Source organism: Alligator mississippiensis, chromosome 1 (assembly GCF_030867095.1).
Source record: "Alligator mississippiensis isolate rAllMis1 chromosome 1, rAllMis1, whole genome shotgun sequence".
Classification (NCBI taxonomy): Eukaryota; Metazoa; Chordata; order Crocodylia; family Alligatoridae; genus Alligator; species Alligator mississippiensis.
Window position 1 is genome coordinate 337,456,534 of NC_081824.1, and position 72,089 is coordinate 337,528,622.

Here is a 72,089-nt window from a genome sequence, read left to right on the forward strand (position 1 = left end):
AAAAAAAAATACTCCAACCTATTAGAAGTCAATCCCAAGAGAATTTTGTGTACACTTTCCTGAGGCTTAACTCCTCTTGGGGACCAGGAGGTATGGAACTGCAAGGAAAGACTACCATGCCTTCCAGAGACTGGGGTCAACCCAGTCTGGAGGAGGTGTGGAGGGCAGCTCCTTTCACCCCTCATGTATACCAGGATAGGAAGAGAGGAGCAGCCACCAGAAGCAGTCATGATGCTCTGGTTCCTGGGGGAACAGGAGGAATGAAGCAACCTGCACTTTCCCCAGACCAGGATCACCCTGGTCTCAGAAAGACAAAAGGAGGAGGGAAAGAGGGTGGTTGCAAGATGAACACTTGTACTACTCCTTTTCATGGAACCATTCTAATGCTGGAAATTCTAGTAGCTAGAAAGGAACACTTGTATGTGACCTAAAGCTTCTTCTTAATCATTGGAGCTTCCCAGCTGGCTGAATCTAGTGGGCCAAGGGAGTTGTGAAACACAGACCTTGATCCATATCTTACTCTATAATAAATATTTAAAGAATTCACTCACACTTCTAGCCGGTGTCATTTACTCTTAATTTTGTCTTGTGTATTCCATTTATTCAGTAGAGTGTTCTCCTGTCCTTCTGAAAGAGCACTATCTTTGGGAGGCACTTTATCTAGTGGCTGTAGACAAGTAGTGAGAGTTCTTAGTTACATAGCTGGCTCTGCCACTAAATGACTTTTAAAAAAATGGGCCATAAAAACATGGCCAAATACTCATCTAAAGAAAAGCAATGCTTGTTTTTGAAAGCCTAACATTTTTGCAAAGGATATGGGAGAATTTTCAATGACTAAAATAAACTCATGGATGACTACAAAAAACCATTAAGCAGCATATTCACAATTTTGTTTTTATGTTCAAATATTGCTTGATTGTCATAGATTACACGAGCAACACAAAAGTGGTTGTAGTTACCCTGTATAGTCATTCCAATTTGTTTTCCTAAGATAGGTGGGCTTCATTCATTCCTGTGTCTGTTAGTGAAACTATATGCGTTATCTACTTGGTATAGTCTACATAACAGTTCACATATACAACCCTGAAGACTGTCAAGGGATTTTAGTGTGAAAACTACTGAAAATAGGCCTACTAGCCTTGCGATCTCCTCCAACTAATAGTAATAATAATACTTTTCATGCAAACAATGCCTTTCATCCAAAGATAACAAAGAACTGGGAGTTACGATCTCTATTTTAAAAATAAGGATACAGGTTTGCATAGATTAAAAGAGTTATCCATGGTCACACTCCACCACAGCAACAGCCACGATTAGAAGCCATGTCACCTGAACTGCAATGCTCTGCTCTAGCCAATAGACCAGGTTACCTCACAAGGTCAGCTTTCCATTCCTGGAGGAGTGTTAATTAATGTTGATGTAACCCGGGTGGTACACGGAAGGTACCCCATCTCCAGTTGAAGGTATGTCGGTGGGTGTGTATATGCTGTGGGAGCGTGGCTACCTAGCTGCAGGCTGGCTTGCCTCCTTTTCTTACAGAGCAGAGAAGAAACCAAAGGCACCCAGTGATATTTAACTACTTACAGGTTTAATGATAGAACTTAATAAAAAACATATAACCATGAACTTACATACATACATATATACCAGGAGAGAGGGCAGAGGGCCACTTACTGAGTTTTGGCAAGCTGTCAAGGGCCGCATGGGTAACCCCACCCCTTGACAGATGCCCCACCCCCTGGCCACCATCTTTTGACCAGCAGTCCCTCCCCCTAACCCCTGACCTTTGTCACGCAAAGTCCCTCCCCTTCCCCCAAAAGTACTCCTTTCAGCAAGGGGTTTTCCCTTCTCAGAACCAGAAAAATACCAAACCATATTCTAAAAAGCAAACATCTACAGCATTCATTAATTTGATTTCAAAAATATTTTTGTCTTGATTTACATGTGTTTGTGTAGTGTATATAGAAGTGACTGCACAATAGCTTTAAATGAAGACTTGTATATCTTGGCATGTGCATATGGGTTTGTGGGGGGCTGTGGGTGTGTGAGTATGTGGGGTGCAGGTGGGTATGGGGTTTGTGAGGGCTGTGGGGGGGGAGGGTGGCTGGGGTCTGTGAGGGGGTGTAGGTGTGGGGGTCTGCATGTATGTCAGTGTGAGGGGAGTGTGCATGCATGTGTATGGTATGGGGGTGTGAGACTCACCCTATGAACACACACATACACACACTGCTCCTGCCTACACACACACACACACACACTGTCCCTGCCTGCACTTGCACATACACTGCCTATGCCTACACACACACATACACACACACACACACACACACACTGCCCCTTTCTACACACACATGCACACACACACACACACACATGCACACACACACACACACTGCCACTGCCTACACATGCACACACTCTGTCCCTGAATGTGTGCATGCGTGCACATACACACACACGTGTACCAGCATGGCCCCATGCTCCCTGGTTCAGAGATGCAGCCAGGAGCCATGTGGTGCTGGAGCAGGTTGCGTGCAGGAAAAGAGTGAAATGGTTGGGGGTGGGGCAGGGCTGGGCTGTTCAGTTCTGCTGAGGGCTCCCCCTGGGTCCTTCTGCCCTTGGCTTCTGTCAGCTTTGACAGGCAGCCAGGAGCAAATAAATATTAATGTACTAATTTTTTTAGGGGCCCCATGGGCCCAACAAAATGGCCTGGTGGACCAGATGGGGCCCACGGGCCGTATGTTGCCCACCCCTGATATATACATACATACATATACATGTACATGTACATATACATATATATTATAATGGGATTCTATCATTAAATCTGTAAGTGTGTATATATATATATATATATATATATATATATACTTACAGATATATACACACACACACACACATATATACAGATATATATATATACACATACACACACACACACACATATATGTACATACATACATATATATGTGTACAATTGGTCAATACCTTATAACATTTATGTGTGTATATATATAAATGTGTGTATGTATGTATGTATACACAAACACAAATGTTATTTACAGATATAGGTTTACACAAGCAATAATTCTTTTTAACCCTAAACGCAGGCACAGGCCTAATCATCTGTGGCCTTCTGATCAGTCTGCAGCCTTGCCCCCTCAATAGAGCCCTCCAGGCAGCAGGTGAAGGAGCACTTGATGATAAAACATAGGTTATTCTACAAATCAATGACAGGAATATCTGGCAGTGATGGGACAATAATTGAACATACACAGTAAAGTTACACCAAATGAGATACACATATATACAGATAACCCATACATTGAGTTCAGATATAAAACAACTTACAATCCTTTACAATACAACAATAAGGATGCAGGGTTACAACAGAAATTCCAATGGCATAAGGAACCAGACCACAACAATGGCAGAGTAGTTGTGCCCAAAGAAGAAATGGCAAACCAGAGAAAGATCTCATTACCTAATAGAACATCATTAACCTCTCCCAACTCTTACCCGTCACTCAACTAGGAGGGGCCTGTAACCATGACACCACCCTTTACAAACAGGGACCCTAGACTTCCCTCTGTGCCTGAGGGTGAATTGTCCCCTCTCTGCAAGGACTTCACATTGACAGTGTGGAAGGCCCCTCCTCCCCTGCATGAATCCCCTTTCCCTGAGTAACTCACAACTCCCAGTGTCCTCCCTCACAGGGGTGGTCAACCTGTCCGGTCACGACTCAGAGCAGGAAAGCCCGAGCTGCTTCATGTTGCCACTGGGACCTATCAGCCCTCTGTCATACCCCTGTGCATCACCCCATGCACAGAAGGGGGCACCTGCCTAGGGCAGGAATGGGAACCTGCACTTCCTCATACAGCTTCAGTGTCCTATCATGCACCAATGGCCAGGCTCCTGCACTGATCCATGCTCCGTTGGCCAGGCTCCTGCCTTCTGCAGTGTTGGGGACCCACGCTGCCTCATGCAGCCATGGCGACCCATCAGCCCTATGGCCCTGTGCACCAATCCATGAACCAATGGCCAGGCACCTGCCTTGTGCAGGGCTGGGGGCCTGCACTGCCTCATGCAGCCACTGAAGTCCCTTTTACCATTCTGGCTCTGTGCAGCAGTCTGTGTACTGTGGGACCTCTGCTGCTTGCAGAGTCAGAGACCCAAGCTGCCTCATGCAGTCCTAGAATCCCATCAGCTCTCCAGACCTGTGCACCAATCCATGCACCAAGGGCTCCTTACTTGTGCAGGGTTGGGGACCTGTGCTGTCTTGTGCAGCCGTCGAGGCCCCATTCACTCCCAGGCCCTCTATGCACCAACCTGTGCACCATCGCCATGGCTTCCTCCATGGCAGGGCAGGTATGCAGCTTCTTGCTGCTCCTCGCTCAATGGAGGTGTCTTCAGGGTGCTTCTGGGGCCACTGCTCTGTCCCACTGGTCAGCTCCACCAGCTCGTCTCAAGCACTGTCTTCTTTGTCCCTCATCAAAGCTTCCTATGAGCTTGGCACACATGCTTTTATTCCCTCTGGAGCTGTGGCCCAGATTGGGAATGAACCAATCAGGAAGCCCGAGGAATTAGTTCCCCCTCAGGTCCTCTCTTTCACCTCACCCCTGGGTCAGGGTGGGGCTGCTTTCCTTCTGCCTTCCCCTGATTGGTGGGGAAGGGAAAACTGCCTCCAGCAATGGGGGCCTGACCCCTTTGGGCTCAAGCTAACAACCCAAGCTGCCAGCAAGCCCACCAGCTAGCCTGCCACGTCGGTAAATTATTTTAAGGTAGTTGGTAAAAAATTGCTGTGTAAGCACAAAAATGCTAAATACTTTCCATTATGTGGTCATTTCATGGATATTTTGGTCAAATAATCTCATGAAAGAAAGGACTGAACCAAACAGAAGCAGCAGCATCACATCAGAGCTATTGTATATTATTAGAGCAGTGGTTCTCAACCTTTTTCATACTGGAACCCATTTGCAAAGATCCATGGCCTGTCCCAACCTGCACCCTTTAGCCCTGCCAGAACCTGACCCCCAGGCCCCTGCCCAACCAGGCCATGCTGGTGTCCCTTACTCCTGACCCCCAGCTGCCCCTGTCCTGCTCAAGCCAGAGCATGGTAGCTGTGGTAGCTCTGGCTCATGTGGGCAGCAGTGGAATGAGTCTGGCCCCAGTATGTGCTGGAGGGAGGTGGAGGGGAGGCCTGTGGCACCCTACCCCTCCCTAGGGCTGCCGCACTGCACAAGGAAGGCTGGTCATGGCCTCTCCCACCCCGCAAGCAGCATCTCCCAGCCACCCCAGCCCTGTGACCATGGGCACCTGCCCCAGCGCCACCAGCCCAACCAAACAGCTCTCCCCTGCTCCCTTCCCCTGCTAGAAGGGGCAGGCACCTTCCCACCACCCCTCTTCCCTACTGCAGTTCACAACCCTTTGAAATGTTCACGTGAACCACTTCTGGGCTGTGACCCACAGGTTGAGAAACACTGTATTAGAGAAGCAGCCCATTCCTAAAATCTATGCTTCTTCATAAGAATGATATCACTGGTTTTGTTTCATCTTCATTTTTTAAGCATGATGCAATTATATAGAGCCAGCATTTGAAATGTAATGTGTAGAAAGGTGTGCCAAAACCTTTATTTTAATTTTTTTTATAGCAGTTCATTAAGGATAATGTATGCAGATAAGAAAAGGAATTTGAAATTTTAAGAGGAGTAAATAGCTATGATAAAAATCAGAGTTTCAAGTATGTATTTGTGTTCTTTAGAGAGGCCATGGAATTAATCATGGAAAGGTTATCAGAATATGCTATGCCTTAAACTATATTCTGTTTTAGAATTAGCAGGTAAAAATCAGACAGAAGTTGTTCCAGAGATTTAGAAACCATCAGGAAAATGAAACTGTTGACCAAATAGCAGATACAATGCAACTCAGTTATACGGATTACATAGGGGCCTGCAGACTTCTGTTCTCCTACCCCTCCTCCTTTCCTTTTGTTGCCATTGTCTTCACTCTTAGTGTCTTAGAGTATCTTTTTAATTGCTTATCAAATGGATAGTTATTGTATCATAAAATCTTTAAAGCCATTTCCCAGTCCCGTTCAGTTGTAGAGCTGAACTTTTATATGATGATGTATCACAATGGATTATGCTAATACACTTGTTAATAGCTCCAGCGGTGTTAACTGAGAGCATTAAAACAAACTGGTCCCTGCAATAGATTGGGAAATGTTTCATAAGGCATGTGATCTAGAAGCAGCCATGACAGGGCCAGTAAATAATAGCAGAAACTGGGATGACTAAAGAAATACTCAGTTAAATTATTTATACATTAATCAGAAATACAGTTGTTAAGCAATATCATTAGTTCATTACTAATTGGTTTATGGATTTGTGATGAATTACTTATCTGCATGCAAAATAAACCCTTGTCCATTTGCTCAATATTTTTAACCTTAGATTTTAATAAAACTTTCTGTTATCCAATCCCACTCCTTGCCAGATTAATCACATCAAAATGTCAGAACAGGTAGGTTCTGTAGGTAAATATATGCCTTAGAAACTATCTTTCGTATGAAATGTATGTAAAATACTTGTTCCTTATGTTTTTGGAAAAAATAATTATATGTGGGTATTTTACAATCATGGTGTAATAGGAACTGTTCAGTAAATAGTTTTTCTTAAAGTAAAAAGAATATCCAGGGGTCAAAAAAACCTGCACAAAAAAGGTAGAGTGGCACAGGTGGGGGCAATGTGCGCTGCTCAAAACTAGAGCCTGGCTGGCTGAAGCCACATTCGGGCAGCTGGCCAGGGTCCGAGCAGCAGGATTGCTGCTGCTACAGCCCCAGGAGGTCCCCACGCCCCCAGGTAAGGCTGCTGGGGCCAGCCCAGTCCTGAGGCCAGCCTCCCCTACTCCACCCTGGGTAACCTTCCGCACTCCAAAGGGCACATGGAACAGGCATTCCCCAGGGACAACTAGTAGCAGCACAAGGTATACTGCTGCTAGTTATCCCCAGGGAACCAAATGTCCACGCTTGTGTGGACATGGCCAATGTGTGTACACTCTGACAGTTAAGTTGACCTAAAAAAGGTAAGTCAACTTAACTGTCAGAAAGTTAGTACATGTGCATGCACCCTAGATGAGCTAGATCACCCTTAGGAGGCAACTATGTCTTTCCATTCACTGTCCAGAAAGTCTAGGTGCCTAATCTATCAGCCTGGATCACTCTTCTATGGCAAGGCATGCAGTTTTTTGGCATTTCAGTACCTAAATGGAGGTACCTTGGAGGTAGATTAGGATCTGTCCCTATGTCTTGTACCGACTAATCACATTTTATTAATTGTTCAATTGGCATATTCAGCATCATTTAACAGAAAATTACCGTGCAGTTGTTTTTAGTTGCCTCTATTTCCCATCTTCATTCCTTTTTTCTTTCCTTCCTTCCCTCCTCCACTCTCTCATCTGTTTTTGTATGTCACCTCTCTTCCCCCCTTTTCTTCAGACAAAAGCTCCCAATTCCTTCCCTGTCCCACATCAGGAGTAGTTGTTACAGGCAGCCATACCATTACTACACTAGTTGCACATTTAGAAGGATTCTTTTCACTACCACAACAGCTGGAGACTTCTTCTAAATCAAAGTTCTACAGAATAAGAGCTTTTATCTGTCACATATTCATCTATCCCTAATTCCATAGGTTGGGTATATTTGACAGCATTTCACCATAAGGTTTCCCCCCACTCTTTTATTAGTAATGCACATTATAAGCATAAATTATTGCATCTTTATAAAAGGCAATCTTCAAGAGGTAGATAATGTTATACAATGCATACAGAGACAAAAAATGTGTTTGCGTTAAAAGAATTTCCAGCTATGTGTGCACAAATATGCCAGGCAAGATGCAGGAAGAGTTTAGAATATGAAAGCAAGAATATTGTAACATTTTGTACTTTTAGCTGGCTTTTGTGACATTTAGAAGCGAGTTTAGGGAAGCAGTTCATGCTAGGTTTTATACATAAAAATTATTTGGGATTGAGAAGTCATCTCCTTCGGTTGGTCTCTTTAAATAACAAACTAACCAAGTGCAGCCTTCCAAAAGACAATGTCCTATGATTACCTTTTCTTACCATCATAAGTTGCATCTCTTCTGCATCTCGAGATGATTTTATTGATTTATTTACCAGGTGCTCAATTCTAGTTTTGGTTCTGAAAGCCAAAGGATGGCAGCGCATTTCTAAGTAGGGCAGTGTTTGGTTTTTCCTTTTAAATTTAACATTCACATTTGGGGGGGGGGGGGGGTTCAATGCAACATGTAAATCACAATATAATCTAAACAACATCCGTAAGTACAATACATTCCCAACAAGAATGAAAAATAAAGGCAAAAGGCAACACACAAAAATACAGCTCATGCTAGTATGCTGGTTTATGACTTTGAAGACTATAGCATATATTATTGTCCTATAAGAGTGATGGTTCAGAAATTATGTGAGAGGCATTTTTCTCTATATACATATATTATTGTTAGTATTGGTGCTCTGTTGCACTTGGCTGTATACAGACATCTAGTAAAAGAGAGTTCTTGCCCCAAAGGATTTACTATCTAACATGAACAAATTTCATACAAGATGTAGAAAGGGAAAGAGGGACACTGAGGCCAAGAGACGAGGCCAAGGCAACACAGTAAGCTATTGGTAGAACCAGGAATGGAACTCAACTCTCCAGAGACCCAGTTTGGTGGTCTGTTCCCCTGAACCATACTACTATGTTATATTCCTAGAATATAACCTCTGTTTTAGAAATCCACAGGAATTCCTGGGGATCTTTTGGGTGGATATAGTAATCTAGTCCAGGTTCTTAGTCTTTTTTTTCCAGCTGAATATAAAAGCAATTTTAAGTGACCTTACAATGAAAACTAGAGTTAATTGATTTACCCACAGAACAAGATATGATGGTAGCATAGGCAGTTATAGTACAAACTTCAGCCTACCTTCTGGCCACATAAGGAGAAGGAGAAGAAAACACATGTCTTAATCCCTTTGTTAAAATGTCTAAGGACAGCAGCAGCCAGCACAGATTCTTTGTACAGGAGGAACAGTCTCTATTTGACTGATTTGAGAATACACCAGTTCTTTAAAGCATGGAGCCCACACTGAAATAATAGAAAAGCAAATCAACCCATGAAGCATTCAAGCCACTCTGAATATGGGGAAAGGAGAAAATACAAAATAGTGCTGGGGCAAAACTGGAAGCAGTCAAGTAGAAACTGAGTAACAGGGTATATTAGCCTAGACAGAACATCCCACTAATGCAATTGATAACCTGAGCTAGCTCTGGTATGGATAAATGCAGTGCATTATTTTGCTTTCAACAACCACAAACCTCTGAGCTCTACTTACTAAAAAGTATTAGCAAGAATCTCTTACATTTTGGAACTAAAGCTGTCTAATCAGCTTCTCAGTCAGGTCCCAAAACTTTTGAATGTGCACCCATTTGCCTAACAACCTGATTTAAGGATACAGGTTCCTCAATTTTTGTATGTGAAAACAAAAATCTATGGTGCCTTTTTTACAAGTTCTTTTGGATTATTCAACCCTGTGTATTTGGAGGCCCAGTAATCAGGGGTCGGATTCTGTTCTTACCTATCAAACTTTTGTACCTCTCTCATCACAATGGAATTTTTCCTGCTTCTTGCCATTATACATTAAATGAACCCCAAGAGTAGGAAGCTCATGAGATCAGCTTAGAATTGGCAGGCCTCAAGCAGGAGACAAAATCTGGCCCTATTTTTTGTTTGCTCTCTGGTCTATCTGTATTCTCTCTTGTCTTGCTCTTACTTAGTCTGTAAGATGTTTGTGGCAAGGACCATCTTTTGCTTTGAGAACCACAATAGGATTCCCATCCGTGATAGGTTATTAATTATAATTGATTTCAGAGGTGTAAGGATTATGCTCCAGCACTTGTATCTTTGCAAGATTGAAGCCTTAGGTAGATGCTGTCTCCAGACTGATCCTCCAGTGTCAACATTTTCTCTTATGAGAGTGGGCAAAAGGAACTCTTCTAAACATCGCAGTTGTCTAATTCCTTTCTCTGGCCACGCCTTGCTCTAACTTCCTTGTTTCTTTACTCAGATTTCATTTCCCAAAAAGTTATTGATATAAAACATAGCAAAGCCAAGAGATTTTTAAAATCCCACTTGAAAATGTGCTCCTTATTGTGTTCAAGTGCCCCATTTACAAAAACAAATGGTGCTTCAAACTGAAATCCATTCAACACCCATTCAACATCCTTAAACTGCCACCAGCAAGATACAACAGGCACCAGCAGATATTTGCCTGTGAGTCTAAACACAGCTGGATGAAAAGTGCAACAAAATTCACTTTTCAGTATCATACAATTGTCAAAAAGAGCACACACAAAGAATCAACCAGCTATAAAGAATGAAGTGATCTCTTCCCATTACAGTCAGGAGGCAGAGTCTGTGATATCTCTTGGAGCTCAATCTAAATAAGGCCCTATCCTCTCGTCTCTTTCACATTATGAATAAAAACATGAAATTAGTTTTATGTCAGAAGAACAACCCTTAAGACACTTGTAACTTATAATTATAATTTCTAAGCTGTTTGGCTTGTCAGTATCAAGGAATTCACAAGCTAAGATTTCCAGGACTTTATAGGCTGAGACATGCGGCACTAGCTGTTGAAAATTAACTATGAAACTCTCATCTGTATTCTGATTTATTAACTACAGTGAAAAACAGAAAGTGAAAAAAAAATGTACATACACAGTACGCTAGTATAGAAGCAGTTCCGAGCTCTGTCCGGGCTGCTAGTTAAACTACTCATTGGGGGTCTCTTGTTTAAAAAAAAAAAAGTTGAGAATTCACAAGGCATTTTTAAACATCATTCAGCCTTTTATTCAGAAGAACTGGTTAAGAAGAATTGTTGCCAGATTTTAAGAGTGAAAAAGAAGGAAAAAAAACTCCATCTCCTTCTGAAATGCCTGCTGTGTAAAAATTAATTCCATTTCAAGAGCTGGCTGGAAATGTCAAATATATTCTGTGGTTTTTTTCCTGACTTTTTTTAAAATTACCTTCTCCTTGTGGCAAAAGTTCTAGATGAAAAAGAAAATATTATTTCTTAAAGTTCTTTGTTGTTCTTTGTTGTCTTATGTTTGCTTTTATAGAAATAGGAAAATACCTAAATTAACCAGATTTCCCTTTAAATTTGAAGCCTTTAAAATAATTAAAATAAAACCTTCACTCATAGTTTCGAAGCATTTTAATAAAAGAAAAGATAAGGGTTATTATATCCATTTATAGCTAGAAAAATAAACTCTGTCCAACCAAAGCAGCTTTCCTCAAGGTCAATCAGTACATGTGTGCTAGGGCCAGAAGAAGAAGCCATATTGTTTGTTTCAAGTCCGGGTTTTATCCAGTATACCATGAGCCAATGATCTACTTAAGACCACAATAGTAGCTTCAGTATTAGCAAGGTTTCCCAGTTAGAATGAGAGGAGTGTAGTACAATCTGCACATTTAAATCCAAGAAGAATGTGACTGAATGCCAATCCCTTCTCCAAAAAATGGACTGATGTCCTAAAGATAACATTGTGGCTTGGGGCTTTAAGTGGATACAGTAAAATCAGAGGAACTTCAGAGCGTCCTGAGCAACACAGAAGTTTCTTCACTTCTCAAGGGAAAGAAACAAAAATATTTAATGATTAAAAACTACTTGAAGCTGAAATTTTTTTTTGCTTTTTTTTTTTCCAGTTAGCTAGGTTCCAGCAATATCAGACCCAGGCCCTCCTGATTCCTATTTTACAATATCACGATCCAATCACAAGAATTTTCCTAACTGAATCACTCTTATACCACTGATGTGTACACATTCATAATGAAACCTGAAGTGATAATTCTCCCCCTCCTTTTGGTAAAAAGAGCACCACTAAACATGCAATATATCCCAGGTTTAGCCAAACGCAAAAAAATATTGAATAAAATTTTAAAAGATGGAAGAAATGAAAGCAGTTTACTCCAGTATTAAAAAAAGAAATCATTCCGCAGTTAATAAAGTCTGGATATGACAGAGTTAAAATACTGATCACAAACTTGTGATATATATGGAGTGAGCCAGATTAAAAGTTAAAGTTTATTTGTAACATAAATCTAGTAGATGAATATGTAATTTATATTCATTTTTACCAGAGTCATGGAATGTTCTAAAATTTAACCCTCACAATGCTATCTTCATATTTTCCTTCATATTTTGTATTTGCAAAAAATGCTTAGGTTTGTCCTGGGCTGCCTATAGTCAAATTCTTCTTTAGAAAATAAAAAGGTTGCCTCTTTCTATTGCTTTATAACATCAGAAAGCCAGTAAACTCTTCAGAGATATTGTGCCTTTCTCATGCATACACTCTCTCCCTCTCTCATATTCCCTCTAGAGAAGCAGATGTTTGACTTGTCTCATGTAAAAGACAAAAATTGAGTTACTGCTTCAGAGTGCAAGATTTGCAATGTTGGCTGCAGTTTATTAATGTTAACCAAATAAAAATGACATTAGTGAAAAAGATCTACATGATACCGCAGAACTCCCAAGATTAGGCCAGATGGTCACTTCTAACTGATATAATCTAGTAAACTCTGTTGAGAGACAGGCTATTGATTGAATTTCTGACTTTAAATGCAGGCCCCATATCTACACATGTCCACACTGATATCAGTTGCTTGAAATCCAATACAGAGGTGTAGATTGGGAGATGATGTTAGTTGCTACCTATTAAAACTGTCAATTCCATCTGTTGTCTAACACTTTAAAATGCTACATGTAGTTTTTAATAGATCAGGATTAGATTAAGAGACCATATATTAAGGATCTTACTGGCTGGGAAGCATGGGTAAATCTGTAATTAAATGACACCCCAGAAAAGGAACTCTGTTGGCTGGAACGGAACCAAATGCACGTCAAGCAAAGAGCAAATGCTGTCATTTAAGATTGCAGAAATAACCAGACGGCCTTAAAACATTAGTAATGCGCCGTGTTATTGAAATTCACCTCAGAACTAAACATATGAAGATTAAAATGTAGAGCTATGATTATGATCCAACTATCCACCTGGTGCCTCCACAGGTACTCCAGTGACCCTCTGCACATCTGCCAAGCTGCCATGCTCTGACAGCATTCCCAGAAGAGCAGTCTCTGATGGCTGGCAACATCCCCATCAAAGCAGCATCCCTGGAACTCTGAATCTCCACCTCCATGATGGAATAATGTTGAAAAACATGGCTGAACTCTCATGGGGATGGTTTCAAACACCACCCTCACTCCATGTGTGCAACTACACTAAAGGTTGAGAGAGTAGGGGGAGAGGCTTACTTGCAGGTTTGCCAACATGACATCAGACAGCTGTTGCTGCTTAGATTTAGTCAGGGAAGTTTTCCTCATCAAGCCATATGTACCAGTATGACTGGAAGAAAAGGCTATCTCCTGGGTGGAGGCAGAGAAGGAGTGGTAAAAATAAAGATTTGTACCATGTACATTATGCATTCAGAAGCACAAGTATTCCCAACAGAAATATGATTCTAAGAGTTAGATTTATCCAGCCTGAAAGAAGAAACAACACTATGTAACTTAGGTGTCAAACCAGCACAGGTACAGGTCCATAGATCAAATACTCAAACTGCTGGTCAGCAATCTATGGAGGAAGAATCATTTGCAGAAAATATTCCATCAGCTACTTCATGCAGGGAACACTTTCAAGGACATCAAAAACTTTTTAGAATACTCACAAGGTGTACTGTAGTGTAAATAGTGTCAATGCAGTCAAAGGGATCGTAAACTCAGTTCTGCTCGCTGCTAACTGTGGAATGAGGCCATCTGAGGAAACAGCTATGGGGGTCCCTTTCTATAAGGCTCACATTTCTTGGCATCACATCATTTTGCTTGTTTATTAACTATTTCAGTTCCAGAGAGATGCAGTTCCCATGGCATCTTTTATCTGATTGTTTCACTGGAGCCTCACCGCTTCAGTAGGGTTGTACCTGATGTGATGGGAAACAATTAAATTATCAAGTGAGTTATTAGAATGAATTTCTTCAAAGTTGTGAGCCAGGTTGCAATAACATTTAATCACTAGAGCTTTAAAACATGCAGTTGCATCAAGAGAAAGTACTGTGTTTCAAAGCTTTCAGCATGCTTTAAACTGGTAAAACTTCTAACTTTAATTACCTCAGTGGGCCACTAAATATCCTGCTACATAAACTAGAATTTGTTAAACCAAAGCTTAAAAATCCCACATTTAGTTTCATTTTATTTTTAAAAAGTAAATGTGTAATGCTCAGAACACTACAGAATACAAGCTATGCTATGGCATTGAGCTGTTCTTTTAAACTGTCAATGGGCTTTATGATTGATGTCATAAAATACGACTTGTGAAACCAAAGTTGTTAAATATAATGATATAATGATGATGATGATAATGTAACTTCCCTCCCCCTCATCCCTGGTGAAAACTGGGATGCATGTGAGAAGCCAATACTTGAGCTGAACATATTTTTACTATACATACTTGCAGCAGATTGTTCACTAGACCTGACTATCAGTAGATGAGACACTCAATATTTTGAACCATTGGTTAATATCATTATACAATGCACTTGTAAAACCTCTGTGACCAGAACCAACAAAACATTTAACCATTTGCACACTATTGCCTGCTTTAGCAGTCCTCCAGTAGCAGCTCCAAATTTCCTCATGCAGCCAGCTATGGACACTGGCTTGATTTCTATTGGCCAAAATGGCCCTCTTTAAAAGCAGCCCACCATTTTGAAAGTCTTCATTCCTTGCTAGTCCATGTAGATAGTCAGAATGTCTCCAAGGTTTCACTGCTGTCTTCATTATCAGCACAGTCAGCCACAGAAACCTTAAACAGACCCCCACTGGCAGCTGTCTGGATAACAGTGATGTGAAGGTGGAAGACGTAGAAGAGGACATGTTTGCAAAAATGCTGCCCAGGGAGGATGCTCCTAGAAGACAAGATGAGCAGTGGATAGAGTACCTATTGTTCCCTTAAGGGCACTCAACTAATTTTCTGTTTCTTCTTAGCCAGTAATTTAATCTCTCTTTTTTATGACAGGACAGGCTGTATATAACCTCATGAGATTTCTGAAGGAATGACCCATTCACAGCTTGTTTGAGAAGCCCGTGTCTCAGATATGTGGGCATCAGGCACCTTCCTTGACTAGCTAAAATTAATAGCTAGGTCCTTCAACACCTAAATTACCTGTACTATGGAGAAGTACCTATTCCTGTTGGTGTATCTAGCAGTAAGGGTTTGGGGGAAGGAGACAAAATAGGTAGAATCTTATCTACGGTCCCACTACATCTTAAGAATCCTATCACATCAAATCCCAGGGGTTGACATTGCCAAGGGTCACAAATCTACCACAGGACAATGTTTGATGGCTCAGCATCAAATTCAGACATTGTTACTCCCAATCGCTGACCTCCTGATAGGAAACTGCATCCCAATTGATTGATAATATAATCCAGGGTGGTCAGCTATGCAATTGCTTCTCAACAGGCTGAGTTGCTCTCATTATTGTGCTGGACTATCACAACACAGGGGCAAGCTCAGCTCACTGATCAAGAAAAGTGGCCTTGCCCATGCAAAAGTTTTGCAGCCACCAATGATCACTGTATAGATATAGGACAGTATAGGACACTCTGTCCATGACAATCAGCACTCAGTATTCGGACTGTACTCAGGTTGTCCACGAATCCCTCCATAAATCAGAAGCTCCTAGCCACTTGTTGCTTTTATAAAGAACAGAAGTCATGGTGCTAACAAGAGCCCTGAGGAATATTCACACTTCAAGCCTGCCAGGCAGTGCATACCATGAGAATATGAACTGAAAATAATAAATAAAACACAGTTTGAGGTGGGTTTAATTTATTTATTTTTGAAATGTGACAGCATGAGAGCTGACATTTCCAAGGGCTTCCTTAAGCTCTTCCTTTCCTCTCCCACTTTCATTTCTTTCCTTTCCTCCTTTTTTCTTCCCTTCACACCCTTCCCTTCACCATATCTGGTCATTCACCATAGGCAGCTTTCTGTAACTTTATTAAAGCAGGTCAGAAAGTGGGGACAAATTAAAAAAAAACAAAAAACATAACTTTTCAGTCAGATTTTTTCCAGAATTGATTTGCAAATGCAGAAACAGTGCCTTAAGGGAGCTCTGTTTCAGATGACTACATTCTCCAATAAAGAATCAGGCTTCCTCTTCAGGCCACATTTCCCATGATGACCCACAGTCTCTCCTAAACCACCATATGGCCTCCTGGCAGATGTCGCCCAGCTGCCAGAAAAGAATGGAGACACAAAGGTCAGAATTCTATTTCCCTTTATGCCCTTAAATTGCAGTTTTCTAGTCACGTACCTGAGCATTTTTGGTACTTGAATGGCAGTGTGGTTGCGAGGAAAGAGGGAGAGGGTGCTCCCGTGTTTTAGCCTCAGCTTCAAATGAAGTGCTAGAAAGGTAACTAGACAATGCCTAACCTGCAGTATGGTGGCACTGCACTAGAAAGTTGAACAGATGCATATTGACAATCACGCTGGGTGAAGTAGTCTTAGCACCCAGATCTCCTGCTTTAACAAAATTGTTATGAGCTCTGCTAAATAGTCTAGTTCCTACTTTTGCTACCATGTAATGTATTGGGGCCACAATCTACTTTATTCCACTAATATTATTCTACCTGTAAACCACATATAAACATACAAGTCCAGACTTTTCCAGGAAATAACTTTCTCTAGCCAAACAGAGGATATCCATTATCCAACTATTTTTTGGTTACCTTAATGTTTCTTATCCCTTCCTTCCATTTCTTTTCCACTTAGTTTCTTTTTCTCGCTGATATCCTAATTTACTGTGCTGTTTTTAAACAATATATTGTTTTCACTCTACTGTCTGAGTGCATGGCAGATGGTAGATGTTTTTGAATATAAACTCATCATTAAATTTTAAACAAAAATATGTAATTACATTACCAAATAAAATATCAAAGAAAGGATAAGAATGGAGAATTATAAAATAGGGATATGTAGAGATATAAACTAAAATAAAAATAATTACCTACAGAGTACACACATCAATAAGAATAGCTAATAGCAAGCAGGACATGGCATGCTGGTTCTGCTCAGAAAGATAATATTGTGGGACAGGACAAGGAGCAATGGTTTCAAGTTGAAGAAGGGGAACTTTAGGTTGGGTATTAGAAAGAAGTTTCTCACTACAAAGGCAATGAAGCATTGGAAAAAGCTACTTAAAGAGCTTGTAGACTCTCTGTCCTTGGAAGTTTTTAGGAGCAAGTTAGACAAACCACTAGACTAGGATGGTTTAATCAGGGATGATCCTGCCTTGAGCAGGGGGCTGGAGTAGATGACCTCATGAGGTTCCTTCCAGCCCTACTTTCCTTTCTGTCATTCTGTGTTTACCCCCTACTACCTCTTCCAACAGAGCAAGAAAGGAAGACATTGTGCCTCTTTGAAGCATTACTCCCATGGAGGAACAGGTGATATCCCTGGTGGAGTGCCACACTAATCTGTTTGCACTGTTTCAATATTCTAGCTACCTCATATACAAGGGTGGTTAAACTTGTTGGGCCTCTCAGGCCTGATCCAGACCATGGGATTCTCTCAGGCTACAACAGGGCCTTAAGATTCCTGTGGGCTGGATGACCCACAGGCAGCAGCAGCGACATTAATCACTGTGTGCTGCCAAGAGCTGCTATTTTGGCACAGCTTGAGAACCCAGAGAGTTAATGCTGCTGCTGCTCATCTCCCCCTTTTCCCCAGACACCTTATTCACCATGGGAAACAAAATCCCTCAGTTTTGGTGTTCAGTAAGGTAGAGGGAGGGAGCAAGCAACATTAACTTGCTGAATTCCAGAGCCACACTGAAACAGCAGAGATGAATGCTGCCATGGCAGAAGCTTTGCCAGCTGTGGCAACAAGTCCCACAGGCTAAATGTAGCCCACAGAGGTGGGGGGTCCTGTCTGCAAGAAGCCGCATGGACCAGATGACCCACCTCTATAGGCTGGATCCAGTGTGTGGGCCATATGTTTGACACCCCTGTTTTATAGGATATATCACTGTGTCATGTAGATATATTAAAAGTCAGTTGTGTGTTCCCAGTGGGAACTTCTGGGTATAGATCACTATTAAAAATCTGTTCACTTCTATCAGTTGCCAACAGGGAAGCTAAGTTCTTTTGAAAACCTGGTCTACATGGCGGGTGATGATCACTGTTGAAAAGTAGGCCTGGTGAGTTTAAAATGATTAATAATCACCAGTCTCTAAACTAAGATACATCCTGGCAGTCTGTTCCCTGGTGACCAGTAGAGCTAATTTTCTGATTTTGCACAGTAAATATCATCAGGCCAATTATCTTCCCATCCTTGCACACTCCTACATGAATACTAACTGCTGACATTAGTAAGGAATCCTCACATGAATACAAGTTACGGAATCAGGCCCATTTTTTTCCAATATTTTCAACTCCAGCCAGAAGACAAGGTCATGTGTCTGGGAAAGACTGTTGTGTTTTTTTTACAAGTTATTGTAACTGCTATTCTTTTTGTAAGTTATTTAGGTTTCCTTATTCATGATATCACTTAGCACAATTTTTCTCTGCTTATATCATTATTATAACAATGAGTGTCACCAAGGCACCAGCAAAAACAACCCAGAGAAAAGATTGTGACTCATTATCATTCATTACCATAGTGGAGAGAGATTAGAAACATAATAGAAAGTGAGAGAAGATGTACCTTCATGTCACTTGCCTTCTGCTTCATTGGAGCTGGGAACTTCCATAGGTTCTGATAGTGAGTGACTAACTCTTTGACCTTTGGTGGAGCACTTCTTATGCCTTAGTTGCCCCGCATATAAGCTTGAATAAAAATTAGGATCTCATTGGAAACCAGATGATATACCTACACTGAGATTCTCTAGATTTATATAAAAATGGTCAGAGCTATTGGTGAATTATGGTTACCTAACATTTCCCATCACAAGATCCTTTTTCCAAATGCTTATAGTAGCTTGGCCAAATTGTAATAGCTTCAGCTGAAGTTTTCTTTCTATGTCCTCCATTTCCATGGCTGTCTGCCTCAGGATGAGTTGTTTTAGGTTATTTTTTAAGGTGCTTTTAGAGAATGAGGTTAAGAAAAAAGTGAATTGTTTGCTAATGGCCGATAAGGTTCTTTGGGTAGATATGATCTCTTTTATTAGACCAAGTAATAGCTTGGAAAATTGTTCTTTGCAAGCTTTCAGGTACCCTTCTTAAGGCATAGGGAGAGTCTGCTGCGTGCTCTCCTGGGCAGAATAGAAGCCAATATGCAAAATGCAGGTCTGTGAAAATACAAATGCGTGGCAGTAAGGATCAGATGGATGGGAGAGAATAGGTGTGAGACAGGTAGGTTGAGGGGAAGAGGGAATGTTGAACTGGTGATAAAATGTAGCTGGTAAAATGTAGACAGATTACCTGGAGTTATCAGATGGCAGGCAGGTTATAATGTGCCACGAATCCAATGTCTATATTTAGTCCATGATTTTTTGTAACCAGTAGATTTATGAAGTAACGTTTTTTGGCTTGTCTACAAAAGGTGTTTTGTAAATTCCCTTTGAGGATTAGAACTGAGAGATTGGAGAGAGAGTGGTTGTCTTGTGAGAAGTGTGCCCCCACAGGTAATTGGGTATTTCTTTGATGGATTTTCAGTGTGCGTTCATTCTGGTACATAGTTGTTGTTTGGTTTCTCCTACATATTTTCCATCAGGACATTTAGTGCACTGGGTGAGATATATTACATTTCTGTAGGTACAGGTGTAAGATCCAGGAATGACAATGGTTCTGTTGTGGGGTGTAGTTATTGTGGGAGTGGTGATGTGCTGCTAAGTTTTACATTTTTGTGTATAACATCCTTACAACTGGTTCATTAAGAAGCCCAAGATCTCCATGCTTTAAAAGGGAGGAACTTGAAATTTGTCACAGGAGTGGCTTCTTGTGTTGTTTGCCATCCCTCATGAAAATCGAACCAAATTTATCCACAATATAAGGCTTCATATAAAAAAAAAATCTCCATTTGCAAAGGCTCGGTAGAGAGTTGTGAAAATTTGGCAGCTAAATTATCTAAATATTTCATCTTCACTGAGCATATTCAAGTACCTCACACTCACAGTGCCAACTAGACTACACATTTGCTAGTGACAGCATGAGCCCTGAGGGACTTGTTAGACCTTATGCTGTAAGCTGAACAAATGTTAATCAGCTTAGTGTTGTTCAGCTTAATGGAGCAGTCACCCAGTAAGAGGAAAAACCTGCTGATTGTCCTTCACCTGCACAGCTGTGACTTGCCACTGCAGACTTGGTGAGCAGGGGCAGGACTAGGAGCAGGACCTGCTCGCTGCTTCTGCCAGGCAGGAAGTGAGACCACCACCATGTCAGATGCAGCAAGACCAGAGAGACCTAGGAAAGCAGCTTCCCTGGGGTCCTCTGGTGTTGCTGAAAGTGACACGGTGGCTCTGTATGAAGAGTGGGGCTGTCAAGCTTAAGCTGTGGCAGTCCTGATCTTCCCCAGTCCTACAATACCAAGCTGCTTCCCTGGGACTCTTTAGTCTTGTTGAGCGGTGATGGTTCAGTGCTGAGAACAGGCCTGTTAGGGCTTATGCCTGGTGGCCCTGCTCTCAGTGTGGAGCTGCTGTGTGAGTTTCAGTGAGACCAGAGAGCCTCAGGGCTGCAGCCCTGGAGTTCCCTCACTCTGAGGGGCCCAATCCTTTTTCTCCAGAGCTCAGGCAACACCTGCCATCTTGTGCTCCATCAGCTGGGCTGCCAGCCAGCCAGACACTGCCTGAGCTCTGAGAGGCCCAATTATTTTTTCTTTGGAGCGCCAATGGTGCACCCCCCAGCCCGCCCCCCCCCCCCCGCACTGTCAGTGGTGGGAGCAGAGCCAGTCCAGGCAGTAGCAGGAGGCACTGTGGCCACCGGGTGCTCTGGGGCAGTAGACCTCACTCTCCCCAGTGTTCCTTGGGGAATGAGGCACCATGCCCGACCCTGCTGTTCCCCAGCACCTCTGCTTGCCCTGAGTCAGAAGAGGCCACTGCATTCTGGGATACTAGAGAACTTCAACACAGGCAGAATATCTGTGGCAAGTGGCCACATGGAAATGGAACAGAAACCAACTAGGTGAACTGGAGATAATCCTGCCCAGTAGTGGTATAACTTCAAGATGAATAGCAAGTGTTTTAAAACACTTAAAAGGTGTCAATGTGCAGCCAGTCCATGAGTTAAAAGCTCCAGAAGTTGCCTAAATTTACCATGTGACAAGGCAGACTGAGCATGCCTGTGACAGGGCATAACTAAAGGAGGGCACAAAAGCAGCAGCCACTGCAGTTGCTGGCTGAGTGTGCAGCTGCTGCCAGTAGCCCAGGCCGCCACCACTGCACCATGGCTTACTACTGTCCAGGGCATGGAGGCTGCCCTGCCACATCTCTGCTTTGTTGTGCCTGTGTGTAACCAGATAAACTGATATGTGCTTTCTCACAAGAGCAAGCGAGCAGTATCTATCCCAGTACTGCAAGGGCTGAGTAAAGCTTGCTGTGTTCCTTCTGGCAGCTGGAGACCACAAAAATGCCTGGTACCTGAAGGGTATGCAAAAAGCATCTCTCTCCTGTGCTGTCAGTGTCCATCTTGGCTGTCAGACAATGAAGAGGAAATCCTGATGTCAAATTATTATCTGCACTAAAGTCTTCTGAGAGAAGATATCCAGATCGCACAGATGTTCCCACATTTATACCATGTAGAACAAGGGGGATTTCTTGTTAAGTCTGTAAAATTAGGTTAGGAATGAGTGTCTCTGATCTACTTCACTCAGGTGTTAAACAGGCTTCTTATTTGAGCAAGCTCTGATTAATCCAAGTCAAAACCTGGGACAAAAGAGACAGCCCTGGACAAAAGAGAGAGCTCACAGGGTAACCTGTGCCAAGGTCTGGGATAATCCTTTACACAAGTCACCTATCCAACCTGCATTGCTGCCCCTCTGACAGGCTAGAATGAATGGCAATTGGATTGTGTGGTGAACTTACTGACACAGCCTGGCATGTAGGAGAATCCTCTTTGTGATTGGTGGAGCCCATCCACCAATAAAGTAACTTTAGGGAGGGGTTTGCCCCAACCCTGCTTGGGGCAAAGAGAAAAAAAAAAAAAGAAGAAGCCTCAAACCTTGGTCAAGACCGCACTCTGCCAGTCCAAGGGAACTTTGTGGACTTGGCCCCGAAGAGAATAAAAGGAGCTGCGTGCCCAGCACGTGACAGATGCATTGGGGTATGGAGAAGAGAGAGAGGGGGGCTAAGAAGAGCTGGGGAAGAGCTGGCCAGCTGGGCAGATACCATTGTCCTGAAGAGCCCAAAGACCACCTCCGTGGAGGAAAGCGGTGCATGGCCACAACCTCCATTCGGTGCACAAGCTGCACATGGCAGCGAGACCCTGGGACCTGCACAAGGTGGCTTGGATCTCCAGCCCCCCACTCAGTGCAGATAGTGCTGCACAAAGGATCCCAGTGGGACCAAGACCCAAGGAGCTGTTCAAGGCAGCTCGGGTCTCCAACTCCTGGCACACAGCCAGGGCTTGGTGCAGGCTTCACTGCATGGCTGGTCCAAGCTGGACCAAAGCCCTGGGACTGTGCAAGGTGGCCCAGGCCTCTAACCCTGAGCAGAAGGCAGAGCCTCCAGGAGTATGCGATGGTGCTCAGGGCTACTAGCAGACAGGTGGTCCAGACAGAGCCAGAGGCCCGAAAGGCCCCTGCAGCAAAAAGCAGCTCAGCCGAGGGGACACTGACCACCCACATGGCCCTGGAGTCATAAGTTACCAGGGAAAGGTAAGGATGAGGGAACACCCTGACCAGGCCTTCCAGGTGGGCTATTTTGGGAAGCATCCATACTAGGGCCCCCCAAGGGCTGGGAGCACTGGGGATCCTTTCTCCCCTCAGAAGCATTGTTGGGGTCTGGATAACTAGGGCATTCTGTGGTGCCCTACCCCCTAAGCATGAGGTACTAAATGGTGTCTATGTGCCTTATATAGTGTAAACAGTGCCTCATATTGTGTTCTTTTGAGTGCCTTGATTTGTGAGTTGGTTCATTGCTATAGGGTTGTTATTATATGATCCCCCTACTGAGACCGGGGTTGGAACCTTCCACTACTACTTACCTATGACTTACCTGTAGCTGGAGCCCTGGTTTAAGGTTACATAGCATTTACCCAGAGGTTATCATTTATGTTATTTGCTTGTATATCACACACACACACACACACACACACACATTTGTATATATGTTTATATCCATGTTTCTTTTCCTTGTGATAAGTTAATGTAAATACATTTGTATATAGTTAGGTCACCTGACTGTCCTGGCCTGGTACTATAGGGACAGAGGGAAACTGTGAGCAGTCTGCAGTTCCCCCACAGCACACCTGCCAGCTAACAGTTCCCTTGAACTGGAGAAAGGAAGTACATACCTGAGTACACCTGGGCTACACTTGAAAGAGCAGCAATGGGTTTACAGACACACACAACATTGTCCTGGAGAAAAGTGTTAGCACAATTTATCTCTGGTACTTCCCAAGTTTTTAAACTGGGCTTGTGTATATTTAGGATCCCAGAACAGAAGGCTTTCTATAAGCAGAAAAGGGATATCATATTATACCTGGGGTGGGCAAAATATAGTCTGCAAGCTGGATCTGGCTCATGGAGGGGCTTTGTCCAGCCCGCAGTGAGTTCCTTGGGTCTGCCTGGCCCAACCACCATCTCACCGTGATGGTGAGATTAAACAATTTCTATTAAACAATAGAAAAATCAGTACAAACTATAGTGGATACACCTACATGAGATACTGACTGCACAGTAGCTAAATAATATGGTGCAGTAGCGCATCACAGCACAGTAATAAGCTGTACACATTATTAGGCTACTAATTAAGCGTCACTTAAAAGATAGTTGCCAACATTACTGTGCAGTAACTCTGGTTACTGTGCATTTATTTAGTACTTGATTACACAAGTACTAAATAAATGTGCAGTAACCACTGCACAGTAGTGTCTTGTGTAGACATGCCCAATGTTAACATTCCCCAATCAACTCCCTGGGAAAAGAATTTTTGCCTTATTTTCAAAGATGTATCTGGGATTCTGTGGGTATAAAGCCATACACTACAACCACACTTGTCCTGTATCACTACTGAGCTCTTACGTAGTATTCCTAATTCACAAACTCAAAGCACTTTGAAAAAGAAAGGAAGGTCATTTATTCCAAATTTCCAAATAGAGGAACTCAGTATAAAACTGTCTTGTCCCCCACAAGGACAGGTCTAAGCTGAGGTTGCTGCTTCACATGTGCTAACCACCCTCTTCCCCAGCTGGAAATGATGTAGGTTCATTAGTGTGGGCATGCACCTACAATGCTTCCATCTGAGAGCTTATTGAGTATATGTGCAGCACCGCAGTAATGTGGCTATGGTGCTTCCATTTCAGAAGTTAGCATATGTGAAAGGGCATGATATGTTTCAGCATGGCTCTGCCTTTAGCCTGAGGGACAGAGAGGTGAAGGGACATTTCTTAGATCAGTTTCAGTCAGGACTAGGACTTCAGGTCCTTGAATCCCAGAACAGATTGTCCAGTATCTATACTGCTTGTTCATGAAAATACCAAGAAAATACAAATATGCCAATTAAACTCAGGACATGAGCAGGAAAAGCAACAATTTTAGCTGTTTTCTTTTTGTTTAAAAGTAATGTGTATTTGAGGGAGAGGGGGGAAAGCACTGTTTATTGTAGCCTGCTTGGGAATACACTACTGGAGCTGCTAATACAAATCTTAATTAAATGCACAAGTCTGAATTTGAAATTTGTTTGTATCGAATGTCATTTTTTAAACTTGAACTATACAACAGACTCAAACTTGACACATTTGGATCTTTCATAATATAATCTTCCCAATACAGATAACCCTGACATCAAAAATATGGCTCAAATAACAGCATACATGGGATTGAGATTTAATAAGCTTTTATCCTCTACTATTAGCATTAGCCTGAATCTTTTAGCTAGTTGGGAGTTAATTGCCAAAAGGTTTTATGGTACATCTAATTGGTTCAGTCATCTTTCTGTGGCATGAACCCTACCAGACTGCCAATATGCCCTGAATTCAAATACAGGGTAAGAGCCCATCAGTTATTTAGTATGTGCTAGAAGCATGCATTTTCTTTTTCATTCCATGTGAAAATAGTTAACCACATGGAAAGGGTCCCACCCCTCCACTTTGCAAAATGGTGAAATTAAGTTTTCTGTACAGCTACCAGGGGACTGCAGTAAATTACCCTGGTAACAGAGTTTACATTGATTCTGAAAAAAGCACTTGTCCATATGTAACAACGATAACCTTTTAGAAGGTTTGGAAAACAAATCTGACACCCCATTAAAAGGCAAATGATTTTTTCTCCACACAAGAAAAAGAAACTTTTAAGACATAGAAGGCTATTAATAAATAATGGGGCTTTTTTTATAGGAAAGGCTGACATGAAAGCTTAAGCTATAAACTGTATCAGAGGCAGTATTTTGACTTGTGTGGTTTATTTGTCAAAGCAGTGAGATGGGATCTCATTTTTATTAGCTGCACAAAAGATATTTTATTGAATGTCACATTGTAATTTGATTTTAAAAGGAATAGAAAAAAATTACATTTTCTCGGATGCGTAATACTGCAAAAACATGATATTCATACTAACCACGAACCACAATGAGGAGTAATAGAAGCCCTTCAAAATATACACCAGTGGTCCTTCAATAGGACTATGTATTTCTAGTGTTCATGTACCAGAATACCTTTTCCTGATTTCAGTTTCACTTATAATTGTCAGGTTAAATGTTATATGATATATAAAATTCTTTACTTTATATATATATATATATATATATATATATATATATATATATATATAAACTAAAAGATTAGAAATTGTTGGCTAGATTTTCATGTTTCAAAACTTTGCTTTCTTTCTAGTTTTATACCTTGTTTTATACCTGGTTTCAGTTTTACTTATAATTGTCAGATTAAATGTTATATGATATATAAAATCCTTTATATATATATATATATATATATATATATATAGATATTGATATTGATATTGATATTGATATTGATATAGATATAAACTAAAGGATTACAAATTATTGGCTAGATTTTAATGTTTCAAAACTTTGTTTTCTATCTAGTTTTATAACTTTCGCAAACCCTTCCAGGGTGAGAAAAATAGTACTAAATGCTGAATATGACCAACTCTGGGAATAAGAAGACCTGGTACATCCTAGCAGCTACCTTTTGCTTTGCCAGTGATTCACTTAAAGAATTTACGCAAGTTATTTAACCTATCTACAATTTGCCTCAATTTCTAGAGTTGGAACATCAATACGACAGTGCCAAAATTTTGTTTTGTTTTAAAACTGAGATTAGATCTTCCTTCCAATTCTGGATCCACCCAGGATTAAAATCTTTGATAATACATGTTAACTAAATAATATAGTATTAAAAATGAAAATAACTTTATTTAAACTTACAAAAATAAAAGGACAATCTTTCCTTCTAAAAAACACCCAAGGAATGGAAAATCTTCAGGCAATAATGCATATTGTATTAGTCTTATGCTGCTGAGCTATTATACTTATTTCATAATAACCTTCAGTTAGCATTGCCTTCTGACAGTTGTAAGGGCTCCATTTGCCAGATGCTGGATACTTACAGTATAAAACAGGAAAAAATCATCAGTGCATTTACAATACTCCCCCTGAGAAATGCAATTTGAAAGATGCATAAACGGTGCTAAACTATCATAACACTATCATAAAAATACCATCATAAACTGTGCTAAGCTACATCATCAAACAGTCCCTGTCCCTTAAAATCCTCCTTAACCCATCCTATATCTCAAAGGTCTTTTCATCCAAAGTCATGGCAACCCTATCAATATGGGCACCCCCTACCACACTTGGGCACCGTAGCTTCACTCTCAGTCCCCTCGCCACACACTCTCCTGGCACCATGGGCTGTGCCATGCCACTCCACCCTGCTCACTGGGGGAGGGGGGAGGCAGGCAGGAAGCGGAATCTGGAAGAGGGAAAAGGAGTGTGGAGCCTCCAGCTGCAGCTGGAGTGATGGGGAGAGTAGTGACTTGGTAGGAGCCTGGGGGCCACAAATTAATACCCCACCCCCAGACTACATGCAGCCTTGAGACCATGCGTTAGACAACCCGGTACTAGGCCATTGAATTAAAGACCTTCTCCTCCATTTTGAAATGAATTGATGGCTGCCATTGCTTTTAGTGTGGAGCCCCATCCTGTTAATATATGTTGGGTGATCTTTAATACTCTAGCAGATTGAGCTCTTTTGGAGACTTAGGCAAAACAGCAGCCAGTTTCCACATCCTACCTGGGGTTAGGCATGAGGTAGGAGCCAGTGTTCATAGTGTCAAAACTGGGGCTGCTTTGGTTATGCACAGAGAAATTACATCGATCCTAGGGAAGTACGTAGGGAATTTGGGTACCTCCACTGTTAGGAGGCAGCAGAGTAGAGACTTTAAGGTCACAGCTTTGGACTTAGACATCCATAAATCCCACTTCAGGTACCTAATTTTTTTATTGAATGTGAACCATAGGCATCTTTGTAGATTCCCTACTCAGCCTAAATGACCTAACTTGCACTACAAATTATTAAAAAGTCCAATAAAACAAAGAAGGATTAAACCAGCAGTACTGTGTAGACATTTTAAAGGTCTCTATAGAAAGTAATATACCATAGAATTTTTCAAAGGGCTCAAACAGTGTACAAGCACAAACTCCATTGGAAGCCCAGTGCTCCTAACTCCTTTTGGGTACATGCAGACATTCACCACACCCAGTCTACAATCAAAGGCTTACATTAAGATGAATGATCATAGATTAAGGGTAGCATGTGAAGACATTCAGCAGTGCCAGGACCCAGGTCAGGAACCCAGTGTAAATAACTTGGGGTGCGGGCAGGATTTGGGGTGGTCAGTGGGGCTAGCGGGTCCGGGGAGGGCTTGGTGGGATGTGGGGGGATGTTGGGGGGAGTAGCAGGTCTGTGGAGAAGGTTAGAGGGCTCCCAGGTAGGGGGTTATCTATCCAGGGCAGGTGTGAGGGTGTCAGAGGGCCAAAATTAACTCAGGGTGGGGGAGGGGAGGGAGAATACAGTTCAATGGCTGGGGTGAGCAGCTGGGCTTTTCCAGCCCCAGTGATGTACTCCAAACATATGAAGATGTTTGGCAGACTGAGCTAATCTGTTCCTCCTCAGGTGAACTAATTTAGATTGGGTCCACTGTTTGTTGCCTGATTTAACCTCCTTGAATGTCTGCATAGATTGGAATTGGGTTAATCTAAATGTCACATCTGCACGTGCCCTTTGTGTTTTCAAAATCTAATAAAGAGTGATTTAATGTACAAAGGTATTTGGAAGCATCCTATAGAGCCTTTGGCAATCTATAATTCCCTTGTTAAAACTACAAGATGCATAGAAATAATCACTAGAAAAGTTGTTAAGATGGTAAAAAGAGCAGGACTGCAGCCACAAAAATAATAAAAAATAAAAAATCTTGCTGAATAATCTAAAGTTTCAAAACAATAATAACATCACACAATCTTTCTCCTCCAACAGCCTAGTTGTTAAAGAAGTTGCCTGTGACTGGGAGACCCAGGTTCCAAACTGCTTTCATCCTCGGAGAATTGGGGCATGAAAAAGTAGTGTAATTTTAGGAGAGACTTGACAGTAGAAAGAGTCAGCTAGTAACAGGCTAAAGAAGGCTGAGTGCTATGTATATATGGACTTGCTTTGACTGAAAGTCAGAGATCTTGAAACTTGCTTCTACCACTCCACCAGGCTTTATTTCCTTTTATATTATCCAAATACTGCACACATGCCTTTCTGCTAGGGGTTTTGGATCAGGTCTCCCAACAGGCCTCTCCTGCATGAAGTACTATAATGAGGGCTTCTAGCCTTTACAAATAGCAGATATCTATTCCAGTCCCTGGGAGTTGGAGTTTCAAACAGGTAGAGCATCATGGAAAGAAGCCAGCTCTCTGCCCCCAGTGTTTTTCCCAGGATTTTAAGGCCCCTGGCATATGTTTAACAAAAGGTTCAGTGAGATCTGATCCATGATCCAAATAATTGTGCTTCCTGCCATGCTACAAATACATAGCAGGAGGCACAATTGTGGAGTCATGGATCAGATACAAATCACATCCTGTTGCCAATGCAGAGGGAGACCAGAGTCATGATCATGGTCCCAGATTAATCCTGAGCTCCCCCTACACTGCCAAATAGTAAGCTGGGTGTCTGGTATACCTGACTTGGAGCACCAGTTAGCTGATGGCTGCTCCCAACCTTGGGAGTTCATCAGAGTCCTCAATTCCAGGGTGCCCAGGAGGCTGGGAGTGTCAGTCAGATAATAGGTGGGACCATTCATCCGGTGATGGGCACTTCCAGCCTCAGGGGTGTACTGGAGTCAAGGGCTCCAATGTGCTCCCAAGGCTGGGAGTACCCATCAGCTAATCAGCCTGACCCCATGCACAGTTTAGGGCATGATAAAAACCATCCACAAAGGTATTACCCATATTTTGTGTAATGACTTTGTGGCTTATTCCCTGTTTTATAGCACCATTAATTGAATGAACGTGTGTCTGGGTAACTACTTAAGACATGATTAAAGTAGTAGCAAGGACTCCCACAAGGGCAGCATCCAACTCTATGAACCACAGTCAAGCTTCTCCATGCTTGCTGTTATTCTTTCCATCTTTGCTGCCCAGTGACCTAGCTTCAATTAGAAAGCGCTCTCCATTTGGTGATTAACCTACCATCCTGTTCTGTGGCCGATCAGTGTTCATATCACTGCAGGGCATTCAAAAGATTCACAAAGCCCACCCAGAGGTTTCACATAGGAATAATCCATAGCGTTGTCATCTTTCTGAGCTCTTTACAACAGAGATTTGCTCCGTTATTTTTCTATAGCCAAAAACAAGTGAAAACTAAGAGCTGACATTTTCTGAGGGGTTCCTTGAGTCTAAAAATGCTGAGAATCACTGTCCTAAGGCTTTTTGTGAGCAAGAAAGGAGGAGCAGGGGATGGAAGATTCTGGACATGTCCAGTTCACCTTTTGACTCAGCATCCACTCTTTGCCACCATGTGAGACAGGATACTGGACTAGATGGACCCAATAACTGGTAGTTCTTATGTTTTTAGGTAACATTTACTTCTGCCACCAAACCAGTTCTCACTGATGAGTCTTTAACCACTGGGAGTTGGTTGGGCCCAATATGTAACTGAGTCTTTTTCTAGAATTGAGTTTTCTTTTGGTTTGCCTGGAATATCCCAGTGTTCTTTCTCCCAGCTTCACCTGCAACTATAAAAATGCATTAGTTTCCTTTAGTTCTGATATTAATTACATTCAAATGTTTTGAAATAAGAACATCTTTACCATAGTTTTCATCCTGTTGAAATTCCCAATATCAGAGTTACATTGTTCATTATTCCTTGCTTCTGTTAAAAACAGATACATTTTATTTTGACTAATTACTGCCGGGTTTTAGTCCTTTTTTAAAGTTAGTTTCCATTAACTTGATGGAATCACTTTCCAAAAATGCGGTAGTGTTCTTGTGTCATATGAACACTATTAAAAATGCCTCCTTTTGATGTGCGACCCCTTTAAATCTCTATATATGTAAGTCATCTGGCTCTAAAGCAGGAGTACTTATTTGGGGTTTTTTTTACAACCTAGCAGAGAATAAAACTAATAAGTATTTCTAGTTCTTCAAAGATTGATTTATTATCAGTTCCAAAAACATGCCTTTTCATTTGGAAAGTCATTTGCTCAGTTATGATTGCATATAAACAGCTGCTAAGGGTCAACATGGGCCTTGGTGCTTGTTACTGCTTGCACTCCTTATAATTTTAGCTCAGCATGGCTCATATGGGTGTCCGGGGATTCCAAAGTCTGTACTGATTACCAACAATAGCCTCTTTAAGATCAACAGAAGCAGTCTAGGGACTAATGGTGCCAAGGCAGTCTGAGGCACTGTAGCAATGCCTGAGGTCATAAAATGAGCAATGGCAATTGTCCTGTCCTTGCTGATTTTAACACTTTAAAAGTTTTTTTTAACATCACACGGAAGACAAAAGGAGATTCTAGACCAAAGTGGTACCGCCATATAATAGAACATGTTTGGAGGATGGAGGTTCTTGTCTCTGTTGTTTTTTGTTGTTGTTTCTAGATAGATGCCATGTTTTAATTATAATGAATATACGTAAGAACCTTACTCTGAAGCATTATTTCATTCCTACCTACCTGTTCTTTTAGTGAATTTGTTTGAAATATGTTATATATGTAAAAAAGCAAGAATGCAATGCTTAATATTTTCACAGCCACCTTAGGAAATTATTAAAGTGATGAAAACAGAGGGGGTCCTTTACATGAAAAAAAGTATGCAGTTGCCCCAGCCCATGAATGAAGGGAGATTACCTGCTATATTAACACATTGTTGTTCTTATTTCTACTCTTATTCCTACCCTTAGTATTATTAGAATCCAAGGCCCTCTCTGCATTTATGCTACGATTAAGATGTTAATCATTCTATAATTAATAACCTTGCCACAGATTCAAGTCAATGTATGGTGATGATAATATACCAAACAAACCATAAAGTTATTCTATGAATAATGTATAACATTCTTGTGACTTCCTTTTATCATGCCTTAAATTGAATGTGGGGCATGTTGGGGCTCATAGATAGGTAGCTGAGCATCAGATTCTGGTACAGGGCAGTGGGCTCAGGCTTGGGACTGTACTAGGTCTCTGTTGGATCCCCTGAGGCGGACGAGGCACTGTGAGCCCAACACCAGGGGATGTTTCCCCAAGGTTGGGCTCATTGTGCCCTGGACCTTAAAAAGCAGGCATACAGTGGAGCTGGAGATGCAGTTTTTAAAGGTTCTGGTGCACTGGGACCCCAGGATTGGAAAAAAGCTCCTTTATCCTGAGGTCCCGGTGTACTAGAACCTTTAAAAATCATATCTGCAGGCCAGCTGTACGTGTGGTTTTCAGACATTCTCAGCATATGGGGCTTCCAGGATCAAGAAGTCTCTCCCTGATCCCAGGGTCCCTGCGCACCAGGGATGTCAGAGAACTGCATGCAGAACAAAGCTGCATATGCATTTTTTACAAGCCTCAACATGCTGGGACCCTGGAATTGGGAAGAGGCTCCTTGACTTCAAGGTCCTGGCACACCAGAACCTATAAAAAACAAATCTACCTCCCAGCTGCACATACAGTTTTTAAAGCCCATTGCTATAAACTTTCACTGGGAGTTCTGGTTGACTCATACCAGAACCCCAAGATCAAGGACCAGTTCCTCAATCTCAGGGTCCCTATGTGCTGGGGATAACCTAAAAATCTCTAGCAGGGATGCCAGGCATCAAAGGCTCTGAGTAAATGAATTCTATTACTCTATTAAATTAACATGTTCTAGAGGCCTAAGTTGCATACCATTCACCTGTAGAGGCTGACATTCAAATACTAGATTAGATAAAAAACGATAAAGTTATGCATCTCATTCTTCATTCTATATAAGCACATAATATCACTTTAAGACTGGCATCGTATGCTAAAGACACTGGGATGGAGGACCATTCAGACTTTTGAATGGTCTACATGAGGATGTTTTTGAAGCACAGAGGAAACTCTCTGGAAACTGCACCAGGATTATTTAGCCTTTGGAGTGTTTATATATTTTATTGATGCACAGGAAAATATTGTGTCTTAGTCAAAGTGGTGTCACAGCACATCCATGACATCCACCCACAAAAATAAATTCACTACTTACCAGCACTCTGGGTTCAGAGTACTCTGATAAAACTCTGGCTCCAAACACCAGTAACCACAATGTCTTTCAAATGTGTTTGAAAGTGAGATTTTCCAAAGCACTACATCAAAGGTATCTAGTGCTGAATTCCCATTGAAATTAAACATGCTACAGACTTTCAAGGGAAGTTGTACTTTAATCATTTAGGTGTACCTTCAAGTCATGGAAGCCTTTCTAAAATGCAAGTTGCTTTCACTGTGCACAACAAACCTCCTCTTCAAATCAATGAGAAGTTGAGGTCATGGAGAGGGATACAGGATCATGTCTCCTTAATTGCTCTTTAGCTCACTTCTATTTTTCATGTATCCATTTATTATTACCTGGCACAAATCACCAACAGCATTACATAGTTCAAATGGAAAGACCATGGATTCAGTAGGTTCCTGAACCTCAACATGGATTCAGCATTTCTGACAGGAATCACAGCAGGACAGGAATGTTAAGTCAGGGTGATAGAATCATAGAAAATGAGGGTTGGAAGGGACCTCATGAGGTCATCTAGTCCAACCCCCTGCTCAAAGCAGGACAATCCCCAGCTATATCATCCCAGCCAAGGCTTTGTCTAGCCAGGTCTTAAAAACCTCCAAAGATGGACATTCCACCACCTCTCTGGGTAACCTGTTCCAGTGTTTTATTACCCTCCTAGTGAGAAGGATTTTCCTAATATGTAATCTAAACTTCCCTTGCTGCAACTTGAGACCATTGCTCCTTGTTCTGTCATCTGCCACCACTGACAATAATCTAGCCCCATCCTCTTTCGAACCACCCTTCAGGTAGTTGAAGGCTGCTATTAAATCCCCACTCAGTCTTCTCTTCTCCAAACTAAATAAGTCCAGTTCCCTCAACCTCTCCTCATAAGTCATGTGCCCCAGCCCCCTCACCATTTTTTTTGCTGTCCACTGGACTCTCTCCAATTTGTCCACATCCTTGCTGTAGCGGGGGACCCAAAACTGAACACTACTCCAGATGTGGCCTCACCAGTGCTGGATAGAGAGGAATAATCACTTCCCTTGACCTGCTGGCAACACACCTACTCATGCAGCCCAGTATGTCGTTAGCCTTCTTTGCAACAAGGTCGTACTGTTGGCTCATATTCAGCTGATTGTCCACTGTAACCCCCAGGTCCTTTTCTGCAGAGCTGCTGCACAACCAGTCAGTCCACAGCCTGTACTGGTGCATGAGATTGTTCTGTGTTAAGTGCAGGACTTTGCATTTGTCCTTGTTGAACCTGTCATGGAAACACACACAGAGTACTTTTGGGTCAGGACAGCAGAAGCTTTTATTCAAAAGAAACTACAGCTGTAGGGGGGAGTTCCAAAGTGACATGGATTTCCCAAGCACTTGGAAGGGGTCCCCCCCCAAGAGCAAAATCAGGAGGCTTATATACTTTTTAACAGTCGCTTACAACTCACGTGATCATATAGTGAAATTAGCATGAAAAGCGGCTATAATATTACTTCATTATTTCTTTGCTGTAATCAGGATGGGAACTTATGGGGGAGGCGAGGTTAGTTCACAAACCTCCTTCTTGCACCTGGAAATCTACTTTGTACATACTTTTTTTCTACCTTCAAGGCCGCGGTGAGCGAAGCAGTTGCAGAAGAGTTACAAAGAACAAACACTTGCCCTTATCTGTTCTACTGTACAGAGCCAGCAATTCTACACAAAGCGGTTATGTCATCTTATAACTAAAATAATCAAAGTTTAAGGCATATATTTTTTCTGATTCCACAAACCTCATATTATTTCTTTTTGCCCAATCTTCCTCTTTGTCTACATCAGTCTAAATCCTAGCCCTACCCTCCAACATATCTACTACTCCCCTCAATTTGGTGTCATCTGCAAATTTGCTGAGGGTGAGCTCTATGCTATCTTCCAGGTTGTTGTTGAAGACATTGAACAAAACTAGCCCCAGAAATGACCCCTGGGTACTCCACTTGATACCACCTGCCAACTAGACATTGAGCCATTGATTACTACCCTCTGACCTGATACTGCAGCCGGTTTTTATCCACCTTACAGTCTGTTCATCGAGCCCATACTTCCTTAGTTTGCCTGCGAGAACACTGTGGGAGGCCATATCAAAAGCTTTGCTAAAATCAAGGTATACCACATCTACTGGTCTCCCTACATCCACAGAGACAGTCATCTTGTCATAGAAGGCAATCAGGTTGGTCAGACATGACTTGCCCCTGGTGAATTCATGCTGACTGTTTTTAATCACCTTTTCCCCTCCAACTGCTTAGAAATGGATTCCTTGAGGATCTGCTCCATGATTTGTTCAGGGACTGAGGTGAGGCTGACCGGTCTGTAGTTCCCTGAATCCTCCTTCTTCCCATATGAGCACTATGTTTGCCCTTTTCCAATTATCTGGGACCTCTCCTGATCACCATGAGTTTTCAAAGATGTTGGCCAGTGGCTTTGCAATCTCATCAGCCAACTCCCTCATCACCCTCAGGTGCATCCCATCTGGCTCCATGGACTTGTATATGTCGAGCTTCTCTAAGTAGTCCCTAACCTGTTCTTTCACCACTGTTGGCTGCCCACCTTCTCCCCAAACTGTTCTGCCCAGTGCAGTAGTCTGAGAGCTGACCTTGCCTGTGAAGATTGAGGTGAAAAAGGCATTGAGCACTTCAGCCTTTTCTGCATCTTCTGTCACAAGCTTGCCTCCCTTCAGTAAGGGACCCACACTTTTCCTGGTCCTCCTTTTGCTACCAACATACTTGTAGAAACCGTTCTTGTTACCCTTCACATCCCTTACTAGCTGCAACTCCAATTGCGCTTTGGTCTTCCTGACTTCATCCCTGCATGCCCAAGCAATGTTCTTATACTCCTCCCTAGTTATTTGTCCAAGTTTCCACTTCTTATAAGCTTCCTTTTTGTGATTTAGTTTACTGAATAGTTAGCTGCTAAGCCAAGCTGGTCTTCTTCCATACTTGCTAGTCTTCCTGCACATCCAGATGGTTTGTTCCTGCACTCTCAGTAAGGCTTCTTTAAAGTACAGCCAGCTCTCCTGGACTCCTTTCCCCCTCAGACTGGCTTCCCAGCAAAAATATTTGATGGTTTTTCCATTAATGCAACTACAGATCCATTTTCCCAATATTTTTTATGAAATAAACCCCAGAAATGATACCATTCTTCAATATTGTTCAGCCAGCTCTCCTATACTCCTCTCCCCTTCACTCTGCCTTCCCAGGGGATACTGCTCATAAGCTCCCTGAGTTAGTCAAAGTCTGCTTTTCTGAAGTCCAGGGTCCTTGCTCTGCTGCTCTTCATCCTTCTTTTCCTCAGAATCCTGAACTCAGTCATCTTGTGGTCACTGCTGCCCAAGTTGCCATCCACTACTACATTCCCCACCAATTCTTCCCTGTTTGTGAGCACCAGGTCAAGAAGAGCACAGCTCCTAGTTGGCTGCTCCAGCACTTGCACCAAAAAGCTGTCCCCAACAATCTCGTAAAGCTTCCTGGACTCCCTGCATACTGCTTTATTGCCCTCCTAGCAGATGTCTGAGTGATTGAAGTACTCCTTGAGAACCAGGGCCTGTGATTGGAAAACTTCATCTAGCTGTTTGAAGAAAGCCTCACCCACCACTTCATCCTGGTCTAGTGGTAGACACCCATGCCAACATCACCCTTGTTGCTCTCCCCTCTAACTTTAACCCAGAGAGTTGCAGCAGGCCTTTCTCCAGTTTCATACTGGAGCTCTGAGTAATCATATGGCTCTTTTACATAAAGTGCAACTCCTCCTCCTCTTCTCCCCTGCCTGGCGCCAAAGTTCTGCTGGCAACAGGCAATCATGACACTTGTGCAAACAGTGAGGAGACCCTGGCATACATCACTTCTTTACCATCCTATTAGACAAGTTACAGAAAAAATCTAATGGGGGGCTATAGAGACCTGCATACAGATGGAAAAATATACAGATGTCTGGCACACTTGCATAAAGAACAGCTTTGTCTTACCTGATAATGTACAGAGAGGCAGTTAAGGAAGACAGCTCAGAAGCTCTAAAATAAATTTAAAAAGCAGAGGAAGAAAAGAACATAAAGCAAAAAGAGACATGAACAAAACTGTGATAAAAGAAAATTTCAGATAAGACAAATATTACCCCCATTATCCCTCCACCCGCACTACCACCACAACTAAACTACTCATTCACGTGTACACATGACTACTGTTTAACTACAGGAAGTGATCTGTCTTATAGAAGGATGTGATGTGGGCAGAAAATTGTACATATAGAACTTGAATTCTATTGCTTTCCTGCATTCCAATACGGGGGTGTCAAAGATGTGGCCCTCGGGCTGGTTCTGGCCCACGGAGCCCTGTAACTCAGCCCCTGTTACTGCCCCTGGGTCTGAGTGAACTTATATGGCACACACTGGCCCAGTCCCATGCTCAGGGTCCAGAATACACACTTCACACAGTGCCATTCCATGATCTGCAATACACTTAACGCCTCCCCTGGCCAGTCTGAGATGCATGCTGCACATGGCACATAGCACAATCTGTGTTACTTTCAGCACCTATTCACGGCACAGATCTTGTACTGGCTGCAATGGGTGCCTCATGTAACATGGATCCCAGAGCAGGTACCACAAGCTCTGGCTCCAGCACAGGGTTGGGGGAAGGCGGCCTGGGTCCAATCTAGCTTGCAAATTGGCCCTGCACTATTTCGCTTGACACTCCTGCTTCAAGTGATGCAAGATTAGGCCCATATTGCACAGGAGTTCACTTTCGTGCAGAAGAGGCAGCAAAACTAGACAGATTATGGAAAAGGTGAAGGAAATATCCTCCTAAGAAAAAAAAGAGGAAGGGCTGGGGGTAAGGCTTTGAAACAAATAGTTATTAAAATCAGATTTTGAGCTTGAGTCAGAGATCCTGTGCTTACCACTCTCAGTCCAGCATTAAACATGAATCAGTTCTCTGTTCTTCACAAATATGCAAAAGTTTGACTTAACTGCAGTTAGACTGGGACAGATTTTGCTCTTAGTGCATCCTCCATCAACATGGTCACCTTCAGAGACTGAATGGCTTGTCTTAAAGAACCATCTTACTTTGTGGGATCAGGCAGATGCAGTATGGCATAACACAAACTGAACAGTAGGTTATACTAGCACAGAGGCAAGAATTGTTGTGGGTGATATCTTTTATTGGACTAACTCCATGGTTGGACATAAAGCTTTCAGGTACCCCAGTATCCTACTGAGGACTCTGGGAGAGAAGCAGACAACAGAGGTCTAAGTAGCAGATGTAACAAGAGCTTGTGTAAAACCCCATATGTAAATAAAAAGAGGATATAAGGGAAATTATAAAGTAGCCAACAGGCAGGAGTGATGCAGTATAAAAAAAAATTATAATGGCAGGACAAGAATGTTCAGGAGGGTGGTTATCACCTTTGAAGTGCAGAGGTTCATAGTTTCATAGTAGCTAGTGTCAGGAGGGACCTGAACAGATCATCTAGCCTGACCCCCTGCCACAGGCAGGAATGAATGCTGGGTTCACAAGACTCCAGACAGGTGATCATCCAACCTCCTCTTGAATTTGCCCAAGGTAGGAGTGAGGACCACTTCCCTGGAAAGTTGGTTCCAGATTATGGCCACCCTAGCTGTAAAATATTGCCTTCTGATCTCCAACCTAAACCTATTCTCCATCAGCTTATTACCATTGTTCGTCATCACCCCAGGTGGTGCTGGGGAGAAAAGGGCTCTACCTATTTGTTGTTGATCTCCCCTGATGAGCTTGTAGGCAGCCACCAGGTCCCGCCTCAGCCTCCTCTTGCTGAGGCTGAACAGGTTCAGGTCCCTCAGTCTTTCCTCATAGGGCCTGTCCTGCTGCTCTCTTACGAAGCAGGTGGCCCTCCTCTGAACCCTCTCCAGGCTGGCCACATCTCTTTTGAAGTGCGGCACCCAGTACTGGATGCAGTACTCCAACTGCGACCTGACCAAAGTCACATACAGGGTGTGGAAGAAATCAAACTTTGCATTGTGGTTGTATTAGAATTGGCAGAGCCATCTAGGTTTATTTAAAGCTATACAAGTGATCACAAGGAGGGTTCTCAAAGGAACTCTGACCTCTACAAGTTTACAAACGTATTTATACTTTAGACAGCGAGAAAAGATGCAGGGTTCAGACAAATCAGCCTTGAGAGAAACAGAAAGATGTTGATAATTTGTTTGTCACACGTAAGCAGTTTACTTATTCAGAAAAAAAAAACAACCCACTGTGTTTTGGGAACAGTTACCAGCTTCTGGTTCGGCGGAAAGGAGGAGGTTAGCATCTGCACACAGACAAAACAAGGCATGAAGGTTTTTCCTTATCTTAGAACATTTTGAAACACATAGCATCAGCATTAGCATCGTTTTCTTTTCTCTTTCTCTCTCTTCTTAGTCAAGTAAGAGGCCTGGTTAAACTTAATTCCACAAGGGGGAATATCACTTCTCTGGACTGGCTTGAGATGCACCTTTGGATGCATGACAAGGTATGGCTGGCATTGCTGGCTGCGGTCTGGCATTGGCGGCTCGTGTTCATCTTGGAGTCAATAATGACTCCCTTTCTCCCTTTCTCCATGCCCCCCTCGTACTTTGACCCATAGTGTCTCTGCCCAACCCGCCTCTAACCCGAAGCTAATCCTTGATGATGTGAGGTGCTCTTTGATATAGAGCGCAACCCCGCCACCCTTTCCTCTCTGTCCTGTCTTTTTTATCTAGGGTGTATCCCCGAATGCCCGCTGTAGGTAGGGTCCCACCAGGTTTCTGTGAGCCCTACTAAGTCTGGGTTCTTACTCGCAATCAGGAGGCTCAGTTCCTCCTGCATACTCCCCATACTACGAGCATTAGTGTAGAAGCACTTGAGGCCTCCTGAGGGTGCACATGCCTCCCTCCTACTCCCAGGACAGTTGTGGCCCCCTACTCCCAGGACGTTGATGCTTACCTGGGCTTCCCTTCCTCTTGTCACCCTGCATGCTGGTGAAGCATGCTCTCCACTCAAAGTGGCCCCTTCCCCCGGCAAAGCTAGTTTAAAGCCCACCGTATGAGATCAGCCAACCTAGAGGAAAAGATATGTCTGCCCTTAGGGGAGAGGTGAAGCCCATCCCACCCCAGCATGCCCTCCTTACAAAAACATGGGTCATTGTCAAAACTCCGAAGCCTGCCTCGTGGCACCAGCTCCGAAGCTGTCGGTTAACCACGTCAATGCAGGCCTCATGACACCTACCCCGTCCACTTACTGGGAGAATGGAGGAAAATACCACCTGGGCTCCCATCTTCTTCAGTTGGTGTCCCAAGGCCTTGTAGTCCTCCATGATGTTATCCGGCTTGCCCTTGGATGAATCATTTGTACCCACATGGACCACAACCAGTGGGTAATAGTTAGAGGGCTTGATAATTTTAGGGATAGTCTCTGTGATGTTGCGAATCCTCGCTCCAGGCGTGCTGCAGACCGGCTGTAACCAGGGCTCTGACCGAATTGCAGGTTAGCAAACAACTTTTAGGTTAGCAAGCAACTTGCAGGTTAGCAAGTATAAAGTTGATTATGGACCATGAAGTCATTGTATATGCTAAGTTCCTGGTACTTAGCATCCAATAGGCTGATGGATTTCTGTCCCCATGCTCTTCTGGTTAAGGTGTTGGGTAGATTTCCTTTGAATGCAAAAACAGGAAAGTCAGTCAGTGAATGATTGTTCAGTGAAAAATATTCTCCCATCTGTGCTGAGTGTTCATCTGCTACTTAATTTTGCCATGTGTGCTTCTTTCCCAGGGGCCTGAGGAAAGCTTATGCCTATCCCAATCCTGCAATTGGTCCAATAAAAGATATCACCCATAAGAATTCTTGCTTCTTGCATATTTCCTGGACTATCATGGCCACAACAACACACTAGAATATCCATTTTTAACACCTATAATTAATTCTCCTTTTGTAAACTTTTTTCTCCCTTGAGCAGATCATATTACTGATCAGCAGGGAGCCTGGTTTTCTCTGAGAAAAAAAAAATCCCCAATTTTCAAGTTAAAAAAAAGTAACCCAAAATCCAAATATTTCAGTGATTAAAATGAACTGCCACTAATACACACACACACACACACACACACATATATATATATATAAATATATACATAGTGTGTGTTTCATTTTGATCATGGAAACTGTGGGTTTTGACTTACTTTTTTAACACAAAAATTGGGGATTTTTTTAATCAGAGAAAACCAGGATCCCTGCTGATCAGGATGAAACCTGGAGGTTATACACTCCTTCAAGAGAAAAACTTCTGACAGCTAGTTCTTTCATAATATTAATAGAGCTGTCTGAAGGGTGATAATTCTGCTATCCAGGTCAACCTTTGGATTATAAAATCTATGATATGGGCTCTGGAACAGCCTGTGTCACCAGTGCAATGTTCAGGGATTTCATTTAATCTCCTTACAAGTGATTAACATGTTTTGTCACTGTTTTCTGTTTCTCATTCAGTGGTATACAACTGTCCCTAAACATATTTATTATTAGTCAGCCAATTCCTTTTTTGAAAAGAGATTAGTCAAAAGGTAATGGTAGAAAGGATGAGCCTGGAGGGATGTATTCATTAATATAATGGCTTTATTCTGGACACAGTGAAATTACTATAGAAATAAATGCTATCAAAGATCATGCTTTCTGGAACCCAAAGATTACAAATAGATTTCTTGAGAAAATTATTAGTGCCCTGGCACAGACAAACTGGAGGACCAAAAAGATCAGAATTATTGGTTAAAGCACCCCCACTGCCATTTTGAAACACAGGATGCTGCGGGTGTTTTAATTAGAGTGGCTTCTGAGAGCCGCTCTAGTTAAAATGCCCCCCAGCCACATCCCGGAGCATGTGTATAGGTGGCTTATGTTTGTATTTAACTGCACTGCTTACTAGTGTCTACCTACTATCTATTTTAAAACAAAGCCTAGGAAAAAAAAGTCCTACATTTTTTTCAGCAGGAGCAGAGATGAAGAAATAACAATAACTAAAGAGTATCTAAAACCTCCACAATCTGTAGTTTTCTATTTCCAAAAGTATGCTGGTCAGCTATATTTTTTTAAATCTAGAAGCTATCAAGATTTGGTATTTAGCTACAGTTTGTTTTTTAAGCCATTTTAAAATATTCCCAATTATTTCAAAATTGTACCTGAACATAAAAGATGGTGGGCTTATTTTGTGATGAATTGGCTAAGGTGAAAGAATGAGAGTTTATGAGCAGCCTCTGTCATATCCTGTCTTTCAGCCATTCTTCGTAAGAAGTAGAAACCCCAAAATGGTCACAAAAGCATCTTAGCTTTGGAAGTCATTCTATGATAATTAGAGACAGAACTATTGATTTCAGCCAGTTTTCAACTTCTGATGAATGGAGATTATAAACATTGCCAACTGGAAATCAGTTCCCACCATTGATATAAATGGGAGATATACTTCTAATAAAAGCGTAGCTGTACAAAAGAACAGTATATGTTTACTGAAGCCTGCATGGGTAATGAAAGATCTTGGGATCTGAACAAGCAAGAGAGATAAATGAAAATGTATTTTTCCCCCTGTTAATGGTTAATTGATCCAGAAGTTTAGATGTATAAAAACTACTTGGAGTCTAATCTCCAAGACTTTATCCATCTTCCTAAGATTCTATTTCTAATTTTGTCTCTCCTTACCAGATTCTCTCATGTTGCCTGAGCTATGTAACCCAATACAAAGTGACCTCAACAACACTAAGACTGTGATTAATTAGAAATTAAAAAATAGAGCCCAGTCCCCTTGTTCTATAGTACCCTTGTAGTCTATTGCTAAGGCAGATGTCAGCAAAAAAACGGGAGAAAGCAAATGCTTTTCTGGGTAGCCAAATAATTTCCAAGAACCTCAGTGCATCTGTAGCTTATATTTATTGCCTGGCTAGTAAAATCTCACTGATCTTAATGAAATCTGTCATAAGGAATAATTTCTTTCTTATTCCTAACAGAAATACAGAAGAGTTAGCAAAGTTCTTATTTCAAACATTATGTAGGATTAATACAGTATTCCTATTAGATATTAACACACAGGCAGCATTAAATATGCACTGCAGCATAGTCATGATTACACACATCTATGCTTCCTTCTTAGAAGGGTGAAAGAGGGCATGGAAATGATGGGATTTCTATACATTGGGTCACTGCAATGTCAAACGGAAAGCTCAGTATATCCCTAACTATCATGACAGTCCCCTATACTCACTGACTCCTGCTTTTCAGGAAAGCTTTATCCTATGAATGGAGCACCAGATTTAACTTGTACTGGTTTAAGAGCATTTTCCTTATAATAAAGATTAATGATCCTTGGGCAATTACCAGTCTCCACAGTTAGCAGGGGACAATGCAATGTGAAGTAGATTTGTCTTATTGGAATATAGATCTAGTAGAAAATTAAAGTGTCCAGAGAAGTGGTGTGATGATAAAATCACTGTAGGTGCACAGCTTAACAGGGTGGTAATTGGATAGTGGGTAATTATAAAAAGAAAGCCATGTGTATATGTCTGTGTGTATTTGAATGTGTCTGTCTGTATATGTGTATGTGCAGAAGCTTGGTAGGTGAAGTAGTAGCATAAATACTCAACTCTGTAATCTAAATGTCTTTTCTCTGGGCTGCGTTGACTGTTACACTTAGGAGAACAAGCTGAACATAGTGTAATTCCTCCAGAAAACATGCTCCCTGATTTCTTAGGATGCATCTGTTAAAGAAAACGTCATATAAGCACAAAAGACAACCAGCTCACTCACTTGCTGCCAAATATTATTTCCTCAGCCAAGTTTCAATGGTCTGTATTCTGCCAGGATGGCTCATTGCAGGTCAGAAGTTAATCTTCAAGTAAGATATAGTCAGATGTCCTAACTAGTGGCTCTAGGTTTTTTTTTCAGTAAAATAATTAATGATTAAACGCTAAGACATGGTAACTCCACAGGACTGCAATACTTTATCAGTCTCCAGCATCACTGAGAAAATATGTTGAGAAAATGGTCATGCTTGAAAATAGGCTGAAGATACAGGCAGGGTTAGACAGGCTGGCAAGGTGGGCGGATTGGAACCAGATGAAGTTCAACACTGAGAAGTGTAAAGTGCTCCGTCCGGGGATGAACAACCCCCAACATACTTACAGGCTTGGTGGCGCCAAACTGACAAACACCATGACTGAAAGGGACCCTGGGGTAATAATAAACCATAGTATAAACATGAGCTCTCAGTGCGATGCTGTAGCCAGCAGGGCAAACAATACGCTGGCATGCATCAACTGATGCTTCTCAAGCAAAAACAAGGAAGTGATTCTTTCACTTTACTCAGCATTGGTGAGACCACAGCTGGAGTACTGCGTCCAGTTCTGGGTGCCACACAAGGACATCGTAAAGCTTCAGAGAGTCCAGAGAAGAGCCACCCATATGATCAGAGACTTGCATGGCAAGCCATATGAGGAAAGGCTGAGGAACTTAGGACTCTTCAGCCTGAAGAAGAGAAGGCTGAGAGGGGACTTGGTAGCGGCTTACCACTACATCAGGGGAATACATCAATGGCTCAGTGAGCAACTGTTCTCCAGGGCACCTTTGGGGAAAACCAGAAGTAATGGCCACAGACTACTGGAAGACTGTTCCAAGCTTAACACTAGGAAAAACTTCTTCACAGTTAGGGTGTCCAGACTGTGAAATAAACTCCCTCCAGAGGTGGTGCAGTCACCTACCCTGGAAATCTTCAAGAGAAGACTGGACAGTCATCTCGCTGGGGTCACCTGACCTCAGTTGTCTTTCCTGCCTAGTGCAGGGGGACTGGAGCCGATGATCTTGCAAGGTCCCTTCCAGACCTTTATAATGTATGAATCTCTTAAGAACATTTTAACTCAGCAGAAGAGAAATCAACTTTATGGAATGGAAAAAACTTAAATATTAGACTTAAGTGATGAAGGAGTATAGCCTGGTGAATTAGGCAATGGACTGGTAGTCAAAAAGTTCACATTCTGTTCTCAGTTCTGCTATGTGAATACAGGCATATATGATTTCACCCTCACCTTCTCCTCTTACTCTCTGTTTGTCTCATTTGCCTGTAAACCCTTTAGATCAGGATTATGTCTGTGTGCCTCTAGCATATATGTTCCTAGCTTCCACTGGGGCCTTTAGCCATGGCAATGAGCATTTTTTAAAGTGTGAGACCTGAGAGTTAGCTTAGTACAAAACATGGTATACCATTTTTTTCTCTATAGTGGCTTACCTCAGTAATGGGCCCAATGTACAAAATCCAGACCCAGAACTGAACTGTCCCAAATATGGAGGAAAATCTGGTCTTGTGTTACTTTTCAGGGTCATTTTTATATCAATTAAAGATACTCGTTTTTAAAAATCATTAATAATATGCTATCTCTTCATAGCAACAACCTAAGTCCTCTGCAAACTGCAGAACAGTAGACCTCAGATGTGTGAGTCATTCACCTGGAAAAATCCCTCTGAATTACACAAGTATAATTGCAGCAAAGAAACTACCTCTGTTTACCCCTTCTGGAATGGTTGCAGTGTAGACAACCAGGCTCTGCATGGTATTTCTCAGAACAAATTATTCATCTGCTTACAATTCAACCATTCTGTCCATTTTCCCTCCTTTTAAGGGTTATGCCTTTCATGTGGATATCTAAAAGCACTGTTATGCAACCTATACAAAAAGCTTATTATTATAAAACACATTAAATAAAAGTGTGGCAACTAATCACAGCATAAAAAGGGGATTAGGCTAAATATCCACATTGAAGAAAGTGCCTATTTAACTCCTTCGGTGTATTTGCATATAAAACCGCATCATCAATATTTACTTTGGCCAGAGTTCTGGCCACAACAGGCAGCGGTTTCTCCATTACTGTGCTTCTAATTCAGAGAGAAGCTGGGTTTGCAGGACTTTTCTTCAAGGATATCTAAACTAAAGAATAAATGAAAAGATCAATATTTGTATAAACACATGCCGTAATTTAAGGAATTCTTCATCATAGAATCAAAGATGTTAAGTCCATCCTCCCTGCCATGTGCAGCATGTTCCCCAGTTCTTTGTTATGTTCAGCTTAAAATGATTCAAGGCACAAAACATTTACCACTCCCTTTAGAATAGTATTCCCATTTAACCAGCTTCAAGGGAGGTATACAAAGACATAAATCAAACCCAACTTCCAGAATTTCCTAATACGCAACCTACAATTTCTTACACTTCACTTCATTCCATGGCTCTGAGCTTTACCCCATTGACTTTATTCAATTTACTCTCCCATTTTAAATACTGTAAACCAGAACAACTTCTAATCATTACTATATCACCTCCACCCTCAAACAATCATCTGTATTTGGTTCTTTTAATTATTCGGGCTGGACCAATAGTGGAGGAAAATGCCCTAAAGCCAGGATCACCTCTGTATCATGAAGTCATGTCGTGAGATTGACATCCCTAAACGCAGCATTCTGTGAGAATATGAGAAATAAGAGCAGGCTAGCTGCTTCCTGCTTGGCTTTCCCTCTCCAGCCGCTTGATCTCCATTACCAAAACACTGACTCTACTGATTTGGCCTCAGTGGGTGTATCTACATGAGTCGCTATGTCGTCATAGTGACGAGCTACAGGAACGTAGCTCATCACTACGGTGACTCAGCGTCAGTGGGCACAAACCATGTCGCTGATACTATTGCACAGTAGCAATGACCTACTGCATAGTAGCTTATTGCTACTCTGCAATAGAGTTGGAAACAACCCATACACTGCCAGGATTGCACAGTAACTAAGTAACTGCTCAATACAACTGCACAGTCAGAGGCACATGTAGATATGCCCAGTGTGGCACAGACTGTGATACTCTTATTAATACTGGGTAACACTTTTCCCCAAGCCACCCCAGTGACCTCACTGAGCCACTATTCAGTATGAAGAGAGGCATTATGAACTCACCCAAAGTGGAAGTATGTTTGTTGTAGTGCAACGCTACACAATATTGTCTATATCATTATATCACTGAGTTTGGTGAACATTTCAACTAAGACATGAACCAAATGGAGTTTCCATCACCTAAATATTATAGTTTTTTCCAATCTCTTAATGATTTTTTTTTTACCCTGGTGTAAATTGCTTCTTGATAGATGTCTGGAATTCAGCTATCCAGACATGCACAAAGTATACCAATTTCAACCTCTGTGGAAGTATTTAAAGAATAATTATCAAGTCCTTTCTCCTCATGTATGGAGTCCAGTGTTATACTGACTTTTCTTACTATCATTCTGAAAATCCATATAAACTGGTGGCCTCAGATGGAGGCATGTCATTTTGGATGCATTTCCCAGCATCCATAATTATACTCATTTAAACACTGAACCATCTGATTTGCATTCTTAAATTAGGAAGTACTATACTTATGGGTCTGATTATTCACAGTGATTATTCATATTCCTTCAATACACAAAAGGTCTACTGAGGTCAATACAATTTGTGACATCAGGCAGTACTTAATGTGAGTAAAGGTCTCAGAGTTATAAAGTACTCAGATTCTATAGAGATAGGGAAGGGAAGGGAAGGGAAGGGAAGGGAAGGGAAGGGAAGGGAAGGGAAGAAGAATTTGTTATTAAATGTATGCAGTACAGGGTGTAAATAATTATGTCAGCAATTCTAGTCCCAGCTGGAACTCAAATAAAAGTCAGAACTATTTGATGTGGGACCACACATTACACACATCCCTGCAATACATCACTCAACACTAGGGATGGGCAGACTGATTTGGTTACAACAAAAACTGTTGCCACCAACAACACATGCTGGATCTCTTTGGAACCAAAATTAAGCCAAATTTGTTGTTAAATTTCTGACATGCTCCGATAAGATTTTTTTCACGCAGATTTTTCATTCAGATCAAAGCAATGAAAGAGAAAGGATGTCAGTATTTGTGGCATTTCTGGTTCAGAAAAGAAGAAGGAATACTTGTGAGAGAAACTTTTTCTCATGAGATTTCCAGCTAAATTTCACAGTCTAAGAGGTTGGAATAGTTTGGATAAGCTTCAGATGAACATCTGGGGCCAGATTCATGGCATACTCCAGCTGCTTTGGGCCACTCCAGTGCTGCAAAGCAGCAGTAAACTTAGCTAGCCAGTTAAGGCAAGTTTATGGTTGCTTTGCATCCCCTGAGCAGTGCAAAGCAGCCAAAGTATACCAGAGAATGTCACTCCTGAAAGTTTGGAATCCAAAGTCTGACACTTGTGAGTGTCCATTTCTACTTGACACAGCCTTCTAACTCAACGCGCTGCTGTTTATCATTGCCCTTTGTTTGCAGTGCTATTGGAATGACCTAATTAGCTACTAAAGTACTTCCAGTCGATAAACACTCTATAAAGCCACAGGTAATAAAATATCTTCAGCTCATTCAGATAAACCTGCTATAGAAGAAAATAGCATTTCTTCCCAAATTGACATGTTTTCCCCCCGTATTTAAATAATAATGGGGATCATATGATCCCTTCATCTGACAAGGAGGTTCTGAAGATAAATGTATTAATGCCTGTGAAGTTTCCAGATATTGTGAGAATGGGTACTATAATAAAAATAGGGAGGAATTTAATTTTCTGATATTTAGTATAGGGTTTGCGTGGTGTGCAATAAGTAATAAGGCTTTGGGCCATACCCTGAATGAAGGTGATAAAAATAAATCTTGACTACCATATGACCATATAAGACTGTAACACAGTGCATACACACAGGGACTGCAAGAAAGTTACACAGAAAACATGTAACTTACAGGTGCTATATTTTGCAAGCAGAACATTATTTTAATATGTTTTTAATGCAATATAATGCATATACAGCTGTGGGACATGGTGACAAAGTGATTAAGATGTCCCTCCTTTGGCTCCCGATAGGTATGTGAAGCCTCACTTCAGACCCCTGACAAAGACGGCCGGCCTTTGTTTCAACTGTAAATGGATATGCTGAGGTTGGTGAGTCAAACACAAGTGGATGTGATGCTAGCTATATAATTCCTTTGTGTGTTGGCTATAGATACTAGCATGCCTTCACCACGCCAGCCTGATGAAATTTGACTGACTTCAACTACATGCAGTAACTATTTCCTCTTTCTGTCTGCTCTTTAATAGGACTAGATTGTATAATTGAGCCCTGTACAAGATATATGCTGCATAGGAGTTATGTGGAGCCTTGTCACCCTAACAATTCCAGAGGGCACAGCTGGAAGGTACTGTACCATTTCTTAGAGGAGTGTTGTATGGTTTCTAGGGCTGTGTGAAACAGCACTGTTTCATTTTGACTTCCATTTCACCATTTCGAGGGGACAGTGTTTCATTTTGCTGTTTCAAAGCACTGTTCCATTTCATTTCATCGAAACTGTTTCACTGTTTCAATGTTGTTTTGACGCATTTCGATGTTTTGCCCATAGGCTATAATAGGGAATCATGAAAATGCCTATAACTTTGTCATTTCTTGCCTGATTCTGATGAAAATTGCAGGGATGGTAGCCCCTTCTGAGGGCATGAAGCCTGCCTTGGTTCAAGGAGATAGGTGCAGACCTTTTTGTGAAACTGCACCTCAAACTGTTCAATGCAAAACTAGTATCACTTGCTGGCAGTGGCAGCCTGCTGTCATCCCGCACACAAATCCAGGCCCGCTCACCCCAGGAGGAGTCTGGCACAATCCCGCAGCCCTCCCAGGGGGCACGGGTCCCCAGATCTGTGTTCAAGATGGCAGCAGACTGCCACTGCTGGCTGGAGCCAGCACTGGGTTCTTCCCAGCACTTGGCACAGGCTGCGCCGGGCAGACTCAGGTGCTGGCGCCAGGCAGACTCAGGTGCTGCCATCCCCGGACAGACTTGGGGACAGCAGCAGCAGCATGCTGTCATCTGCATGTTCCACAGCAGATGAGTGCGGAGTTTTAAATAAAAAAAGCCCCACACTCACCTGCTTTGGCAGCAGCAATTGGGGCCTCTGGGCACTCATGGCAGAGTCCCCCCATGCAGTGTGGAGCAGCAGGGGGCAGCAGGGATTGCACCCCCCAGCACCTGCACAGCAGCTGCATCATCAGCAGGGCACCGTGCATTGTCCTAGAGCTAGGGTAGATCCACCTGCCAGCCAGAGCTCCCAGTTCAATTCCCAAGCTCCCAGATCATTACCCCAGCTCTTCCTGGGGAAAGTGGCCCCCAGATCTGTGTGCAGGGTTTCAGAAGGCTGCTGCTGCCAGCAAGGGAAATAGCCCAGAGCTGCCACCATCCCGCATCGTCCAGGGGCCCGCATCCCCTGGGAAGAGCTGGGGGAAAGATCAGGGAGCTGGGGAATCCAACTGAGAACTGGGGGAATGTTTACAGAGCTGAACATTTCCCCTGCTCCCCAGCTCGATTCCCCAGCTCCTGGTTCAATTCCATAGCTCCTGGTTTGATTCCCCAGCTCTTCCTAGGGAGTGTGGGCCCCCAGATCTGCATGCAGAGTTTCAGCAGGCTGCCACTGCAGGCTGGAGCCAGCAGCAGCACCGCAGTCTTCCCAGCACTTGGCGCAGGCTGTGCTGAGCACCCGCCATTGGCCCCAGCCTGCAGCAGCAGCTGAAGCCCTGCACACAGATCAGGGGCCCACACCTCCCAAGAAGAGTTGGAGAAATGATCACAGAGCTGGGGAATCAAATCGGGAGCTAGATATCAATATCAGAGCAGTCCTTCCCCACTCTTCCCACCTCTTCCCCCTCCCTATCCTTAGTTTCTGTTTAGCTGCAAGCAAGCCCAGCTTCAAAACTTGAAACATTTTAAAACTTTTGACATGTTTCAAGTGCCCTCATTTCATTTTGAAGCTGTTTCAAAGCCTTTTGTTTCCTTTCGATTTCACTGTTTTGAGCTCGAAATGCATCGAAACAGCTTCAAAATGAAACACCCGTCGAAATTTCACACAGCTGTAATGGTTTCCTTTCTGTGGCTGGTTAAGTTTGATTCACTGATAAGGGATTGAAGCCATAATCTGACTTTCTCCTCTCAACTTCTCTTGGAGTTGATTAGCACATCTAAGGTGATAGACCAGAGCAGACCTCTCATCCAGTGGTAGGAGTGACCCTGCCAGCCTTTATGCATCCATAGAGGAACTTGTCAAAGGCAAGCACATAGTGCCTCTGTGTTTATTTTTCCTGACCTCTCCTCTCCCTTCTTTCATTCCATTTCAACCGCCTTGCCCACAGATTTGCTACTTTATGAGAATTAAGAAGGCAGATTTAGCCATCTTTAGCAGTACATTGTCCCTGCCTCCCATCTCCATACATCTGCTTATTCACATCTTGTGTTTTCTCAGAATGCTAGAAGAGATGTAACTATCAAGTGTGGCACCCTGGACAATACTTCCAGTGGGGGAGAGAAAAGGAAAGGGTGTGGTTAGTACAGGAGAGCAAGGGAAAGGAGGGTCTTATCTGCCCTGGGGATTCAAAGACACCTGCTGCTTCTGCCAGGTCCTTGCACTCTGCTTCTACAGCAGAGTTGCTTTAGACACAGCAAAGACTCTGGAGGAAGGAGACCATTCTGGTACCTTCTTCAACTCAGTGTCTAAGGGCTGGTGCCCTTCTCACCTCCTCCCCAGTTAAATGACTGATGCTGCATGGAATTCTTTGCCGTCCTTATTATTTATTGTACTTTGTTTAGCCCAAAGGGACCCTGATCGCTAATCAAGGCCTCTGGGTGCTCTTTCAATATGAAAAATAATGATATAAAAGATAAACCCAGTCAGTAGAATTCATTCATTTCTAAATGCATCTTTTTTTTTTCCTGGAATACACTAAAATCCCTGCATAAGCCTCAGGAGTGTAACATCCAAGTTGTCGTTTTAGTGTGCTTTGAGCCCGATTATACTACCCCGCTTAGCCCATATGTCAGGTTTTAAAATGAATATAACAATATCATTTACTTAAATAAGCTATGCCACAAATGCAGGAAAAAGCCATTCAGTAGGATTAACAAGGAGACAGCTTTTAGGATGTCTGTGTTAGCACAGTATATTACATTTAAAAATACACAAAATTAAAGCCATCATGTCTGCTTTTTTATCGTTAGTTGTTCGATAGGCTATTTATTTTGGAAAATAGTGATTGAATACTGGCTGCCAGGTAATAAGCTTTCTCTAGTCTGTTACAGGAATTAAATTATTAGCAATCAGTGAAGCTCCTGGTAGCTATGTATTATGTGTACAACACACTAGCTGTCCTTTAAATCAAGATGTATCTTTTAATCAGAAGTATATTCTATCCATAAAGGCTTCAGAGTTGATTCAAGTCCAGACTAGCTTAGAAACAAAAATAAAACTCAAGCCACTCCAGAGATATGTTAATGTCCTTCACGCAGTAGTATTAGTAGCAGTAGAAGCAGTGGCACTTAACACAGGCATGGGCTAAGACCTCCTGGTGTTAAGACTATACACACAGAACATAGAGATGTCCTTCCCCTTGCAGCCCGAATGTTCTTATTCTGCACTGACTTCTCATTATTAACTTTACTTGTGACATAGAAGACCCCCAAGAAACATAACAAGGTGTCAAAACTTTGTATAGTAGGGGTTGTGGCATTTCCCACAGCATTATTTCATAAAGAACTGTGTACCTGTTACATAATAGAGTTCCATTTTCAAGCCTAAAAAATGGAGACATAATGCCTCAACCACCTACACAGGACCTGGTGGGTTTTAGGCTTGCCAGCTGATTGACTGCTGAATGGATCTCCCTCACAGGCTGATAATCTCAAGGAAATCCTTAGAGCACCCTCAGGGTTGAGTACGGCCAAAAGAAAAGTAAAAGGTATAGTCAGTACAGGACATTCAGTATGAATTTCAGATGGTGACAAAGAGTCCTGTACATAGCCAGATGCCTCTGGCTTCATCATGTCAGTAGGCTCAAGGTAGGCTAGTCAGACAGAGACCACTCACTGGTCATTCTACACTGTGCTTACTATATTCTACTCCTAACCAAACAGCAATGGATATAAACAGGGAAAAAGAGATCGAACATTTGCTAGAGGGCTTTGGGGTTAAGGCAGGGCTGGTGGTGGGACAGTTATAGGGGTATGACAGTGAGGGAAGGAGCATGAACCTCCGCTGCTCCAGAGACAAGTGAAAGAAAAGAGTAGTCTTGCCTCAGTGATGGAGGAGGCCACATTACCTTCCAAACAAAGGTACAGTTTCTGTCCTACACCCTCGCCTCTATACACTGCTCTGACATACATTTCAAGACCCAAAAGCACTGGGAAAGAATTCTTCTGGTGCAGATACAGTTCAAGGGCACTATGAGATAGATATGGCATGCTGTTGCTTTCTGGTGACTTAGAGAATATTGTATGCTGTTCTCTTCTAGTACTACCCCTACTGTTGTTTATATCCCTATGCCTGTAAAATTAGGAAAGTATCCCTGGCCATTTTACAGGGAGTCTGCTGTAAAACCTTGGGAAAGTCCCTTTATTTCGCCTGGCCTCAGTTTTGTGATGGGAAATATACTTTGGGAAGTATTTGAGAATGGGAATTATTGTTTTCTTTTCCATTATTTTCATTTTATAATTTGATGTTATTTTCATCTCAGGTCCTGTTAACAGACCATATCTAGAGACAGATCAGATGGGTAACTACAGTCTCAGATCAATGTGGTGGTCGGTGTTTCAGTGTTCATAGTTGTGTGCTCATAAAAAGTCGTTATTAACCTGGCCTTCCATTTTTATAAACAATATGTGAATTTAAGATACAGCAGTTACAGTTATCCCTTGCACATGTTCCTTTTGTCCTGGAAGGAACCCAAGCAGGTAAAATTAAAAGCATGAGAGGGCTGTCTCAAGTCACATCCAACCACTATTATGTACCCTTCTAATGCCTTCCATAGTTAGTAGGTCTCCATGGCTCTTCCTATAATCCAAGATTCATCATGTGGTTCAGCCAGACTTCTTTCTGCTTTGTAAGAACAGGAAAATAGAAGGATCCCATAACGTTTATCAGCAAGGGACTCGAGCACTGGCTGTGCACAGATGCCAGCTAATGCTTGCCACCTTCCAGAAATCCAAAAGTCAGGTGTTCATTTGGAGCCAGAGCTCACAGAAAGCCTAAATCGCTAGGAAGGCCACTGAATTCTCAGAAATCTAGTACCACCATTCCTCAGCTTTGACAATCCTTCCAATTTCCAGGACAGCCATGAGAAACCATCTGATTTTCATGCTGTGCACCCCAGATGCCACCTTTGAAAATCCCACTGCACGACATTTACTTTAATAGGTCTAATTATAAGGAAATGCACTTTTTCAATCAGAACTGAAGAACCAGTAGGTTTTCTTCTTTAACATGCCAACCAGCTGTTTTGAAAGGTACATCTCTAATCTCTTTCCTTCCACATGTTCAAACAGATGAAAGTAATTTTGTGCTCAACTGTCTATAAGTAATTAGGCTGGGATGTAAAGGAGTCTTTATGTATCAGTTCAGAAAGAGCTACACTCTTAGCATACAGAATAATTATTAACAATCTTCTTCATCTGTAAGGTATACCTTATGCATTTTACATGAGTTCCCATTATTAACATAACCTGACTATCAAAGCTCCATTGAAACTGGCGTCTTCTTTTTCATGTAACTGACTGAAATTCCCCAGAAATATAATAATTTGAAAACAGCGATACTGATGATTTGTTTCAGCTGTAATTTGTTATTTTTTTCTCTTCTTTGTTGTTTTCCTAGTAAAGGCCTAAACCAGTGGGGCTCCAATATACACAAACAAGTGTTCTGCTTTTGCTACAAGATGGATATTAATATTCAGTGAGGGTCCTAGAATACTGACTTTTGTCAGCTTCCCAGGCTAAATTCCCTTAATCTTATTAATTAGTAGGTCACAAAAAGAATACTTTATTGGGAAACAAAATGTGCACCCTAAAGATAGGTTAAATCAGATCCAGCAATTTACTAGGAATGATAACATGTTGGCAGGTTCTGGGCCCCTGCATAACAATGCAGCATTCTCCTCTTGAGTCATCCTGATGGCAGGTGCTGGGACTCAGCATAAAGATGCAGGGTAATTACTGTTGAGTCACAGGGGCAGGTGTACCTTTTTTACTCCAACCAGAATATAAAAAGAGTATTAAAGCATCTCTTGCAAGTACAATGGGAACTTGGGCTTGGGACAGAAGGTGGTTATGAGGAAAGTCCTAAATAAGATATGTCCAACTCCAGTGGTTGCAGCCAAGCTGATAAACAAAACTGAGCTGTATACTTGTCTTTGCCTCTTGTAAAACTGAACCATGTCTTACTGAAAGAGAGGTGACTGAAAAGGGTATGTCTGCTTTTAAGTTTGAAATGTTAACATTTTTAATATGGATACCCCAAAGTATGGTCCTAACTCTATATAAAAGTGACCAGATCTTTAGAGGGAGTGAGCACCCACTACTTCTTTGAAGACGAGTTTTGATTTACATCTTGTAGGAGCATAGCAGTTGTTTATTGGAGTTAGAAAGTGAGATACATCCTTTGGTTATTATAAACAAGGATGTAGAGCCATATCTTGAAAGAACATTTCTTCCTCAAGAAACATTAGATAAGTCCTAGCTCCCTGCCTTTAAAAAAACCCGTATTATTAAGCAGCATCAATTGGCAATCCATCCCACAAGCCTTGTCATTCTCTACTGTATTAAGTGTTTAAGGCTTAAAAAAGAAAAGATGTCAAGAACTGAAACATAGTTCTGAGCAGCAGTGACAGCAGAAGGGATGCCAAAAACCACTCACCTCTTCACTCCAAGGATTATTTTAGTATCCCTGCTCAGTGCTCTAACATGTGAGATGTGTCAGGGGATTGGTGTTGTTCTTGTCTGTAGTGACTGTTATTTTATATATATATAAGTACACTTTATAGACACATGTGAGCCCATGTTCCTTTCCCTGAAAAGATTACAGTCTAAGCAGACCAAAACAAGAAGCAAACAGAATATGAGACATAATAGAAAAGCAAAGTGAATGAGTAATGGCTGAGGATGGCTTCGAGTTTCTGCATGAAAATTACATGCCATCTTTATGATATTCAATACAGCTGGCCAAAACTAGACTATTGTGATGTCAAGCAGGCTGATGGTAGTTGAGTGAAACATATTTGCCAAAATGTTACTACATCACAGCTAGATCCAACTGGTATGTCTGGGATTTATATGTGTAGACATATAAATCCCAGTGCAGTAGAAACTGGGCATGTCTACACATGAAATTAATCTAACTGAATGTGCTCCAGCTCAATTTGAGCCAGAGTAAATTAATCTACATGTGCATTTATGCACAGTAATATATTGTGCTGCTGGATACTACTTGTATCTGACGGGACTATCTGGCACCGGGGTAAATTAGTCTACTGCACCCTATTTGCCACACACATGTAGATGGTGATGCTTTACTACATAGAAATTAATCTGCTGTGCAGTAAAGGGCCTTGTGTAGATGTATTCACTGAATGTCACTCAAATATTTAAGAACAGAAATGGTAGGCCAGATTTGCTGATTTCCTCTGGCAATGTTGCACAATGCTGGGGGTTCTCATGGGGATCTTGTTGTTTCACCAATTTGATACACATGGTACTCATTCCTTTTGAAATACAGAGTTCATCACCACTAGCACTTAACACACTGTGTCTGCCTTAGAGACAACTATTAATATGATTGAATTTTTAAATAAGTATTTAGTGCAATACCACTCTGAAACATTATGGAACAAATGTAAGAGATCCATTACAAAACAGATTAAGTGTTTGGAAATTCTATCCCATGATTAAGGTATAAAAGTAAACTATTCTTTATTATTATTATTATTTTACCAGCGAAGGTAAAAGTTGCATTAAAGCTTCATCTCAGATACACATACATGGCTGTTATCTGCCACATGGGAAAGAATGTTTTGCAATGAAAATGGCATAATGCATGCATTTTCCCATTAGAAATCAATTAATCTGTGTCTGCCCCAGAGTTCCTCAAGTCACATGACTTTATGCATAATGTTTAATGCATGCATGACCGCAAAATAAGTATCCCACAGGGATGCAAAAATATGGAAACAACAGAGGATAGGAATAGAAATTATGTCATAGTCTCCTCTCCTCAACATTTCTGATTTTTCTCCATATATTAAAGGTATATATGAAAAATCACAAGATGTTGTTTTTTATGGAAATGGGTGCAAGAGAAAAGCCTATACATAACAGAAAAATACACTGATACAAACAAATTCACCTATGGCTTAAATATATGCAGTTTCTCCAGTGGAACTCCCCCCAGTTGTCCCAAAGAGGCAGTTTGGTCCTTTTGTAGGTTTGGAGGGACAATCCAGGATCTTCTTTTTATGATCTTGAGAAAGGGTGAGGGGCCAGAGCAGCACAACTATCTCTGGAGCCAGAGAACCACACATTATAGTGAGATCCTATTTCACTTTATACACCCAACTGTATATATAACATTTCTACAACTTGCATACAGTTTACATTCCTATTCAACATATAAGTGTGGATGTGAAAGTATCCATGTGGTTACTGAACATGCACAGTAGATTTCTCTCTGGCTAGGCAAAAACACAGCACCATATATGTGTATCTGGATAAGCCTAGCTTCCTGACATTGTAACCAGGCAAAATCCCCAAAAATTCCCAAAATCTCAAATTCTGGAAAATTTTAGATGGAAGATGAGAGCCCTCCCATATTTTAACCCAATAGCATAATTGTTAGGGCAGTCACCCAAGATGTAGGAGGTCCTAGGTCTCCTTCACATAATAGGCACTTCAACTTATACGTCCTGCTTCCTCACACACTATGCTAACCACCAAGCCACAGGTTAGGTAAGGTATTATCCAGTACCCTCATAAAGCTAAACCATTGCACTTTGCATTTAATATTCATTGGATGTCAAGCACTGGGAAAGATCCTAATGCACTGAAAGCAAAATTAAGCCTTCTACTCAGAGGCTCCTTCCTCCTAAAGGAACAACCATCTCTCGGAGTCACACACTATTCCAAATTCAAGAAATTATTGAAGCTATCCCTATATGTCAGCAAAAGGAGGTAACTTGAAAGTGATGTATCTGTGTCTCACCCTCCTAGAAAAAGAGCTTTGTGTCTTCAGAGCATTTCTAGCCACTGCTGGGTGAGAAAACAAGGGACTAAATGCAGTTCTGAACTCATGGCCCTTGAGTTATACAGCCCATGGACCATTCTAAGTCACCTATTAATACAGTACATAATTTTGATAACTCATGGTGCACTAATACTAAGGATAATTTACATTTCAGTTAATATGCAATAAGCAGGAATGACAGTGGATTTGTGACTCCTTTGCTCTTTGTCTATTTAATTTTAAAATGCATCTTTAATTAGTTTCTTACCCATCTAGGAGTTCTTGCCATCTAAGAGTTAGGATTCTGAATAAAGAGCCATCAAGAGCAGTGAACTCTTCATCTATTATTTAAACTGCCCCTTCTTCACAGATGTCGCCTCTGAGTGTTTATTTGACTTGTACTGCATTTCTGGTCCTCACTTTGCTCTTCATGTCAGGTCAACCCATGGGTGAGCAGCAGTATTTTAAAGATCCCAGACAGGAACTAGAGAGAGGTACTTTCAACTATATTACACTTCTCTAGTATTTTTAATTATTTTAAATACCAAAAATATCCAAGCTAGGAAATCCCAAGCCATTCCATTTGAAATGCAAAATCCATTTATATTGTCTAGCTAAAAGTTGTGTTGCTTAAAATAATATAAATATGAAATAGGGTCAAATCATGGTCTGGCTTCAGTGGACAAGTGGTAGAGTACAAAGGCATAAAGCATGTCCTTGGTCCATAAGGGGGAAATAGTTTCTTCAAAGCTACTGTGCTTCTGCCATTGAAACAGACCTTTGACTCTGCTCTACTAGGCAGGACAGTAACAACACTCCAGGAGATTTGACTGTACCCAGGGTTTGCTTCATTTTTGATACAAGGGAACACCTGAGAGACAGCTCCAATCTAGGTCCTGGGCTTCTCTAGAATGGCACTTCTACCTTGTGGCTGGTGGCAAATGTAGCCTATCCTTTAGGACTTTATTAAAATACAGTAGTCTTATACCAAATACACAAAGACATATGCTTTCACAACCAGAAAGAAGAAATAATTAAGTAATTTTTCTTAATAAAGAGTTTTCAAGGCTACGTCTTGCCAGAATTCATGATTTATAGGAGTACTCTGTGTTTGAGCTGTGATATCCAGGGTTTTCCTCTCGTCATTGTGACTTCACTGTTCAAGATTTAAAGAATCATTTCCTAGTATCCCCATCATAAAAGGCAGATTAACATATTGGGCCATATTAGGCCAAAATGAGTCCATCAGTAAGCGGGGTAGATCCTAAAGAGGTCTCTCAGGCAAATACACTGGGACAAGATAATGGCCTAGTTTTATGTGGACATGAATAGAGAGGAAGTAATGTATGTGCCTTCTCCCCATGGTTCACCCAAAACAAAATACATGTATGGAGAGGGAGCAAACCTACTGTCTAGGGATCACTGGCACTGCTAAAAATGTATTCTTGCTTTGAAACTGTCCTGCCAGTAAGGAGTAGAAAACAGACCCATAGTCCCACCCATACACTCCTCATGCACTTACTCTGGTCAGCAGAACTGAACTAACTGTTCAGGCACACAAGGAAGAATATGGTGTACCTCTAACACAACATGCCCAATTGCTCTTCTAGAGACAATCAGATATTGCCTGCAGGTGCTGTGCATCTCTGAGGCACAGGATACTCCAAGAGGAGATCCAAAATAACAAAAAACTTATCCACTGAAGAGTGTCATGCCTCAAAAAAAAAAAAGAAAAAAACAAGAGACTCCATGGGAGTTCAGCAGGGACTTCAATATTGCTTATTGATTTTATGGTCATGGTGTTCAGATACCATATTGATGACTAACAGTATAAAATCCTAAAGCAAATATGCAAATAAATCCTCCCAGTGTTTCCCCTGTGGAAGAGCAAGTTTTAGACAGCCCATTACAATGGACAGGGCCCTGAAGGCACTTTCTCACTGGTGACTTAAGCAGGGGTCTAAATTATATACAGAGTATAAATAGGTCATCAAATAGGCACAGGGGATAAGAAGACTTATGTGTAAGTACGTGGTATTCAGGTATGTACAGTGAAGTCCAGATTCTATTACCTGTGCACACCATAAGCAATACCCAGGGTGATCTGGATTTTAACCTCTTAAATTTAGTAGTGTTTTTAGAAGTAGTTAAATGATTAGTAGTAGGGTAGTTGTCATGTATTTTGCATTTTAATTAAATCCAAAAGTGTTTAAAAGCTTATTGCCTTTCATGTCCAAGCAGCAGAGAAGGAGCTGTTGACAGATGCTGTAGATATTAATTTTCCTAGGAGTTATTCTTCGCCAGAGTTTGACTAGCTCTCCCTCCTCTTCCTAATGTTTTTGTTTGTTTTTATTATGGTTTCTGCCTGTGTTTACCATTCCTGCATGACATCTGAATTATACTAATAGTTTATATCATAGGAATACATCACTGCATGGTGTAAAATTATGATTTTTTTCTCTCTCTCCATTCTTTAAACTGTGGTCTGTAATTGTTTATTTCATTTTCCCATAACTCTGTTAATGCTTTCCATGACTTTGCATTGTATCACAATCTTTTCACTTATTCCGTTTCATAATTTACAAATAGAAGTGCAAATGACAAGCCAGCTTCATCATTAGACCCTGGCTGCTCTGTGCCATGCGGGTAAAACAAAGCAGCCGTAAACCACTTTGACTATTGGCTCATTCTGCAAGGTAGTGGGTACTCTGACTGCCATCCAGCAAAGCACTTAAGCCTGCAACTTCAGTGGGATCATGCACATGCTTAAGGAATGTGTTGAAATGCTATACTGGATGGGGGATGCAGTGTCCAACCCAGTGTTGTGTCAAGATCTTTAGGCACAAATAGGCAGTTAGGTGCACCATCACACCCTTCATATTTTTATATCTTAGGCTGATCTTTGCTCATGGGAGGCACAAAAAGAAAAGCTATGAGTGCCTTGTGTCTGGTCTCTCCAAAGGAAGAAATAAGTGCAAAAGTAGTAGACCAGGGCCTGAGTGGTCAGTATGGGTCACCTGAATAACAAGAGCAGGGCCCAGGAGTCAGGTAGCCAAAGGAGTCAGGAACCAAAGAACCCAGAGAGGGAGTCTGGAGCCAAGGTGCCACTCAGAGCCTGAGGCATCAAGGAATTGAGAGGTCAAGGAGCAAGATTCAGGAAGCAAGGGGTTTAGGAGCCCAGAAGGCAAGCCAGAAACCAGGGGTGATCAACAAGTTCCAACCAGGCAAGAAGCACAACATAGCATCCTTGTCCAGACAGCTTCTTCCTGTCTGTTCTGGGCTTATAAAGGCCTGTGTGGGTAGCACCTCCTTGCTGCAACCCCAGGGGATGACTTAGTTCCTGACTACCTGCAGCTGGGCCCAAGCTCATTGCAAAAAAAAACATTTAAACAAAATTCTCAATGAATGCAAGGTGTATCTGTTTCCTGACAGCAGTACTTATTGGGCACACATGCTACACATGCTCACCTTGTTTTTCTTCACATTTCAGAAGTGTATGAAACTATTTGCTAACTGAGGCTGTACGGTGTTTCACTGTGGGTGCATCTACAGGTGTGTTTTAATGCACAGTAGCCTATTTTACTGCGCATTAAAGCATCACATGAAAAAAGCATGAGATTACACTAATGAGCAGTAAAATAGGCTACATATTAAGCATCATTTACAAACTATGCACATTCGTTACTGCGCATTAAGGCAATGTAGTGTGCATTTCTTTAGTACCTTACATTGGAGGTATTAATTTAATGCACACTAGAAAAAGTGCCTTAATGCACATGTAGATGTGCTCAGTGTGTTTCACAGAGGACTTCTACGATTCTGTTATGGGCTTAAAATCACAGTCCAATTGTAGAGCTGGTATGGTAGAATGCACATTCCTATGCACCTAGTTGGGTAATGTAGTTGTGGGACTGAGAGTGCAAATTTCCATTGCCAGTCTGTGGGACTGCATTTGAAGCAATCAACAAGGCAGCTCCTAGAATTTGCTTTCTACCTCCCAGCCACACATGGACTATATTTGACCCTTTTGGGAGGAGACTTTCATGGCTACTGGTAATGGTTATACAGTTTTGGTATCAAACATCAATGTAAGAAACAAGTGATTCTTATTTCTCACTAGTCTAATAAATGTAGGCTAATTGAGTAAAAAAAGCAGCATGTTGAAGAGTTTCTTAATCCAGTGAGGTGGTCCTTGGTTTGAGAATATTTGCTTTTGACGTGAGCTGCATGGTGCAAGCTCTTTTCCAGAATGTGTCATTTGTCTTTTCTCAAAGATTTCACCAGAGCTGTTTCTAATTGTGATGAACTCTCTGCACAGAAGTATTGCCAGTCCATATGGAGTTCTGAGTACAAGGTGGAGTCTGTTTCTTATTGATTGCTTGCAAATTCCCTCTTCATTTCAGATGGTCTTTGAAATTCGTTTGTTTCTTGTTTCCCCCCACCCTCCTTTAAAAAAAAAACACAGCCAATAAAGAATTCAGAGGAAACCAAATGGCACAAAAGAAAAAGCCGGAGTAGAAACATACCATGTTATTTGTTTTGAAATCTTTTCTACCTACTGTTTTCTTTCCATATCACCTGAAATATTGTTCTTTGTGTGTTCCTCTCTGGGAAAAAAAATACTCAACAGAGTTTTAAGCAGCTTGCTTTTCCTGGGGAAGGTGATGATGAGCAGGAGGTAACATGAGTAAGATTAAGTGCTTTCATGTGTCATGTCTCATCCAGGGCTCTGGTCTCCTTTTTGCCTCTGGGACTGTATTTACAAGGAGAGCTCTTTTCTCATTTTCATTTGTGCACATTACAAAAAACACCTAATTATTTGAAACAATTGGCAACTGTCTCTGCCAAAAACTTTTTAAAAAAAACAAGTTTTGAGAGGTTGATTTTGGTATGTTTTGGTGTAGTCAGACAACACCCACTTAGTGAAAGAATAAATCTACTGGTCCCCACTCCACCCGCAAAAAATAAATTTGCTCATGACTATTTGCTCAGTTCTCTTTGTAAATTAATCCTAGATTATGTCCTAGATCAAGGTCATGAAAGAGGAATTAAAGCTTGACCTCTGTAGATTTTATCTGTCTATAATATCTACCCAGATTACGAATCTCCAGGCATGAAGTGGGAACAAGGGATGTGTGTAAAATAACTTCAACCTTAAACAAGCAAGCAGAAAAGGAGCAGCAGGGACTAGGCAGTTCCTGCTTACAGAGCACTTGAATGGAGAATAGGATTGAATTGGTAGCCAGAGTGATAAATGGAGATTTGAGGAAGCTCTGTTTGATTCCCACCTCCGTCACAGTCTTCCTGTGTGACCTTGGATTCTCTGTTTCTCAGTTCTTCAGCTTTAAAATGGGTTTAATAGCACTCGTATACCTCATAGGGGTGTGCTGGGGATAAAAAGTTTCTACATTTGTCAGGCACACACAAATTATGGTAATTGGATTTATAAAACCTTACCTGAAACAGACAAATAGCATGGAACAACAGCCCTGCAAAACTGTCTTATTGTAATGTGGAAAGCACATGGCTCTCCAAAAAGGAATGAAGAATAAATCATCCACATAGCTCACCCTGCACATAAGAGTTCACTCTCTAAGGTACAATTCTTTCCCAGTGCTTCTCTAAGATTGGTGCATTTAAGTGCCACACCATAATCAGGGCAAGTCCTAACAGCACAATCTGTCTCTTCATGAATATGAGCTTGTGTAAATTCCATGTCGTGGACCTTGCATAGTAAAAAAAGAAGAAGAAATGGGAAAGGGAAGTTCCATCTTCATATTTATTTTGCTTCATAAATATGCATTTCCCTCATGTCCCTCCTATATCCTGGCACAGAAGTGTGCTGTTTTTCATTTTACCATTTAAAAATGTCACATCATAAACAACCAGTTCCAACAGACACATAAAATCTCACACTCAATTGAGCCCATAACTTTCCTTGAATAATCAAATGCTCTATGCAGTCATTTTTAAACTGATAATTATGCATTTCTATTTGATCAGCCTATACGCTCACATTGGATGCCTGATTAGCAAACACTGCATTGCATGCTTTTTTTTTTCTTTCAGAAGCTATCTATCCATGTATCTATCTTCTACTTAAATGGTTCCCATCATCATAGCATCTAAGCAATTTCCACACATTTAAAAACAGAAATAACAATTCCTCTTTCTTTCTTCTCAGCCAGTAGAAGATCCTTCTTAATTGGTTTGCGTGTTGTTTGATTGCGTAGGTTTCTGTGTGAAATTCAATGTGTAAGTTGCATCTCTGAGTATGTGCATGAGGAAAGTATTGTTAGAAAGGAATGTTGCATTTGGACCTGAAAATGATTCATGTCATTGTCATCCTCATTTCTTGTGGCAGGGCATTTCATAGTCTAGGCCCAGTTTCTGTGAAAGTTCTCTCTCTTGCACTCGTGAACCCATTTGCCAAAAGTTTCTTCGTTCTAATAGCATGTAACTACCCTGAACAATCATGGGCACAGAGAGAATGGTCTCAGCAGGACTTAGAGAGGCAGGACAAAGACTTTGGTATAGTCTGTCCATAAGCAGTATGGTGCCAGAGCAGATGTGTGCCATTGGTAATCAATGCTCCTAAACTTATGTACTTGAAATCACATTACATTTTTTTTAGGTCATGTAGCTTCAGGCAGTGGAAAAGTACTGATTTTTGCCAGGTGAATATCCACTGAAATGAGCTTCAGTACCTAGGCTAGGGGTCATGCCTCCATTGCCCTTGTGGCCCACTCTAATAGGATGGATTATAATTTTGTAGATGATCATAAATGGAGATGACACAGGCATCATTTTTGGTTTTGGCTCCTTGAACTCCCAATAGCACTGGAGAGGATCCCTAGGATGCAGTTCAGCTTAATTATTTGAAAACAGGTGTCTGACTGAGAGAATGTATGTTCACCAAATTTGTTTCCTCTTCTCATAAGCATAATATCCATCTAAGTATTAGGCAGCTGTTTTTCATCCAGCTGGCTAGGTGAACTTTAAAAAAATCACTGATTCTATAACATTAATCTATGATTCAACAAAGTGATGCTGTTAAACTCATTTTTTGGCTATCACTATGCACAAACACAAGGGAGAAAGCAAGAGCCAGGCAGTCCTGCTCCTGTGACAGTGTCAGCCTAAAACCAAACCATAAGATCCACTTAGTGCCTCTTTGGGAGAGCTAAATGGATTTTGTAAATTCTTTTGGTAAATTAGTGCAAGTGCCATTCACATAAATCTTGCCACTAGAATGATTTACCTCAACTGTACTATTATTAATGTTCAGTAAATTAGGTCCATAAAACAACATTTGCTTTGCCATTAACTGAAGATAATCCACAAAGCTCATTTCTATCCCACTTGATATTTTTTATAATGTCCTTTTTAAACACTATCAGCAGCTCTGAGCTGCACATAGTCATCAGTATATTGATACTACTGACACAGCATACACTTCAGATCAATTACTGAATTGGGGAGACTAATTTAGACAATCTTTACTTGTGGTCAGAGAAAAATTCATTATTTATGAGTGCAAACAAAACTGTATCATTGTTCTTCAATTCAAAACACATGTTCTTTGGAACATCAGCCATTTTCTGACTTTCATTAGTCAAAGTACAATATAGCTCTGGAAAATACTGGTGATTTCAGAATCTGGCAGAATGACATATTTGAAACAGGGGAGAAAAGAGCTCTTGAAGCACATAAAGACAACAAATAAAATTACCAACAATCACATTAAATGGCAGCCAAAAATGTCTTGCAGAGCAAAGGATAGCTTTATTAAGGGTGTTACTAACTGCTTTTTTCTTACATTGAATACACTCATAATACTTGTAACACACTGAGCATATTTGAGAGGCATAAGGAAGTATAGTTCAGCCCAATTGCTCAATTTCCTGAATTTTTCTCCATTTAAACTGAAGCCTTAGGTTGAATTCTTGGAGAAGCTGAGCATACTCAACAACTATAAAAGTCAATAGGACATCAGAATAGCCAGCATTTTACTGCTTCTATCCCTTATTAGGTGTTTTATTAGTGCAATTTTTTTAGTGATGTTTTGATAGGGAGATGACACCACTACACAGGAATGGAAGAATCTGCACTCTCAGCAACTGCTTGGAGCACTGGCCATAAAAGAAGACCAACTAGATGGAGAACAACCAAGCCAAGAAGAAGGTTCCACTCCATTCCACAGCACTCAGATAAAAGGGGTCTGGCTTGCTTAAACTAATAGCACAGCTCCTAATAGTACAGCTTCTAATCAGTCTCAGCACATTATTATATAATACAGGATAGCTAACAGGAATGGCGCTTGATTGACATATATGATTTCACATGCAAGTGTTGTTATTTGAGTCCAAACTAGCAAACCCAACCTGAATTACCATCTGAAGGACACATATTAACCTAAAAATTCTTGTAAAGCAGTGGTTTTCTACCTTTTTTCATTTGCAGACCCCTAAAAGTTTTTGAATGGAGGTGCAGACCCCTTTGAATTGTAAGTTTGGGTATTCACATACTTCTGATTGATCATAGTCATCTTTTGCAGACCCCCTTAGACATAGTCTGCAGACTTCCAGGGGTCTGCAGACCACAGGATGAAAACCACTGTTCTAGAGAGGAGCACATTTGCTCAGCTAGGCACTGTTAAACTTACGCACTTATTTACATTAACCAAGAAAACAATAGATTCTTATATCTGCATTTTCTCTGCCATTTTTAAGCATGGTACATAAAGAGATTTTAATCCATGGAAAGCAAGCATGCCTACTGTGGCAGAGCAACTTTGGCGCCTGCCACTTTAAAGGATAAGAGCAGGAATCAGGGAAGTCGGCAGGTATAAGCCAGCCCTGATGAGGCAGTCACATGACTGCAGGAGGGCATTGTGATTGGAGGAGGGGGCTGAGCAGCCTCTATTTTAGCTCACACCATCAGGGGAGCCAGCAGTATGCTGGCTGAAGCTGTGGAGAGAACACCACCTGGCTGGACCTGCTGCTCACAACATCTTGAAGGTAAGGGCAGTGAAGCAGTGGCAATGGCAGGAGGCACCTAGACTTGGGGCATGATGTAAAACTATACCCTGCTGGGGAAGGGTAGTCTGTTGGGACTACCCGTGGCAGGTTAGTTCACCAGAAATGCCAGGTCAGTTTCCTCCCCAGTGAAAGGTGGGCAGAGGCACCTTATAACCCTGGCCCCTATATCTTGGTGAGATACCTTGATGTAGGGACAGGCACAGGGACCAGTCTTGTCTCCAGACACCTGATCCCCATGGGGTGCGAGACCCCAGTGAGGGGGACAGAGAAATAAAGTGCCCCCAGCGAGGGGATAGAAATCTGTAGTGGCCTGCACAGAGTAGCGTGTGCCGTTGTAACCTGAGGGACTGTGTTGGGGGTATAGAGTAGGTTTGCAAGGATGATCTGAAGGGCTGCACCAGGTGGGGAAGTGTTGAGTAGGGCTGTAGAGGTGGCCTGAAGGGCAGCACATGGGCCAACCCCCATAAGTATATGAACGTGTGAAGTTGCCCAGTGAGGGACTAAGGGTGGACCTAGCCCAGTCTGAGGCACAAGGCCAGTGCCACGTAGAGTAGGGTTGCTCAAGCAACCTGAAGGGCTGCCTGTGGACTAGCCAGAATGAGAATAGTTAAGCCTGATGCCCCAAGAGCCACTCATGGAGCATGGTGGGTTGACAGTGGCCCAGTAAAGGGAAGGATGAGAGAGGCCCTGGGAGAGGGGGTGGTATGAAAGAGGCCCTGTGAAGGGCAGAGTGTGTGAGCTGAATGTTAGGGGCCCTACAAGAGGCAAAGTTTGGCCCGGCCATGGGCCAGAGCTATCATCAACTTACAATACCATCTGCAAGGCATGGGACGTGATGTAGGGATGGTACGGAGCCATGTATCACAACCTTGGCATCAGGGCTCTACAGTGGGTAGCCTCCTGCATTTTACACCAATTATTTATTCATCAAAGTCATGGCAGGTGAAACGGGTGGACTGCCCCTAGACAGGTGGGCAGGCCAACATTGAGACCCAGCCCCAAGCTGTCCCCCTGTTATACCTACAGCTTGATTGCCTTCATAGCTACCCTATTCCGGAAGAATTTGTATTGACTTGCCAGACTTCAATTTACCATATTTCATTTCCAAGATGAAGCATATGTGCACCAAAATCTATTTTTGTTCCTCCACCTGGACAACTCAAGGAATTCAGGTGAGATGTAAAGAGTGTTTCTGTGAGTGTCATCTGGGACACCTCAGGAAACATAGAAGACATTCACTAAGGGAGAGAGAGGGACTCAGCAGAGGGTTCACAATGGAGAAAAGGGACTTCCTGTGCCCTCCTGTGTCAAAAGCTACACTGGGCTCCAAAACCAGTTCAGGATCTAGCCAAGGGCAACAACATTTTTAGATTGGGAGAGGAAGGGAGTTCTCATTTTATATTTCACTGGGTTCTTAATTCCAATGATATATTATTAATATCCCTATTGCTAATATTACCACCACCACCCCACCCCCGGAACAGATCCATTAGAGGGATCTTTCCCTCTATGACAGATGAGAGGCATGGGACCTAAGAATTAACAGCTGTGGTGCTATATGTTGATATAGTATCATTGCTGAACCGCTCTCTTTCTAAGTTTTTTACAGACCAGGATTTAAGTTTTTAGACCATCAATAAAATTCATTCAACATCCACCCACTCACGCACAGACACCATCAAATGTCACGTCATGCCTACTTTTTTAAAACATGAAAGCCATAGAATCTATGACTCCCATAACAGAAGACCAGCTTTGCCTCTAATTAATAATGTATGCCACCCGAACACTTTTTCATTCTATAAGTCATGGTTTGCTTTATGTGATGGGCAAGTTAGTTTGATCCTATTTTTAATGAGTACAAGATGCTCTCTTAGCTTTTGTTCTCTGTTCCTCGTTAGTTATTAGTTACAAAACACTAAAATTTATTGGCTAGGGCTAGTTAATTGAAGGAGCTAGCCAATAAGGAGAAGGGAAAATTCAGAATACTGTCTGGTATCCAAGCTATCAATTATATAAAAGGGGTATTTTATTCTGAAAATGAAAATAAAATTAATAGAAGTTTTTCCTTGGTGGTAAAGGAGCTAGTAGGACTAAGAAAATTAATGGAGAATTTTGCATGTCAGGCTATTTCTAAAACCAAATATAAAGCTTTACTTGGAACTCCCCCGAAACTCAGCACTGAGTCTGCTCTGTCTAGTTTCCCTGGCATTTTGACCCAGCTTGGCTTCCTTGATCCTGATCTTGGATTCTCTCTGGAACTTGGTGCCACCTACCTGACCCCTGGCTCCTGACTCATCCTATGTTTCTTGGATCTCCCCTCTCAGTTCCCCTGGAACTGGGTCCCATGTTCTGTGCTCTGCTGAATCAGGCTCTGATCCAATGATCCAGTAATTTGTGCCCCTGTCCTGCTGAAGCTACATCCCAGCTGCCTATGTCCCAGCTGAACCCTCACATTATGCTCTTTGCCCCTCCATAAAGATAAGAACTTGTGAATTATCTGGGGTTATATATAATAGCAGCAAACTTCTGCACTGGACTGCTGGGATGCTCTAACTATTTGCTGCAGCTTTTATTTCAAAAGGCAGTGTTTCTGCGATCAGTTGTATGGAATGGCTGCTCTGCTCCAGCCGATCAAATGCCTTTGAAGTAAAAGCCACAGCAAAAAAGCTGAGTGGTTCATCTTTAATTCAGCAATCTGCTGTGAACAAAGTAGATTGTGAACCACCCAGATGCATATGGTCCAGGTTCTACTTTATTCATCATCTTAAATACTTGATATGCACAGTATCCATCTTACATACTTACATTAGGTAAGGTCTATTAGCCATTGGCTCTCGATGGGAAGAAGATAATAAATAATAAATTACATGGATATAGCTAGAAGATATATTCTTTCAGGTAGAACAGTGGTGTCCAACCTTTAGGCCCGTGGGCCACATGAGTAGTACCAGTTCACAAGCCAGATCCAATCCATGTAGCTCAATCCAAACATGCATGGCAGGCATTGTCAAGGCTGGATGCAGAAGAATGAGGCTTGGAAATATGGTAGTGGGGGAGCGGCAGTAGTGTTAATTGCCACCTGCTGCCTGTTAATTTGCCCTGCCTCAAAATTTCTGGACCTGTGGGAAGCCTTGTGGGCCAGAGGACATGGCTTTGTATGCCAAACCTGGTTTGTGAGCTGTGGACTGAGGAACTCCCTGAGCTAGAAGAACCTTAAAGCTCTTTGTCCATTCTGTACCAGATCTTGATCTCACACCTTTCTGTAAAAGGAGTAATTCAATTGAAATAAATGAACTTAAAAAGAAAAATTTCATATTAATTAGATGAGAATTATGCTATACTATAGATTTCTGATAAAAAGTATATGCTGACCACAAAAAAAAGCTTACCTTTTTTTTTCCTAATTTTGTGAAAGTCATGGGTATTTGTTTAATCAAAGCAGAATAAAGAAAAGAAAGAGAGAAAGGAACACAAATATTTAAAAATATAGAGTTGGTTCTCAAAATAATCTCAGGTTTTGTTTCACTAAAAACAAGAAAACTTCAATAAAAATAAGAATCCTCTGTGAAAAATTCAGCATGTTGCCTTAAAAAAAGTTTCAGTGGCAAAAAGATGGCCCCAATATATATAGAAGGCAAAGCATGGCCTCAAAGGCCAAATGCTGATCCCATCAATAAAGTCAGTTGTGTTAGAGCAATTGACTACAGAGTGCGCATTTTGGTCTCTACTACTCTCTGCATAATAAAAAGAATACAGACGATTTTTAAAGCCTACATTTTCACTTGTCCTCAAGGCATATTTGGTTCCCAGCTTTCAGGGTTCAGCTCAGGGAACCAAAGATTCCCCTGCAGCAATCTTCCCTGTTTCTAATGCTCCAGAAAGATTTTTTTTTACTGGTTAGTTTGCTAATCCCAAGAAAGAATTGATAATAATACAAAAGCAATTTGAAAAAGTGAATCTGGAAGAGAAATATATATGTCTGAAGGAAAAGAAAAACAACATTAGGTCTTTTTGACCTTTGGCCAACTCTGAGCATGTGGCCCAGAGCACCCTGACATGGGGAATCCTGGATTTAAAGAAGAACTTTCATTGGAATTGCCTGGACAGTTGCACCAAGTTAACTAACATTAACATGTCCTAGTCCATGTGGGTACTAATGATGCAGCCAGGAGAACCCCGATCACCTGATGGTGGACTACAGTGCTCTGGGCAGCGTGCTGAAGGAGTTTGGTGCACAGGTGGTATTCTCTTCCATCCTACCAGTGAGCAGACGAGGAAGACGGCATGAGAACTGCATCCGAGAAACCAAATGGCGGCTTCGGCAGTGGTGTCTCGAGGCAGGCTTCGGCTTCCTGGACAATGACCCACACATCACGACGAGGGACATGCTCAGCTGGGATGGGCTTCACCTGTCCCCCAAAGGTAAGCGTGTGTTTTCTTCTAGGTTGGCGGATCTCCTCCGGCGGGCTTTAAACTAGGCTCGTCGGGGGGAGGGGAGTACAAGGGCAGGGGAAGCTGTGGACCACCAAACCATGTGGCACCCACAAGGACTACCAGCCTAAAGAAAGAGAGCATTGGAAACCTGAAAGCCATGGGGAGACCAGCACTACAGAACAGGTAAGAAACAAGAAGGTAAGAAACAATGGGCCCCTTGGGACTCGGAGCGGGGGGGCAGCAAAGGCACCAGTCGCAGGGCTCAAGTGCCTATATACTAATGCTAGGAGCATGGGGAACAAGCAGGATGAACTAGCGCTCCTGCTTGCACTAAACACCTATGACTTAGTAGGGCTAACAGAAACCTGGTGGGATTCATCCCACGACTGGGCGGTACATATTGAGGGCTATAGATTGTACAGAAAGGACAGGTCGGGGAAGAAAGGGGGGGGGTTGCACTTTATGTCAGTGAGCAATATACAT